Raw genomic sequence first — 72,089 nt, 5'->3', positions numbered from 1 at the left:
CTGAATGCAAACGTCCAAATCAGTTCTAAAAATATAAAAAAGAAATTAAAACAAATATTTTTAATATTTTATTACAAAAAATTATGGAAAATTTTAATAAAATTATACCTGCAATAATGTTTTTGAGGTACGCCATGTTTGGTTCCATGTTTGTAGAACCACTCATCAATCTTTTGAAGTATTACTCCAATTATGTTTCGAAGGTCACCTCTGTCTTTATCCAAATATGAAATAGATATGGTTACGTTGTCTCCAATGTCAGCTGGTGTATGGGATTTGTCAGAGGAAGCTTTCATTCCAACAGCTTGTTTTTTTTTTTCAAATTTTCTGACGCAATTTTTCTAACATCTTGAATGTAGTTTGTGTCAATTTTCACAATATTCTCATTGTAAATTCCTTCGTATTGCTCAGTACTGCTGTCATCTTCGATTGCCTTCTTTAGGTCATCTTCACGCTCAATATCATTTATGATTTCATTAGGCAACGAGGAAGTGGAAAGTCCTACTCTAGGTTCGATTCCGAATAATGCTTTGTAAGGTGATTGTTTTATACCAGAGTGGTAAGCTCGATTTTTCATGAATTGGACATACCTTAATCCTTCCGACCAATTCGTCGAATTATTGTCCATTAACGAAGAACTTATCATAATTTCAATGTTTTGGTTGGCATGTTCAACAGAACCCTGACTTTGGCTGTGCCTTGGTCTTCCATATACAATTTTCAGTTGTGACCAAAGCTTTGCGAGTTTACTTATAACATTATTGACAAATTCTGTGCTATTATCAGATTGAAGAATACACGGTGCCCCTACAGTTAGGAATATGTCATTCAAATGATAAGCCACTTCTTCAGCCCTCTTTGATGTTAACGAACGAAGGAGAACAAATTTTGTGAGATGGTCTTCGTCAACTAGAATGAATTTTAAATTCTCGTCTGCTTGTGTTTGGAAATCAATCAAATCAACTTGGCATCTGGTATTCATTTCCGAATGGAAATGGGCTTGAAACTAGCCCTCTTTTCTTTTTTGTCTTCTATTGTTGACAAACATCACACGTTGATAAATACAGGCATATCATTTCCTCTGCGATTTTGGCATATTTTTTTTTTGATGTCTCAGGTAACATCCTATCGCGCCCAACATGACTCACAGCTACATGAGCTGCGTCAATCACATCATAAAGTTCAAAATGGTTCAAATGGCTCTAAGCACTATGGTAATTAACATCTAAGGTCATCAGTCCCCTAGATTTAGATCTACTTGAACCTAACTAACCTAAGGACATCACACATAACGATGTCCGAGGCAAGATTCGAACCTGCTACCGTAGCAGCAGCGTGGTTCCGGACAGAAGCGCCTAGAACCGCTCAGCCACAGCGGCCGGCCCATAAAGTTCATCGGATGGAACAAAGTATTTTATATTCCCTTCACACCGTGCAATGAGTTTTTTCACATCAGCAATTTTCAAAACAGCAAATCGTCCCAGTCTTCTTTTTCGTAATGATGTTCTTTTTCCAATCTTTTCGGCGTATTCTACATGTTCAACCAAATCTGCATATTCGTATACTTATAACACATTATAATGAGAAGAAGTTTAGTTTTCACTTTGCAAAATTTGCTCCAGAAACTTTTCTCTCCACAGCTTTTGACTGGCTTGTCTATTACACGAAGGCTCATCAATGATGAAACGCCTCACAATAATAATACTAGGATTATAGTAAAATCTTTCAAACGCAACCAGCAACGTAGTGCGCACTCGTCGATGCAAAATACCTTTCAAAACAAAGAACAGTGCGTGCAAAGAGCGGTTGAGAGGCGCGAGGTGCGAGCCAGAGATGATTCGGGGATATCCCGTTCGTACAGGCAGCGACACGCTTTTCAAGTAGGCAAAATTAGTTCAGACAACGACGTACCAGTTTATCCTAAAGCATGTAAATTCTAACTAGGATAAACCGATTCGACCTACGCCAATCTGTTTTATCCTATCAGTAACGGGATGAACGAGTTTGACGTAGGCGAAAATAGTTCATCCTAAAATCGGGTTTGGCCGGTAGCAGCTACATTTCATATTACGGTCGTCATCAGAATTTTCAAATGACTTTGCATCTATATATCAGCAAAAATGTCATCGAATAGCCTTCATGGTGGCGAAGTTGTTATCTGAATTTCAATCAATAAGAGAAAACATGTTGTCACTCTTGAATGGAATGACCTTTAACATGGTCTCATATCTTCAAATTGTTTTCATCTGTCAGGCACTGTCGAAGCTACCGCCGCCCGCAAAATTACTGCATTATATTTATCACCGGAAAATACTAACGACAAATTGTAAAACGTTATTGTATTACTGAGAATATGATCTTGACAGTTCCTCTGAGTTTCTTGGGCGATTACCTGTAGTGAGGTTACACGAGTAATGCCACTCACTGCTGACTGAGGTTTTGTACACGCGGCTGCAGAGAGCTTCGGGAGGACAGCTGGCTGGACAGCAGAATACAGCAACATGAGTGGACTTAACTTCGTCGAAGGTTCGACGGAGACTGCTGTGGGCTAAATTAGTGCCACGTGTACCACTGCGTTGGCCCGCATCTTTCATAAATCACAAACGTGTCACATACTACTTTTATTCGGGGTTGCAAATCCGTTTTCCGTAATCAGATTTTTCGATACCGTTTTTGGTCGGTTAGGTGAACAATATCGATTCCGGGTACAAGGGTCTGAGAGGCGTATGTTATATTTGTAGTAGTTTATATGTTACATGTCACAGAAATACATCAAATTCAGCATTTAATAATAATTTACGTCTAATTCGAAATAAATTCCGTGAATTTGCAGCTTATCGGGATTCTTGGCAGAAAATGTTCCCGTAAACGTTCATCTCACAGCAGCAATTCATCAACACAGCAGCATCTCACAGCAATTTGAAAATGTGAAAAATTCGTTAGTTTAGATTGCTGAAAGAGTTACTGATGTTTACAATGTGAATCTGGTTCTTTTGTTTATTTTGTTTTTAAAATTTTAAAATTCCTCTGCTCTCCCTTCCTCAGTTCTAGAATAAATTCCGTGAATCTGCAGCTTATCGGGATTCTTGGCAGTAAATGTTCCTGTAAACGTTCATCTCACAGCTGCAATTTATCAACACAGCAGCACCTTACAGCAATTTGAAAATGTGAAAAATTCGGTAGTTTAGATTGTGAAAGAGTTACTGATGTTTACAATGTGAATCTGTTTTTTTTTTTTAAATTTAAAATTCCTCTGCTCTCCCTTCCTCAGTTCTAGAAAAACTGACTGATCCGAACTACAGATTGAGCTTCTGCTTACATCTGAGAACGATTGTACAAGCATTGTACAGTTGCGAGTTTTAAGACACTGAACTAATCTTCACATGCTTTGTCTCAGCAAAGATTTTAAAACTTAATTTTTAAATAGTTATTCGTGTCGTCAGCAACACGAGGGAACGCGTCAACTGATCAGTGTTTTTCTCTTGAACAGCATCGTACGAGTGAATGTTATTGAGTCAATCCGTGCTGTTCCCACGTATTTAAGCCTCATTACTTTCCAGAATGAGATCTTCACTCTGCAGCGGAGTGTTCGCTGATATGAAACTTCCTGTCAGATTAAAAATGTGTGCCGCACCGAGACTCGAACTCGGGACCTTTGCCTCTCGCGGGCAAGTGCTCTACCAACTTTTTTTTAAAATCTCATTTTGTTCGTTTTTGTTCGCTGAATCTGATCGGGGCGGACGTCGTAAGACACCCTTTCGAGTTCGTTGTTGATCTATTAACTCAGTTGTTTTATTACAGAGGGCAGCTAACCCTCTTTTTTTTTTTTTTTTTTTTTTTTTTTTTTTTTTTTTTGGATTTTGTTCATTATTGATCGTGGTGTTCGGTCGTTGCGGACGTCGCAAGACATCCTGTTGAAGTTCGGTGGTTGATCCTTCCACTCAGTTTTTTATTACAGAGGCCAACCGGCTCTCTGACCGAATGCGCTGAGCTACCGTGCCGGCGTCAACTGAGCTACCCAAGCACGACTCACGACCCGTCCACACAGCTGTAATTCCGTCAGTAGAGCACTTGCCCGCGAAAGGCAAAGGTCCCGAGTTCGAGTCTCGGTTCGGCGCACAGTTTTAATCTGCCAGGAAGTCTCATTACTTTGCTTGAAAATACAGACTGGCAACGGGAATGACACATACGACCCGTCAGTATAATCATAATCGCATCTTAATATTTCCCTCTCTGTATCTTTCTCGTTTAACAAGTGTGTTCCAATATAAGCTTAGTATAGTATCCGGATCTAATAGGTAGGGGCAAAATCCATCTTCGTTATTGATCACATAAAGCTATAACGACTTTTGCAAAGCGGTGATGTACCGTTGCACATATTTTAAAGAGGTAAATACTATCACGAGCCGCATTTAAGCCTGTAATAAATGTTTTCTCATGTGTACTCCTAGTCATTCTGAAAGAAAAAAAAGTGCTTGATAAACGCTCTATTTCATTGTATATCCATCAGATTTTCTTCAGATATGACGTCCTTCTCAGAGTATTTTACTGTGTCTGTCTTATTTCCTTCTGCATCTTCTAAACCAGAAGTTATCAAAGGCTATTAATGTTTCTGGGTACAGTCCATTCAGATTATCCGTTTACAGTTGCTTCCAGCTTACTCTCTATCAAGTTGTAACGTATTATGGAAAGACAAAACGTTCCTCATGACTAAAGTAGGCAGTGAAATGATGCAGACTGCTAGCAAAAGAAATATACTCTGAAAAGAAATGGTCAGCTACACAGAACTAAGTTCGTGCAGTTCATTATGTCTTGAGTATAATAGAGATGGCTTGAATTTGCTGCCTTAACGAGGACACTTATTGCACGGGGAACAAGCCATCAAAGGAATAATTTATTGGAATATTTACATTTAGTGGCACAGAAGAGCGAACTTGTTGTCTAGTGGAGCGATGTGTACATTTATCGAGCGAGGAAAGGTCAAAGGTCATCTTTATGTGAAAGTAATTACAGCCCACGGTCGAAATTTACGTCACAATTGAAGTTCCAGCAGTTCGTTTTGGAAAGTGTTTCTTCCTCGGCGGTATTGACAAAAAGAAAAATATTGGATTAGGTGGACCTGTGCGCAGCAGCGGATGCTGACCTGGCGCTAACCCCGTCACTAATGAAAAACAAAGGCTGCTATTAACGAGGTCGCCTACAGCTATTCACCGGTATGACAGGTGATTTCGAAAGCTAACGTTAATCGAGTCAGCTGTATGGAGCGTAGGTGGAGCAGTAAATGTCAGGGGGAGAAGCTAAAAGAACCTCTCAGCATTTTATGCTCAAACAGTATTTTCGATTGCTAACTGTAAGTCTGAGAAACCGAGCTCCAGAATTTCTTAGCAACTTCATCACCAGTCTCCAGTCTCTATAAGTATTATTCATCTGACTAGGCTGTCGCTTTTACCTTTTCTGTACTTACACACTGGCGTTAACTACTTGACGATTTTAATTGTGCAACATTAAAGTAAGATGGTATCTAGTACAGAAGATACAGTACACAGAAAAATGTATAGGAATTCAAAGATGTCTTTAGACGTCTATCGCGACCAATAAATAAATAATAAACACAGGTACCTAACAGTAAAAGTAATGAAACTCCAGAGGCTAATCATACTTGAGGTGCATAGCTCCATTAGAGATACGAAAAGATGGCTGGAGATGAATGCACTTCACTGAGGCAGTAACGTAAATTCCTCTTGCAAAAATGATCACTTGATGTCTTTGAAGGACAAACGTTGCCCCAAAGTCAAACAATTCGGTAAATATTGTGCAAAAAACTGAAGAAAAACCAACGAGATAGATAAAAATATTGGCTTATTACTTCCCTGGCACATAAAAACACATCGCATTTTTATTAGGGTAACGAAAACGATAGCTAGAGTAGGGATAGGGCTGCCAAGGAGGGGAAGGAATCCAAAAAAATAATTTAGTCAAGAGCTGTATTGTGCGAAAACTGGCATTTGACTCTAAATAATGAAAAGTGTGAAGTTATCCACATGATGAATCACAAAAGCCTGTGATTACAGTTACGGGGAGCTTAAATTGGAACCATCATATAGATAATGTTGTGTGGAAAACTAACCAGGGAGTGCGATGTGTCGGCAAGACACGTAGAAAATACAGTAGGTCTACTAAAGACACTGCCCACAGCGTGCTTGTCCGCTCTCTTCTACAGTAATGCTGTTCGTCGTGGAATCTGCATCGGTTAGGACGGACGTACGACATCTAAAATGTGCAAAGAGGGACAGCTCGTTTTTTAATATCGTGAAATAGAGGGAATAGTGCCACGCATATGATAGCGAATTGGGGTGGCAATCGTTAGAAAAAAGGCGTTTTTCGTTGCGGCAGGAACTCCTTGAACTTTCAATCACCAAATTTCTCTTTCGAATGCGAAAAATATTTATTTAGCACCACCTACGTAGTGTGAAATGATGGGCATACTAAAATATCAGAAATCAGAGCTCTCATGTGCTGTTGGAAAGTGAAACGGCAGGCAGCTTGAAGGTGGTTCGATGAACCTTCTGGTAGGCACTTACATATGAATTATAGAGTAATCATGTACACGTATATGTGTAGGATTTATCACGAGGGACCATTTTAAAGTCAGACTAAGTAACGGTAGTCTTACTGAGAGGCTATCTCTGAGTGATGTATCTGCTGCAGAAGTTGCACTAAATCCATATTGATTTACTAGACTAACGATAGTTTCTAACTACCTGGTCGCCATCTGTTCTGTGGAACAAGTTTTACACGGAGAAATAAATATACTTGTACACGTAAAAAAGCTATTCAATTTAGAATTTGGTGTCGGTACAATAGCAAGAGCTGTGATGATGGCGTAGGTAGCACTAATAAGTTCCAAATCTTAGCCCAGAGAATAACACAGTTCACTTCCATAAGACTACCTGGAACATCATGATCGCGACATAACACCTAGAAGTAGATAACAACAGGACCACCTGCAGTGGATGCGTGGTCACTTAAATTCTCCGCTCGGTCACGCTGGTATAACATCCGATGGCCAGATGTGCTGCTGTGGTAGCGGAGGCACATCTACATCTGCATCCTATTGTACATATATACTCCGCGAGCCACAATACATCGTTTCAGTTAAAACCGCTGCTGTCAGAGTCAGAAACCTTGAGCAGCACTGTCGTGATGAATGGGTCGTCCAACGATATCAGTCAACTTTATCAGTAGACAGACGGGCAACATCGTAACATACCTTTTTCATATAAGTGTTTTATGTGGGCATACGCAATATATTCTTTGCATTGATAAAAAATCTTTTAAGAAATTTTGGGGTTAATTGTTATAAAAACTGTAGAGTCCACTTTAGCTGCTTGTAGCACCTACATGCCTACACCATTTTCCAGTTTCATGCTGCGTGACAGCAATAGGTATGGAACTATGCTAACGAGAACCGTACGTGGAATGATATAGTGATTAACATGGCGCAGAAAAACTACCTTTAGAGTACAATGTCTGCGGCTTGAGCCAATTGATATAAAAGTGTTCTGAGTATCGTGCCCCTGGAGAAACCAACGTGGCCACGGTTACAGTAGTCTTCTGGGTCTACTGATGCGCTTCAGCTGTGTGAAGTCGCTTAAATTTTATTACTGTTGCTCATTGAGCATGACGTTACGTCACAATTTTAAAAAGGTCGTTGTAATGAGGGATCACCAATTTAATATTGGAGGGCAGCGTGGAGGGTAAAAATCGTAGAAGAAGACCAAGAGATGAATACACCAAGCAGATTCAGAAGGATGTAGGTTGCAGTAGGTACTGAGAGATGAAGAAGCTTGCACAGGATAGAGTAGCATGGAGAGCTGCATCAAACCAGTCTCAGGACTGAAGACCACAACACACAACAACGTTGTAATGACTGGTTACTTGAGACAGAAGGAGCGGGAACCGTATTATAATACGTTGACACGGTGGAGGGAGTGGAGATCTACTGTTGTCTATTGCTTCTTGCATTGATTGTTGCGACTGGTGTTCATAGGCGAATGACGTGCGGGCTGCAGTTTTCCTCCTGCTGGACGCAGGCCGCGGTGTGGCGAACAAGCGGAAAACAGCCGATAGCGTCAACAGTTCGTGGCGCGTCTTACTGGACTCTGAGGGCTGGCAGCCAAGATGAGGCAAACATGTGTCATCCTCTGTGTTCATTTTGTTAGGGTGTTTTATTATTTCTAAGACATCTCTAATCTTGCGTTTCGTCTAAGCCAGCTGCTTAGCTAGTACGTAGGCTTAGTTAAAAGTGATTTGCCGGTTGTTCGGCCACTGCAGACTTGCTGTGCTGCCTCATACGAATGCAGCGCTCATGTTCGCATATGTGAGTTGCTGTCGGGCTGCCGATCTCACCGACGTATACTTCTGCACACACACAGACATTCCACAGTCCGCAGCTCGTGGTCGTGCGGTAGCGTTCTCGCTTCCCACGCCCGGGTTCCCGGGTTCGATTCCCGGCGGGGTCAGGGATTTTCTCTGCCTCGTGATGACTGGGTGCTGTGTGATGTCCTTAGGTTAGTTAGGTTTACTTAGTTCTAAGTTCTAGGGGACTGATGACCATAGATGTTAAGTCCCATAGTGCTCAAAGCCATTTGAACCATTTTTGAGCCATTCCACCTTGCAAACAGTGTGTAAAGTATGTACTTGTCCTTCGTGCAGGAAGCAACAGACAGCAGAACATCCCCACTCCCTACACCGAAGCAACCTTTTATAAACTCATCCTCAGAAGAAAAAACAGAACATCTTGCAGGGCTAGAGAAAGGACGTTTATACTCACAGGACATGTGCATTAATATGATCTGCAGAAATGATTAGCATTTCAGTCACCGCAGTTCAACATGTATGCTGTTTCCCAGTAGGCACAGGGACCGCCCTGAAAACTTGTTGCACAAGTGGTCTCATCGACGCGTATAAGGAGCGAATGGCGCCCTGTGATGTAGCCATTCATGACGAGTTCACCTTGTTCCAAATCTCATCTGTGGTGTAAACGTAGGCTTCTGAGCCCTTTGTCACGGTCAATAAAATTCTTCTGGGCTTGGGACCGCATTATCAACTTTAAAATTCCGACGTTTCGGCGATTCTGGGCTGCGGGCAGTGACAGCTTTGCAGAAGGACAGCTCTCGCAGAGCAACAGGCGTTGGGCAGGCCACAGCGGTGGAGGGTAAACAGAGTGCTGACGCGCCCTAGTCGATGCTAGGCAGTTAATAAACTGCGGTACGCTACAGTCGCTGCCCAGTTTCCTATTCGCAGATTTCCACCAATGGACATCAATAAAGAAAACTCCAATGGAAGACGCCTATTTCCACCAATGACACCAAGCAATGCAAAGACCAATAAAACAACACCTAATAACCTTCCTTCTCACCTTCATATCCAATGACAGCTCCGTAGTATATAAGTAATCAAACTAGTGCCCGTTCAGCAGTTAGCAATACACCCTGACGAAGGCGTCTTGCAATAGTCGCAGAAACATCGGAATTTTATAGTTGACAATGCGTTCCCAAACCCAGAAGAATGTTATTGAATGACTTCATATGTGATGGCTGACATTTGGTAGCAGCGCTGCACCCGTCGTTTCACCATATCCCACACATTTCAGATTGATTGGTGATCCGGCGAGCTAGGGAAAAAGACTGACATTCTGTGACACCAAGAAGACACGTATTCGTGCAGCAACAGGTGGTCGTGCATTGTCTTGCTGAAAAATGGTGTCTGGGGCTTTGCACAAAAAGGGTATGGCTTATGGTCGCAGGAATTCATGTAGGTCTCACTCGTCACAGTGCCCTGGACACGCACCAGCTATGATTTGTAGTTGTACCTAATACCACTCCGCACTGTAACGCCTTGAGTTGGTGCTGTTTGTCTTGTGAGAATACAGTCACTGTGATGCCGCTCCCTCTGTCTACGGCGAACCAAAATGTGGCCATCATTTTCAAACAAACAAACCTGGTTTCATCTGAAAACACTATCTGATGTCATTCCTACCCCAGTGACGTTGTTCATACACTACAGCCTCTAGCATGTTTCCGCACATTCCTCAAAGGTAGGCAGAGAAGTGGACGACGCGCACGTAACTCAAGCCATAATAAACGGCGAGGGACTGTCATCCCTGATAGTGTACGTTGTGTTACACTATTTCACCATTCACCAGTGCCGATGACACAGATCTATCCTGCAATGTCATTTTGATGGTGTGTCGATCTTCCCGGGGGGTGGTCTGGGTGATGCTACCTAACCTTTTTCGTCGGTTCTACGGCCTTCCGTGAACCAATCTGCATACACATCGCACTGCCGCAAAATTCGCCCGACACAAGCAGCAACTTCCCGGATTAATGCATCACATGCTCTCATGCTAATAATGCACCCTCTTTCAAACTCGCTGTGTTGACTCTACGGTTCGCGCATACGTCTGCGAGGAATTCTCCACGTCTGCTCAAGTCACACTGATCCATTAACTTCGGTTTGTAGGGACAATCATAGCCACAGGCACATATTACCGGTAGGTGATGTTGCGCCGATATCACCTTGAATGAGCGGGCTAACATGGTTCAAATACTAATCGTTTCTGCAGAACATACACATTGACGTGACCTGTGAATACGAATATCTTATCTCCAGTTCTTCAAGGTATCCTGTGTTTTTCTAAACGTGAGTGTAATATACAGGGTGATGAAAAAGTCAGTATAAATTTGAAAACTTAATAAACCACGAAATAATGTAGATAGAAAGGCAAAAATTGACACACATGCTTGGAATGACATGAGGTTTTATTAGAACTAAAGAAAAACAAAGTTCACAAAATGTCCGACAAATGGCGCTGGACAGCAGAACTGCTACCGTGACGGGTGAGAGGTACGCCGTTATTTTACAGAATCGCATCATCCCCAGCCTGGATGATAAACACCTGCTGGAACGTACGATGTTTATGCAGGATGGCGCTCCACCCCATATTGCTAGACGCGTGAAAGATCTCTTGAGTGCGTCGTTTGGTGATGATCGTGTGCTCAGCCGCCACTTTCGTCATGCATGGCCTCTCATGTCCCCAGACCTCAGTCCGTGCAGTTATTGGCTTTGGGGTTACCTGAAGTCGCAAGTGTATCGTGATCGACCGACATCTCTAGGGATGCTGAAAGACAACATCCGAAGCCAATGCCTCACCATAACTCCGGACATGCTTTACAGTGCTGTTCACATTATTCCTAGACTACAGCTATTGTTGGCGAATGATGGTAGAGACATTGAGCATTTCATGTAAAGAACATCATCTTTAATTTGTCTTACTTTGTTATGCTGATTATTGCTATTCTGATCAGATGAAGCGCCATCTGTCGGACAGTTTTTGAACGTTTGTATTTTTTTGGTTCTAATAAAACCACATGTCATCCCAAGCATGTATGTCAATTTGTACCTCTCTATCTACTTTATTCAGTGATTTATTCAGTTTTCAAATTTATACTGACTTTTTGATCATCCGGTGGTTCCCACTCGTTCCGCTTCTAGTAACAATGACCTTTATATTGGTGATGTAACGTCATCTTCAGATAGCAGCAATGACAAACATAACCGGCTCCATACAGCTAAGACACACCGGTAGATCCAGAAGAAGGCCACTGTAACGTTGGTTTGTCCAGAATAATTTTTTATATTATGACGCCATACGATACTCTAAAAACTTTTATGTCAATCTAACATTGGAATCATTTTACAAGAATAAAGACGCCACTAAGTAACGTGAAAACCCACTTGGCGCGACTGTTTACAGTTCAGTATTTAGGTATTTGGTAGAGATTCTCCATGGGAAGGACGGCTGGGTTTATATGGCATGAAATTTATCTCGTCACACACAGGCGATCGATACAGAGATTCACTTTCAGATCGTATTAATCTGTTTTTTCACCTTTAGATTCTCACAGAGAGCCTGTATATTCAATGAGGCAATACACCACCTCATCGCTGGGTGGATCGTTTGACTTCAGAGTGATTGTATGGAACGTCTGATCATCTTACCTGAACTTTACACATCTGGAAGAGCACCATGTGAGTGCTTTGCTTTCACCTCTAACAGTTTCCGGGAATACTGAGCGTCGATTATGTGGCAATGGATCTGGACGATGGCTCAGTATTTTTCGGTATCTCGTGGAAAATGTGACACACCATTTTATCTACATCTACATCTATACGCCGCAAACCACCCAACTGTGTGTGGCGGAGGGCACTTTACGTGCCACTGTCATTACCTCCATTTCCTGTTCCAGTCGCGTATGGTTCGCCGGAAGAACGACTGCCGGAAAGCCTCCATGCGCGCTGGAATCTCTCTAATTTTACGTTCGTGATCTCCTCGGGAGGTATAAGTAGGAGGAAGCTATATACTCTTCCAGAAACGCACCCTCTCGAAACCTGGACAGCAAGCTACACCGTGATGCAGAGCGCCTCTCTTGCAGAGTCTGCCACTTGAGTTTGTTAAACATCTCCGTAACGCTATCACGCTTACCAAATAACCCTGTGACGAAACGTGCCGCTCTTCTTTGGATCTTCTCTATTTTCTCTGTGAGCCTGACCTGGTACGGATCCCACACTAATGAGCAATACTCAAGTATAGGTCGAACGAGTTTTTTGTAAGCCACCTCCTTTGTTGATGGACTGCATTTTCTAAGAATTCTCCCAATGAATCTCAACCTTGCACCCGCCTTACAACAATTAATTTTATATGATTATTCCACTTCAAATCGTTCCGCACGCATACTTCCAGATATTTTACAGAAGTAACTGCTACCAGTGTTTGTTCCGCTATCATACAATCATACAATAAAGGGCGAACTGGAGCTCTACTCGGCACTAGACAGACAAATGCAAATGCTCATGAGCGTACAATGGAGACTGGAGCCTCTTAAACACATACTTTGGCTCGTCAGTGCGAAGATGAGATTCGTCGAGTACTTTCAAAGGATTATTTCCAGTGTCGGCAACATCAGAAAATAAATGCTGTATTGAAGATGGTGCGCACATTGAGCTTCATGGGAAAGAATATGGTACAGATGGTGACAAGGTAAATTATTTTATTACATTACGATTTTATTTGCCTGTTATTTTTTGTTTTTTTTTTCATTTTTAACAGCTGTAAATTTGATTTTTTTCAGAATGAATTGGGTCACGTACAAGTATTTGTTCGGGGAATGCAAATTTCACGTGACTATCGACTCCGGTAGTTGGAATTCGTCACACTTGATGTAAGGTGGTGTCACGGCGGCGGCAGCTCGCAGAGGAAGGCGAGCGGCAGGTGGCACGCGACGTCGAAGAGCGTGCCGTTGGGGTGCAGCGCCAGGCAGTCCTCATAGCCGTAGCCGTCGCCATTGTCCGGCTGGCCCGCCTCCCACGCGTCGAATTCCATGTCCGACAGGTACCTGGCTGCGGAAAAAAAAAACAAACCAACGGCTGTGTCGTCGTTTTGTTCTTGTCCTCTATAATATTTTCTTGTTTGCATACTTTTCACAACCAATGTCTTTAAATTTGCTACTACATTTTACAAATGTTTTCCTATTTTACTTCCACTGAAAAACTAGCTAGCGAAGTCTAAGCACTTCTACCACCAAAGTGCCATTTCTAACGTTATGCCTCAAATGCTGTTTCTGGAGCACGTTTTCTAATACCTCCCAGTTTGCTTGTATGTCGACTTATGATCTGCGATACTTTTGGCCGCCTGGTTCCAAGTATTTATTACGGGCGTTCAGTAAGTAATGCAACGCTTTTTTTTCTGAAAGCCGGCATTATTCCCCCGTTTCTCAAGACAATCTCCGTTCCATGCGACGGGCTTACGCCACCTTACTGGCAGGGCCTGTATGCTTGCATGGTACCGCCCTACTACTCTACGTCGGAGCTGACTTCTTGCTGCATCAGTTACCTTGGAGGAGGGCGGAGGGAGAATAGTGTTTAACGTCTCCTAGACAACGAGCTCATTGGAGGCAAAGAAGAAGCTCCTATTATCGAAGGATGGGTAAGGAAATCGGTCAAGCCCTCTCAAATGATCCATCTTGACATTTGGCTTAAACAGTTTAGGGAAATCGAAGAAAACCTAAATCAGGATGGCCTGCCGCGATCCAAACCATCGTCATCCTGATTGCGAGTGTAGTGTGCTAACCGCATCAGTAACTTCCCAGTCATCCACGTGAAGTGCATCCTTCCTTGGGTTAAACAGATGGAAGGTGCGAGATCATGGCTGTACGTTGGATGAGGAAAAACAGGTCGAATGAAGGTTTGTGAGCTTTTCTTGGGTGTGCATACTTATGAGAGACCATGTGTTTGCATTTTGCTGGTTACGAAGACGAAGTCGTTTCTTCAGTTTCCTCCCGGCTCCCCGAAGAACAAGATTTATCAACAGGACACTAAAACACACTGGAGGTTGAAGATGAGCATTGCAAAAGGAGGTAGCCAACATCCTACCTGAAATACTTCAGTCCACAGTAGAGCAGTTTTAAGCAACGTTTGGAACCTCGGAGTAAATATGGTACGCAATTAACAAGTGGTACGTTCTCATATGGAAATTAAAATGTATTTCTTTCACTAAGTTATCCGTTGTTTCTCCTAGGCATGTTCTTGTAAATGTTTCCACAAATTTCGTTGTCCTCTGATCCCTCGTTTTTCATGGTGGCCATCTCAAGTAGTCAAAGTAAAATTATAACCACCCTGTAATTTATTTCTGTTGTTCTTAAATTGTAATACCAATGCACATCCGATATCGTTGTAATAGATATCTACGGATAAATAGAGTTACGACTACTAGTACTACTACTACTACTACTACTAGAACATCCGGAAGCACACTATTGATGTGATATGAGGTCTACATACCCTGTGTATCGTTAGCACCTTACCAAACCTGGGAGCGATCTTAGTTTGTTGACAATAGCGTACTTTGTCTGCTGCATGGAATGTAAATAAATGTAAACTGTGACAGTGAATTTATCAATATTACTTGTACTCAAAAGCCTTAGACGATCATGGAAGCGAAACAAAGTGAAGTACATAGTTTTATCCTATTACAAAATTATTGCCGTAACGAATTTCTTTGACGTGTGTGTGAGGTAGGTGTGTTAAAAATTCATGAGCTGCATCAACCTGAGAAGCCTTGTCTGAGTTCATACCTGCTATTGACAAAAATGGGGAAGACAGTTGGAGATGACCTTTAGTCGTATTTCAGAACCTAATTATGTATGACTGGACACGGAATTGCTCTCTGCACCTCCTGCTGCCAGTCCTGGGTTCTAATAACAGCGTCTACATACTCGATATTAAGAAAGTGGCTTCACTAATTTTAAAAGTTTCAGCATCTCCCACCTGGACTATTCTTAAATTTATTTACTGGCGATTGCGGTTTCGGCTGTCGTACTACTCACAGGTAATACCTTATTACGATCTGCAGTTATGCATATTCATTCATGTTAAGAGGAAACCCTCCTCATTTTATATGTGCTTACATACTTCACGTAATATGCACATGTTGTTAGAGTTACAGCAAATTTTGGTGATGGACGTACCAATTAATTAGCCTACTATACCTATTTTCATTCACTGCTTTCATATTTTGGGGCAATTCAGCATTAAGAGAAAAATATTCATTGCACAAAAGCGTGTAATGAGAATAATAGCTGGAGCCCACCCAAGATGACCTTGCAGACATTTACTTTAGGAACTCGGGATATTCACAGTATTCACTTATGAAATTCATTACTAATAATCCATCCTAATTCAAAAACAGTAGCAAGTAGAAAAGGTGATCTCCTCTATCCTGTGTTACAGCTGACTTTCGCACAGAAGTGGCTGACTTATCCTATCACAAAAATCTTTGCTCATTTGCCAAATATCATTAAAAGTCTGACATATAGTCAACCACAATTTTAAAACAAACTGAAAGGATATCTGAATGATAACTCCTTCTGCTCAATATATTAACTTTTAGATATGAAATAGTAACTGTGAAACAAGGTATATCGTCTGAAGAAAACTTATGTTAAACTGACATGTTCCACATCATTACGCACTGTCGTATTCGTAATCTGTGGAACAATTATTAATGCAATGTAATGAAATAAGATTGCTCGTCCTCTGCAAAATAGCATATCGGTTAATATAAAGATTTCGATCGAATTCATGTCAAAACTGAACCGTTGATTATCATTAAGCGTGTTCCAGGTGAGCCATTCGTCATGTTTTAATATAATGCAGAACTGTTTTGGCGTTTATGCAACTGTGTCGGTTACAATTTGTCGTATCGTACAGAACTGTGTTCGCTGCCTTTAGAAGCGAATCGCCCACTCCACAAGTGACAATGGTCACGCGACATGGGCGCGGAGCTTGAGAAAGCTTTGATGGCTGGCTACCTTTGTGCTTGGGCAACGGCAGACCAATGGAAGAACTGCCAATATTCGTTACATCCAGTATTATTATTTAATGTTTGAAAAGTTAAAACCCATCTATCAATGCTTAAGCTTCTACGCAAATTGATGTCTTCATAACAACAATTTCAATTATTACAAATTAACCAGCAAAAATTAACAAAATAATTAGATCTCTGCTATGAATATCACCGGAAATTCCCAAAGTATCACGAAAGAGGGTCATGTGCAGACAGGTGGGAAACACAGTTTATGACTAACTTTAGTAAATCATCGATTAGCCTGCTTGACATGAACAAGTATCATACGTTTATGGAAGTGGCTTACTGTATAACTTTGCCCCAGGAAACATTAGTTTAAAATTAATAGACCATGAATTAATGTTTAATATTTGTGGTGAATAAGTATTATGATCAGACTCCGCGAACATTACAGCGGTTTGTTTCTTTTGACTGGCTCTCACCTAGTACTGACTGTATTACATTGGTGAAATTTTCCTGACGTACCTTGGAACACTAAATAAGATGGCATCCCATGTATTTAAGGACTCGGAACATAATTGTAATGATGCAGTAACAATCGCAAAAGCCGCAGTGAACTGCAGTGATGAAAATTGCATGCTAGAAACCACGACCTGACAAGATGAATTCCATTGGGGACAATGATACAGCAGGCCAAAACTAGAAAAAAAAGGAAAACACTCAGCGCTAACTGCTAGAATTTACGCTTGTGGTTTATAGAACGTGGTAACTTCACGTGAGGGACACTTTACGACGCTATCATATTTAGATGCAGTGAAGTATCGTTACAGGAAGATTTACTAATTGATCATTCCCGTCGGATGAAGAAGAACCACTACACTGTGAACGTAAGTGAAGATTTGTCAGACGTTAAAAGCTTCCTTAAGATGAGTTCTAAAGTGGTAATAAAAGATATTCCCTAGTAAAATCACCACGTACGTACCAAAATTATACTGTTCTACAAGTAATTTGGACATTATGTCATCGACTAATAGCCTATGAAATTTTTCAATGGTGTATACCATTTGCCTATCATTTTCTAACATTTTAGGTATTTAGCCACAGAGTTAAATAATTTTATTACACACTTTAAAATTGTAGACGTGCGGTATTCGACATTTTAAAAGTTTTAAAGACACTCAGAGATGGAACACTGTGTAAATTAGTTGCAGAGCTACAGAATTGTGGTGGTTGTAATTCAAACTGTTTAAGATAATCAACGTAACTAACGCTCTATAACTGGTAGCTCTCGACAGATATCATATAGCTAAGCAGCCACAACGAAATTAGAAGTTTTTTCTACAAATACTTGGCATGTATTCCTTGCTGATTCTGATTCTACGTCTTCATCCGAATTTTTTATGTAAAACCACTTAAAACATTTTATATGAAACAAATTAATTAATATTCTACATCTTTATTTTACTTGTCTGCATATTTATTTCTCTCCATCGTCACCCAGACGACGAACATATTTCTCCCAACCAGAGACCAGTTTGTTCATGTCGTCCCTGTGGAATGTTTGACTTTTAGAGACACAACCTCACCTCTGCTTGCACCGCTTCATCGATATCAAAGTGAAGTTCTCGGGAGGGTTCTTTAAGTTCTGGGAACAGATGAAAATCGGATGGGGATTATTCGGGACTGTATGTAGGACGATGAATGATAGCGAACTCAAGGCGTCGGATCTTTGCTGATGTCGTAGCACTCGTGTGTTGTCTGGCATTGTCATGCTGAAGAAGAGGATGCCCCATGTGTGGACGAACTCTTCAAATTCGAAACCGGCAAGCGGTTTCTCACGGACCGATATAGCTCCGCTCCACACCTTGACATTACGCGATACAATTCTAAGCCCTCCAGTGGCAGCAGGCTCTAAATATGTAGACAGAAGGATATCTAAAGTATATGTCGGAGGTACTTTCTGTGTGCCACCTACCCCCTAGAGTGGTATGCGGGAGATCTGTTGGTTAAGCCCCTGAGTGAACTGTAGTATATCTGATTTTACGTTGATGGCCGGCTTTTTGTTTTCATGTCTTTTGAGTGGTTTGATGCTGTCCGCTACGAATTCCTCTACTGTGCCATCCTCTTAATATCAGAGCAGGACTTGCAACCTACGTACACAATTATTTGTGAGATGTATTCCAATCTCTGGCTTCCTCTATACATTTTACTCTCTACAGCTCGCTCTAGTACTATGTAAGTTATTCCATGACGCTTTATTAGGTGTCCTGCCATTATGTCCCTTCTTTATGTCAGTGTTTCTCATATATTGATCTGCTCTGAGTAGAACCTCCTTGTTCCTTACGTTATCAGTCCACCTAATTTTCAAGATTCTTCTGTAGCACCACATCTCAAATGCTTCAAACCTCTTTTGTTCCGGCTTTCCCAGTCTATTTTTCACAGCCATATAATGCTGAGCTCCAAACGTAAGCTCTCAGAATTTTCTTCCTTAAATTAAGATCTTGTTCGATACAAGCGAGACTTCTCTTGGCCAGCAATACCCTTTTTGCCAGTGCTAGTCTGCTTTTTACTTCTTCCTTGCTCTGTCCGTTTGGGTTATTTTGCTGCCTAGGTGGCAGAATTCGTTAACTTCATCCACTTCGTCACCGTCAATGCTGATGTTAATTTCTCGCTGCTCTCATTTTTGCTTCTTCTCAATACTTTCATCTTACTTTGATTTACTCGTAATCCATATTCTGCAATCGCTAGAGTGTTCATTCGATTCAGTAGATCCTGTAATTCTACTTTACTTTCACTGAAGATAATAATGTCATCAGCAAATCTTATCATAGATATCCTTTCACCTTGAATTTCAATTCCACTCTTGAACCTATGTTTCTCTTCGATTATTGTTTCTTCGATGTATACATTGAACACAATGTCTTATACCCTTCTTAATTCGAGCACTTGGTTTTTGGTCTTCCACTATCATTATTCCCTCTAGGCTCCTGTATATCAGCCGTCTCTACCTATATCTTACCCCTATTTTACTCAGAATTTAGTATACCTTGCACCATTGGCATTGTCGAACGCTTTTCCTAGTCGATAAATACTATGAAAGCATCTTGATTTTTCTTTAGTCTTGCTTCCATTATTAGCCGCAACGTCAGAACTGCCTCTCTGATGCCTTTACCTTTATCAGTCTGTAGGTGTTCCTGATTTCGGAATCTCTGTCCGAACATGATGTTGTCTAATTGAAATCATCTCGTGTCTCCCGGCCTTCTCCGAGTATAGTTCTACCTCTTGTGATTCCTGACCAGAGTAATCGCTGTTAGTAGCTGTAGTTTATTTCAGAACTCAATTAGTCTTGTTCCTCGCTCATTCATAGTACGATACCCATATTCATCCGTAACCCTGTCCTGTACTCCTTCCCCTACAATCGCATTCCAGGCCTCCATAACTATTAGATTTTCATCTCCCTTTACGTATACTGAATTACTATCCTTACAAAGTTATAATTGCTGTATGAAGAAGGCGTTAACAGTAAACTGTGAAATCGTTTGGAGCACACTACATGGAGGACATGCTGCTTGACATGTGGAAGCGTAAACTTCCGCAACCGATATAATCTTCAGTAAATGTCTTACGAGAGTGTGGTCAAGTTGATTTTTCTAACTTGATCAAAGCGAATGTCTGATTGGTTCCTTACAAAGGACACAGCCAGTTTTCTTCGCCGACTTCGCCCGATCCGAGCTTGTGCTCCGGCCGCAATGACAATAATGTCCACGGAACGTTGAACAGCGTGGTCCCGTTCTCAGTTTTTATGAGGAATTATTCTGCCATCATTTAAAGATCTCTTCATAAGTGCCTCAACCCACCACTCTGGCGAAGGCTACCTGCAGCGGCCGCTAGAACCTTGGTTTCTATAACAATATGATGAAGAGTTCACATATCCTGAGAAGTTTTACTGAAGTAGCGCCTGGTGGTGAGAATATTTTATGTGTGTCAGATTCTCTCATCGCATCTGTTTACTGTGGCGTTAACGAAAACCCATTACTACGTACAGATTTGTCATGAAAACCAACCTCTTTAGAATGCTGTTGAATTTGTGAAGCACACTCAGAGGCTCATCTTTGCCCTCGAGGTTACAGCTTGTAGCAGTTAGAAGCGTTAGGGATTTTGTTTCCATCATTACCTCGAGATTTTGGAAACAGCAGTTCCTGGAATTTTGGCCTGCATAAGAAATTTGTTCATGCGGCCTACCATTTTTGTAGTTCACTGTCTATTGTTCCGCTATTTCCTCCTTACTGTCTGCGGCAGTAATGTGTGAACACTAATGTCTAATGGAAATGGTCTTTGGTAAATTTCTTGCAGGCGAGTTGGTGCAGTGAACACTTGACTCTTATTCGTGAAGACTGGGGTTAAGACTTCCGTTCGACCATCCAGATTTAAATTTTCTGTGATTTTCCTAACTTGATCTAAGCAAATGTCTGGCTAGTTCCTTACAAAGGACACAGCCAGTTTTCTTCGCCAACTTTGCCCGATCCGAGCTTGTGCTCCGGCCGTAATGACAATAATGTCCACGGAACGTTGAACAGCGTGGTCCCTTTCTCTAAAATATGATCAGTAAGTGCCGTTGTACCGTGGTAACAGCCTGATGCAAATAGCTCTACAACACACGCTCTCTTGGCGCCTGACGCTATATTCACTAAGCACGTATCACCCGATGGGAAAAACGGAAACCGCAGGAACGAGACGGAACAGTTCGACGATATGGAAGCATCATTCTGTAATATTATATAGAAAATAGCATTTCTATCATACTGGAACTTTAATGCTTTTATGTAAATGACGTAATACACGTGGAAGACTTTTTAATCGCCTGGCTCGTGGTCGTGAAATACTATCTCTCCATTTGGGCACTTATAAGACATCTTATAATACAACAGTAGATGGAACGCAATCCGAGGTGTCACTGGTAATGAAAATTCGAATTTTACAACAAGAGTCCTTTGAATGAATGAATCAGCAATCAAAATCTAAGAACCATACTCATGTTGGGTATGTACGTATGAACTGAGATGAATCAAGTTTCATAAATTATTGATCTACAGCACAGATTTTTCACGTTAGAAAAATCGGGAATGTACAAGACGATTTACTCTAAATGAGCCGCCTTTCTGTCTGGCGAGAATTCAGTAATCTTACGAAACACGGAAGAAAAAAAAGTTTTATAGCAGTGTTAGAAATATTCTTATTGTAAAGGAAGCTGCTGGGTCGGTAACTGAATTAGAGGATATATAAACAACATGTGACCGAATATGAAGGAAGAAAAATATATTTGTCTGTATTCGAAAATAAGAATTTCAAACCCATAAGTCAATATATAACGCAGTTTACAATGATTATTAATATTTTAGGTAGGAGATGGAGGGTATGGAGACTTCAAAATGTAACGACACTTGCTTTGTAAGTCTAAATGCAGCCAAAAGATCAAAATGATGCTTCCCAGACGCGATCACTTACTGTTGTCGTTGGTGATGAAGCTGCCTTCCGACTGCAGATCGGTGAGCCCGACGTACACGTGTCCCGCCGCTGCGGGTATGAGTCTGATCATGGCTTCCGCCCGCCGCCACGTGTCCGGCACCGCCAGCGCGCCGCCGTCCGCTTCGCACACCTTCTGCGCCGAACTGTAGGCCACCTTGTCCTTCGTGTACAGCCTGACGGCAACGCAAATACAGCACATTTATGACAGCCTTAATTGATAACGCCTGTTAAAACTATTTCTGGTAAAACCCTAAACTGGGCGTTAGGATGAAATATTTGAAGCAATTAAAGTTACATGACGAAATACGTTCTAGGAAGTGTGAATAGAATGTGTATCAAAACCATTTATTAATACAAGGAAAAAACTCAGACTGTTCCTGTGAATATAGGAACAGCTATACGGTAGTGGGATGATCAAAGGGAAAGATGATCCACATCTCTCCGTTAGCAGATTGGAGAGTATTACCATAGTCGTTAACTGGACGTACTCCATACACCCAGATAGTATAACTATGACGACCACCTTTAGGCTAGTATTGCACCTTACGATAGACCGGTACCGTCCTGCCGGCCGGTGTGGTTCAAATGGTTCAAATGGTTCTGAGCACTATGGGACTTAACATCTATGGTCATCAGTCCACTAGAACTTAGAACTACTTAAACCTAACTAACCTAACGACATCACACAACACCCAGTCATCACGAGGCAGATAAAATCCCTGACCCCGCCGCGAATCGAACCCGAGAACCCGGGCGCGGGAAGCGAGAACGCTACCGCATGACCACGAGCTGCGGACCCGGTCGGTATGACCGTGCGGTTCTAGGCGCTACAGACTGGAACCACGCGACCGCTACAGTCGCAGGTTCGAATCCTGCCTCGGGCATGGATGAGTGTAATGTCCTTAGTTTAGTTAGGTTTAGTTTTAAGTTCTAGGGGACTGATGACTTCAGAAGTTAAGTTCCACAGTGCTCAGAGCCATTTGAACCATTCGGTGCCGTCCCAATCAGAACTGCCAATGCTGTGGCCTACACAGTCACCCCGACCCTCGTCAATGTACATTTCTGTAGTCTTTTTTTCAGCTGAGATGTTCGCCAATCCTAGACGTAACGTCATAAATGAGAGGTGGAAACGCGTAACGCATCCAGGAAAATTGTTGTACATGATCGTTTTGGCGGTCCAGGTGTTGCGATGTGGAGAGGCATAATTTTCCATGTTGGTACTGACATCGAAATACTTGAACACGGTACACTTACCGTCCTATGTTATTCCACCAATGCACTCCCTCACCTTTTCAAAGGCGCATTCGGCCCTGACTTCACTTTTATTGGTGACAATGCACGAACATGTCGAACTGCGGTGGTAGCGGAGCTCTTACAAAGAGATGTTTTTCAGCGAATGGAATGGTATGCCCGTTTCCCCGACTTAAAACTTATCGAGCACGTGTGGAATGCATTCCGGTGAGGTATGGTAGCACGTCCACATATGCCAAAGACATCCATAAGTTGTCGATCGTGCTGGTGGGAGATGGAACGCCTTACTACAAGAATTCCTTACCATCCTTGTGGAAAATATCGGAGCATGTGCAGAGCATGCACTGCCATCTATGGTAATCTCCCACCCTATAAGGAAGCATGTCCTGCATTTTGTAAGGTCCACAGGATCAGCGTAAATTGCGGTAGCTTCAGTGAAATTATTGTCATTAAACAAAAGTGTCATTTGTTTTCGTCTCCTCGCATATTTGCCTTCGGTAGTACACTACAGCAGTTCTTCCTGTGTGTGGTCCAAATTTTCCACACTACAAATGAGACGAGTCACTGCAGTAGGTTACAAATTGTATAACCTTTCCAAAAAATTGGAAGTTAAACAGAACATACATCTTATCGTTTGTGGCAACTAACGTACAACGGTTTTAATATCATTTATCATAAAGAACAGATTATATTTGCACCTTATAAATTATAAATGGTACTTAATTATTAGATACTAAAGAAATAGGGTTATTCTTAAGAGTACAGAAGGCGTCCTGTTCGAAGAACTGTAAATTTATTAAACGTCTGCTTTGCATTTCCTTGTTTTGAGCAAAGAAAACTCGTTGATTATGATATTTAAGTCACATTTAGGATCCGTGTATTTCAATCGACAACTTATCTAAATTGGACGGTGTTTCCACCCATACTTGACCTTGGGTAGTCTGTTATGACCATGAAACTGCGATCAAAAGAAGCTGCGGGACTGACACTGTCGAATATCGTTAAATCTATTTCACTTTTTTGATAAGCCTCTCTTAAACTCATATGAGGAAAACAACTTCAATATACCAAAACGACAAGTCCTACCGGTGCTCTTCATCTTCTTTTTCACATGGAAACTGAAAGCAGCTATTTCATTAACTACCTCCACCGTATCAATATCACTGTGGTATTTGGCACTAAAATCACTCCTCAATATAAGGTGCAGGGCTTTCATTCAAAGCATTTTCTGACTGGAAATGTACATAAGGAGGACTATACATGAAGCGTTCAGCGAATTCAGAATAAAGTTCTATCAACTTGACAGAAAATTAACTTGCTCATATTGAGTTATAGGGGCATCTGTAAATATTCATCTTGAAGACAGACGGTTTCGGTAAACAGAGTTACCATCATCTGATCTCAGTACAGGTTAATATATACTCCGAATTTGAGGTATACATGTACTCGTTATCTTAATTACCTGGACAGCTGCCGTTAGATGCATTTGCATGTCAAACTCAAAACCAGTTCGTACAGTATCTTCAGTGCTGAAACCAGCATATAGGACCCTAGTGTGACTTACACTTGCGTAGTGCTCGATTTGTTTGGGATTCCCATCATGTTGTAATAAAGGAAGTCATCGAAGAAATTCAGAGGCCTGCTACTAGATTTGTTATCGCTAGGTTCAAAAATGGTTCAAATGGCTCTGAGCACTATGGGACTTAACATCTGAGGTCATCAGTCCCCTAGAACTTAGAACTACTTAAACCTAATTAACCTAAGGACATCACACACATCCATGCCCGAGACCGGATTCGAACCTGCGACCGTACCGGTCAGGCGGTTCCACACTAAAGCGCCTACAACCGCACGGCCACACCGGCCGGCTATCGCTAGGATCGAAGCAAGTATTTGGGAGATGCTTCGTGAACTGAAACGGGAAATCCCTGGTAAGGAGACGACTCGCTTTTCGTGAGGCTTTATTGAGAAAGTTTAGAGAACTTGCATTTGAGGCATAATGCAGATCTATTCTACTGCCGCCATCACACATTTCGCCTAAAGACAGCGAAGATAAGATGAGAGAAATTAGGACTCGTACGGAAGCCCATAGCCAGTCGTTTGTTACCCGCTCTATTTGAAACTGGAACAGGATAGGAAACAGCTAATAGTGGTGTCCTCCAGCGTGCACCGTACGGTGGCTTGCGTGGTACGTGTGTAGATGTAGATGAGCAGGTTGTTCGGGAACTACCGAAATCTCAGAACAGGTGGAAGTCACTCATGTTTGGTTAGTCACCTCAAATGGATCAGTACCAGCTATGCTTCTCACCACCATTGCCTCTATGACATCGCTCCGCTGTGTTGGACTGCTGAATTCGTCGTCTGTCCTGCATATACGGATGTGAGACTGTATCAGCAACGCTTGACTACAGGTAATGGCTCGAAAACATATCTTGTGGATGTCGCACTACTAAGACGTATGTAAAGTGTAACACAGAGAAGCTGCTCACGTTATTACGAAATGTCACTGATTTCGGCTTGTGATAAAAAATCTAGAATTTCACGAGTCAGTGCCTTGTACTTAGTTTTTTTTCGTTGACTTTAGTTTTTACCAGGATAGGAGGATGTGACGATATAACGTGTATTCATGTCTCATGGCCAGTAATTACTGTAACTGTTCAAATGGCTCTGAGTACTATGGGACTTACTAATGTGGTCATCAGTCCGCTAGAACTTAGAACTACTTAAACCTAACTAACCTAAGGACATCACACACATCCATGCCCGAGGCAGGATTCGAACCTGCGACCGTAGCAGTCGCGCGGTTCCGGACTGCGCGCCTAGAACCGCTAGACCACCGCGGCCGGCTACTGTAACTGTAGAAGTGTTTCTATTGTATAATGATGTTGGTTACAGCATAATTTCCCTATGTTATATCTTGTTGTCTGACCAACAAGATTTACATATAAATATTCGTCTCAGTCTGTAATTGCATCTTACAAACTACTTTTCTTTCCGAGTTATCAGCCTTCTGACTGGTGTTACAAGGCCCGCCACAAATTTCTCTCCTGCGTCAGACTTTTTGCCTGACAGTAGTTGCGACCTGCGTCCTCATTTACTTGGTGAATGTATTCCAATCTCTGTCTGTCTCTGCAGCTCCCTCTCGTACCTTGGCAGTTATTTATTGATACCTTAAGAGGTAGACCATCGTCCTGTCCCATGTCCTTGTCAGCGTCTTCCATATATTCCTTTCCACGCCGATTCTGAGGAGAACCTCCTCATTTCTTACTTCATCAGTCCACCTCATTTTCAGTATTATTCTGCAGCACTACATCTCAAAAATTTCGAGTCTCTTTTGTTCCGGATTTCCCACAGTTCATGTCTCACTATCGTAAAATGCTGTGCTCCGAAAGTACATTCTCAGAATTTTCCCCCCTAATTAACACTTATGTTTGATATTATTGACTTCTCTTGGCCAGGAATGCCCTTGCCAGTGCTAGACAGGTTTTTATTTCCTACTTGCTCCGTCTGTTATGAGTTATTATGTTGCCTAGGTAGCAGAATTCGTTAACTTCGTCTACCTCGTGATTCCAAATTCTGATGATTTCTCTCTATTCTCGTTTCTGCTACTCCTCATAGCTTTCGTCTTTCTTCGATTTACTGTTAATCTATATTCAGTACCCATTATAATATTCATTCTATTCAGCAGATCATGTAATTCCTCCTCTGTTTCACTCGGGATAGTTGTGTAATCACCGAATATCATTGATATCCTTTCACTGTGAATTTTAAATAAACTTCTGAAACTTCTTTTATTTCCATCATTGCTTCTTCGATGTGTAGACTGAATAGGTGAGGCGAAAGACTTTATCCCTATATTATACTCTTTTTAATCTGAGCACTTCGTTCTTGGTCTTCCAGTTTTATTTTTCCCTCCCGTTTCTTATACATACTGTATATTACCCGTCTTTCCATGTAGCTTATCGCTATTTTTGACAGAATTTCGAACATCGTGCACCATTTTACATTGTCGAACGCTTTTTCTACGTCGACAAATCCTGTGAACGTTCCATTATCTACCGAAACTGTCTCTGTGGCGTTTTTATCTTTGCTAAAGCCAAAGAGATCTTCCTCGAAATATTATAATCGAATGAAAAAGTTCTTATACATTTATTTGATTAAAGAACATGAGAAAATCCGTTGAGCTATGGGTCATGAGATTGAGGTCACTATTCGTGTAGGTGTATACAGCTTACAATTATCTTCGTCGAGTCAAATTTATTTGAGGTGTAAAAACTAGACGATCGCACGATGCATCTGCAATGAGCGAACAGGATTCGAAAACAATGTTTTATGGATACCAACCTGCTCCACATTGGCAGGTTCCTTGCGAGTGATTTTTGCATCACACCTGATTCAGATGCTTCCAAGATGTACGTCTTGTCGAGATTGTTAGAGCCACGCGATTATAATTATTTTGATGATTTTTCGCTAGAAAGAACATTGCCATTACCACTTTATCTCTTCCATGTATTGAAGGTATCCACGCACGTTTTAGTTGGACTTGTTGGAAACTTTTTCAGTTTGTTATCCCGTGGGTCGTGTAATAGTCGCATTTCCTCAAGTGTCAATAGGCCGTCTGGTACCTCATGTTTCTACATAGTATATTCAGGTATGTAGTAAGTTGTCTGGATAGCCCAATTAGTCTCGCGAGACAGAATTTAATCTTATCGTTCTGAATTTCTATAGGTCTCTCAGGAAATTTACTACACATGTCATAAAAATGACCAAGAGCAGATAGAGATTCGATACAAGCTCATTGTATTAGGAAGTACTCTCAAATGTTATTGTCTTGTAAGTGCTAGTTTGTTTGTAACGTCTGATATCGTATAAGAACGAGGTAACTGATTATCGATGTGACTAGGAAATCGAGTTTCTTTAAATATACAAGTTGTTATTGCTCGTATAAACTCTGATTAGAGCATTAAGATAGGTGATAAATGACTGCATCAATGGACTTGCTTTAAACAGAAGTAGCGCTGAATTGTGGACTTAGAGACATGTGTAGACGGGCGGTCATTGTATGCACATAGATACTGAAAGAAAGCATGTAGGGAGACGTACTTGAAGTTGGACGTTAATACTCCTTTGCCAAGGTGGCCAATGATTCTGTTGTGGTGTGCATACACAAACTCTGAGTGAGATATTATTATCGCGAGTAGTTCAGAGTGAACGGCAGTTATTGAGAGGAATCTAAGTGGTCGGTCGCAGCTTGCAGTGGAGAAAAGCCACGTGACATGAGACGTCGCAGCCTGCCGTGATCGTGTTAGTAGCGTCGGAGGAGACTTTGGTATTAATTGAGGATTTTCCTTTTTTGGTAATTTGCCTTCGTTGTTATTGGTTGTTTGCGCGCTGGAGGGATTTTGTCACATCTGTGTATGCGTTCATTGGGAGTAATATTCGTATCTTCGTTGTGGCCAGAAACGTGTTTATTGAGTATAGACATTGTGTAATAATTGAAAGTCTGTGTAAAGTTTGTCAGTGTTTAAATAAATACGTATTGCAAAAATAGTTTTTATTGGTTTCTTTCATTTATTTACCGTTTAAGGCTAGTTGACCAAACCCCTCCTTATCATTCAATTTCTTTACATATAAAAAAATGGGAGTAGTTATTGTAATTATTATGACCATGCATTGTATCCTGCATGGAACGCTGTATTGCTTTTGAAATATTTTAGCATGATGACGCAGTTGCAGCGGCAAGACAAGATAATTTGTCTGTTGCATACGGGAGCGTTGCAGAACAGTTGTTTGTCAGATACTTGAGAAAAGATTGTTTTATGATTTGTAGGAAGAGAAATTAATTTCTGTTTTTTTTTTCTGTTGCAAGCTAGAATTCTAATTCTGTCAGAGATCCAACGACACGTATTTCCGTACGTCTTTCAACAGAACTAATAATAAATTTAAAAAATATTTACAAACTCGTTTCATACTTGAGGAAGGCCGAGGCGCCGTCCACGTATCGGTAGCCGGCGGGCAGGGGGCCGGCCTGCGGCCGCTCGCAGAGGAAGGGCGCCGGCACCTCGCACTTGAGCCCGTCCAGCCGGCCGTCGTCCGTCATCACGACGCACGTGTCGTCGTCGCTGCCGTGGCCCGGCTCCCCGTAGCGCCACTCCTGGTACGTCGCTATTTGTCCTGCAACAAGCACAACTGTGACCGGACACCTGTCCATGCTTCAAACTGTTCGCCAAATACGAGGGCTATTCAATACCCCACTCTTTCCTACATAACGTCCTTTCAATGCGACGGCCTTACGCCGTCATACCGGTAGGACCTGTGTGCCCGCATGGCGCCACACTACCGGTCGACGTCAGAGCCAACGTATTCCTGCATGAATAACCTCCACATCAAGCACATACTGCTTCCAATAGAGTGCTTCCTTCATTGGGCCGAACAGATGGAAGTAGGAACGTGCGTGATCCTGGGTGTACCGTGGGTGACCCAGAAAAGTCCAATGAAGTTTTGTGAGCTCCATCAGATGCGCAGACTTCTGAGAGGCCTTACTTTCTCATGCAGAAGGAGAAGTTCGTTTGCATATTTGTGGCGACGAGCACGCTGAAGTTACGCAGTTAAGAGGTGATCGTTGCACCATGAGGGTGCGCATGGAACAGAATAACACCTTCATAGTCCCAGAAGACCGTCACCAAGACTTTACCGGGTCGGGGTAAGATCTGTAACTACCTCTTCGGAGGATGTATGGTGGACTCCGGTTCAAAGTGATGAATCCATGATTCATTGCCTGTGACGATCATCGACAAAAACCTGACACGATCAGCCTCGTAACGTGCAAGCAGTTCCTTTTTCCTTATGGTCCAGTCCTGCAGCGAGGTGTTTGATTATGATCGAATTAGATTATAGCACGTTGCAACTCCGCAGGAGTCACAGCTGTGTGCGCCCGGCCAGCAAGCGAGAAATCGGACGCGTTTGCGCGACTCTAGCTGCGATGATGACATGCGTCTAGCCCAACGACTCACCGTGCTCTTGTTCGCTGGCAGATCTCCGTAGACACTCTGAAAGCGCCTACGAATATCTGCAATTTTGTGGTCTTCCACCAAAATAAGCTCAATGACAGCTCGCTGCTTGGAAGGCACCTACGTTACAGATGACGTTTTGAAGGCTGCGTGTAGCGCCATCACATATGAGATCTTCATGAAACTGTAGGGGCTGAAGTGGGGTTATTCCATTATGTCCTACTTCAAATTCCACATTTTTTCAAACGAAATTGATCGAGAAAAATCTCTTGCGCTATATATTACACGCTCCTCGTAGACAGAGGAGAAAATCATTTTCCGTGTCCCCTGGAAAGAGCGGAATCAACTGTTCACAAAAAAGGGCTGTAGATCAATCTCTCACAATTGCTGCAGAATGCTAGAATATATTATAAGCTCCAACACTATGAAAACAAGCTTCTATCAAAATCTCAGCTCTTTTCAGGAAAACTCACTGACGTGGAGCATTGTTTGCTTTATCTGTGCACGATATCTTGAAACAGTAGACTTCTGAAAGGCTTTCTACGGCGTGCCGCATCACTGACTACTAATTGAGACACGGTCATACGTAATGTCTTTGTAAATATGTGATTTGTCTAGTGGAGCCCACGACGTTATGCTGGACGGTGAATGTTCCAGAGAAAGAAAAGTAACATTGTTTTTGTATAGAGACCCGGTGCTAGGATATCATCAGCAACATTTAGCCCACACGGAAGAAAGCTTGGAAAAATTACGAGATAGTTCTCGCGAAACCGTGTATGGCAGATTCAGAGAACCTGTATTGGTATTGGGAGACGACTGCGCCACCGCTATGCTCTCACCTACCTACATCTCGCACAGGGATCACGAAATAAATATACAAGAATTGAACCCCTGGATGCATGAGTGGCTAGTCTCACTAAAAAGTATGCGAGACGTCTGGAAGAACCCCACCTTGAAGCAAACTCTAAATGTTGCTATTAAAAGAAATATTATCAAATTTTTCAGGAGTTGGTGACACATAATGTGTGACAGAAGATATTGTGATGTTTATTTTAGTTTAATGTGAAATACAATATTATAAGATTAAGCTTGTCCATTACGGATATTTTAGAACTCGAGACTCTTAATCGAATGTAAATACATAAAACTGAAACGAGTTACTTTTTCGAATGGTTATTTATTATTCCACGAACCGGTTTTCGAACGTTTTTAGGTTCATCTTCAGATGGTTTTATGGAAGTTACATAACTATTTCCAGCATAATGCTAGTGATGTAAGTTCCAGAAAACCATCCGAAGATGAACATCAAAAAGGTTCGAAAACCGGTAACATTACTATTTCTAGCATAATGCTAGTGATGTAACTTCCAGGAAATCACATGAAGATGAACCTAAAAAGGTTCGAAAACTGGTTCATGGAATAATAAATAACTATTCAAAAAGTGAATGGTTACAGTTTTATGTATTTACATACAATATTATAAGTTGTGTTATATATCCCTGAATAGGACAACTTTCAGTTCTGATCCTCGCCAAAAGATAAACTTTTTAAAAATAATGCCTCTACAGATAATTTCAATACGTTCTTTGCAAATATTTGTTGTGCAGTCAATAAAATTCTTCAGGACTGTCGAGCACCTTGTCAGTATATAAAACTGTCCGACGCTTACGTTTGTTGTGCGTTTGCAGATTAGTTTATCAGTTTTGTGTCTAATCAGTGTGGGCACATGAAGCACCTTCGTGTTGGTGATCTTCCATTTCCGAAAGCTTCTTCTGTTGAGGAATAACTTTTATTCTTGATTCTCATCTCGACTAAAGAAAAAAATTCGTCTTATCCCATCTGCCTTCCACGTAATTGGGATGTTGCTGTGAAAATAACCGCAAGAAATTTATAGCTACTTCACCCACGACGTTTGTCTATAAATCAAAGTATCATATTCTTGACTGTCCCTTTCATATGTATTTTCGTGCCTTCCGCTTAAGAGAATTAGATTCTGCAGAAATGCAGAGCACTTAGCAATATCGCACGCTTGTTCGTTTATGATGGTGGTTATAAAACGTCTCTGGACGTGGAAATCTTCATTTACAATAGAATTTTCTATTTGTGTTGTTACACCACCTCTTATTGGACCAGGTAGAATTTTCATGATATTGTATGTTCAGGACGGTCAGGACCGAACAGGCCAGGTTGGGATGTCCCTTCGTTCTGAAGCAAAATTTGGGTTAAACCGCAACGAAAATTTATTCATATTCGGTATACGGTGTCACCAGGAGGACTCCGTCAGTTCAGAGATGTTGAATTGGAGGGGGAGGGGGGCTGACAGCAAGCCATCAGTCAGACAAGGGTAGGCGCGTCTGTTCGGTCAGGACGATACGATATCTGTTACGACATGAGAGAATGACCTACTTGAGCTTCTGTTGGCAAACGTGGTGCACTCAGCCCTTGTGAGTTGTGAGGTAAACTGAGGAGCTACTTGATTGAGAAGTAGCAACTCCGGTCTCGTAAACTGACATACGGCCGGGAGAGCGGTGTGCTGACAACAAGCCCCTACGCATCCGCATCCAGTGACGCCTGTGGGCTGAGGATGACACGGCGGTCGGTCGGTACCTTCACGGCTTGTTCGGGCGGACTTTAGTAGTTTAGTTTTATAATTCCTTCTGAAGTAGCTGCCCTGCAACAGGCTCGTTTGTGGCAGTGATTTGCAATATTGAGTTCCATCAAGACCGATAATGAAATCGACAATTCTGTATCATCCAACTGTTGCTTTCCTTGGTACGTTAGAAGACTTACGTTCCTTATTCCGGCTACCATCAGCTTCTGACACACTACTGTCTCTACTATCAAAGAATGCTTCATCTTCAATCCATTCAGTAATAGTTGATCCAAAACTTCTAGAACTTGTGCTGTCTTCGAATAATATTCTTTTATCTCTTACAGGTAGTACGATATCCATGTTGTTAGTAACGAATAAAGGTATGTTACATACTTATTCTGTTTATGAAACGAAACTAATGTCATCTGAAAGTGTTTCGGCATTGAAAAATTCAGTTACATTCAAACGAGTACTCCGTTATAGATTTTACAGTACTTTGAGCTGTAAATAAGGAGCATATTTGTGTCAAACTGTTAATTGTTATCAGTAATCTAGCTACTTTAATGCAACATTAGATAAAAGATAACTATTGGAAAGATGGCTGATTCGCTAAGAGGTCTAAGCTCTGCCATGCGTTAGAGGTATAGGATTACAGAATTCATAATATAGAATAGTTAATATGCCCCGGAAAGAATAATGTCTTCTCCCGAAGAGTATCAATTGTATTTATAAGGATTACATAGAGTTTCAACCGTGATAAAGTAATGTTAATGCAAGTTATTGAGAAAATGAAAGGTTTTCGGGTCTAAAAGACCACTGTTATGGATCCAAGGTTTAATAGGAAAGTAAATCGACACTATTGGTACAATATACCGAGCACCATGTAGTGTACAGTGACTTGCAGAGTGTATATGTAAAAGCAGACGCGTAGCTGATGGTTCTTAATCTCTCTCTGTATCCCAACCTACCTAACCCTTTCTATAGTCGAACCACTCGACCTAGACAGTAGTTTCAACTGAATAGATCCTATGTGCACTGTCACTTTTTTTGCATGTCTTCTAATTTTCACGCAGTCTACTTCTGAAACCCGCAGCCGCTTAAGAAAAACCCTATAGTTGTATTTCCACAGACAGTTGAGAACTAATCCTGAATAAATATAAACTGGTTGTGTGAAGCCCGCACTGGGGCGGTACTTGCCGTCATCGCCGTAGAAGATGCCCTCGGTCATGATGTCGTGTATGCCGACGAAGGCGGCGCCGATGCCGGGCTCGCGTCGCACGATGCTGCCCAGCGCGGCGGCCGCCGCCTTGTCCCTGGGGATGGCGAGTCTGCCGCCGTGGCGCTGGCAGGTGGCGAAGGCCGCGTCGCGCGCCAGGTGCGGCCGGTACAGCTTGAACAGCCCCCACGGCTCCACGTACTCGTAGCCCGCCGGCACGTCCTGGACGACGGCTGCAGCACGGTCGTAATCATCCATACAAATTATAAAAATGAATGTGCTTATGTATGTATGTTCCCTCGGCCACTGGACCGAATTCAACCAAACTCTGTACACTTAACAGTCACAAAATGGAAAGAAATACTGTTGGGGTAAGGAACACCAGCTTCCTATTGTGGAGTGGGGAGGTGGAGAGAGATGGACAGACAGCGACGGGGCAGGAGAAAAAATGCACATGTAGGAGAAGGAGGAAATGGGTGGAAATAGGGAAGAGTGAAATGGACAGAGAGAGGGGAAGGAGAAGATGGAGGCAGAAAGGAGAGGAGAGTGGTGGTGAAGGCAAAGAGATGGGGGAAGAGGTGAACAGAGGGTGCAGACGAAATGGACAGAGAAAGGGAAGAAGAAGAGATGGCCAGAAAGAGGGGAAAAGAGATGGATATAGAAAGGATAGAGTAGAGATGAAAGTGGGGCAGAGAGAGGTGGGAGGAGGAGATAGACAGAGTGGGAGGCGAAGGTGGACAGGGAGTAGGGAAGGAGGAGATTATGAGAGAGAGAGAGGGAGAGAGAGAGAGACATGATGATATGGAATTACAGGGAAGGAGGAGACAGCGACGGAAGGAACAAATAGCTAGTTGACAGAGAGGGAAGAAGGGGCGGGAGGCGCTGAACAGAGAATGGGGGGTTGTGGATGTACAGAGATATGTGGTGGCAGACAGAGAGAAGGAAGTTTGGAAATGAGGGACAGGGATAAAGGGGATAGATAGAAAGAGGAAGGAGTAGAAGTGGATAAAGTGGAGGGGACGGGTGGAGTGAAGGGGAAGAAGGCGAAGGATAGAGAGAGGGAGAAGGAGAAGTTGCACAGACGGAGAGGGGAGGAGGAGAGGCCCCGAGAGAGGAGGGAGAAATAATCAACGGGCAATGGCGGGTTTCTCAGGTAATTCACTTACAAAATAAACACTTTCCCAGTTTCATGTTGAACTTTACAATGTTTATTTCACACCACAAACGGCCGTCAACCCACAGTAGCTAAAATAATGAAATTTTTAAGCGGTTACATAAGCTCTGAGTCGTCATTTACTAATGTAATCAAAAACCTGGGAAACTGCATTAATAATTGCAACCACACGTCTTCCAGATATTACGAAAAACATATTGAAACCAGTAAACTGAAGCAAAGACATCAGAAACCAGTCACAAGACATCATGACAATTTTACGTTGGTTTGATTTCTTGTGGCCCGTTTCTGCTGCCTTTACTTCAATTTCTGGTTTCAGTATCATTTTCGTATTGTTTGAAAGAAGTTTGTTTGCAATTATTAATGCAGTTTTCCAGGTTTGTGACAACATTTCAAAATGACGCCTCAGTCTGTCGCAACTACTGACGTAACCTTTTAACAATTTCATTGTCTGAGTGACTGTGGCTTGGCGACCATCTTTGGCCTCAAATAGGCATTTGATATTTCGTTTAGTCATACTACTATATGACAGCTACCTCGAAATAAAAAATCATGTTCAACTGTAGGTTCCTTACCCCGATAGGGTTGCTAAGGCTGGTTAGGGGCACGCAAGCCGCCGAAGTGGCGTCAATTAAAAGACCTGCAACAAGAGGTCGAACATCCTTCTCAGGGCACTCCTTGCTGATCATGCCACTCTTGTTTATTTTTCAGTGTTTATTGTACGACACCTTTGGGCGGCATGCTGCTGAAACCTGGAGCCTAACTGTACCCTATACATCAACTGTTAATTAAAGATTCGTGTGAAGTGTATACCAGTGAGCGTAGTGCCAAAAAGTTCCCCTCCCCAGAAAGAAGAATAAGTGTGTACACTTTTGAGTGTAACGTACCGTTTCCGTTCTACGATGGTTTCAATTCAGATCTGTAGCGCGTCCATCTCTGCTGATGGAAAGAGAAGAGTCTCACAGTTTCTTTTCCTGGTATGCAGTAGGGTAGACAGGATGACGTGTACTACGTCAGACGACCTCCTGACGTCACTTAACGCCTGCCTCCGTGCCAGACTATTCAATGCCTGTGCGTCTCCGATACAGTAAACATGGTTCCGGAATACACAGACGTACTCCTAGTGTGTAGCGAAGCTCGAGGTAACTGCTGCTAGACGACTGTATCACAAACGTTTTCTGCGACGTAACACGACGTCGCACAAACTTTTTGCCCAAGTTACGCATCAGCTCTGAAAAAGAGGTACCTTCATCGTGAGAAGGCAGGACTGTGATGCTCCACGGCAACGCCGAAACCACCAATTAGGAGAAGATTTACTTCATTGCGTTGAAGAGAGCCAGTCAACGAGTTCTCGTACAATTGTGCGTGCAGTAGGTGTTAGTCACAGTATCGTCTGGGACGTTCTGCTTGACCAGCAGTTACATGCATACCTCTTACAAAGCGTATACGCTTTGGGATCAGCCGATTTTCCACAGCGCATAGCCTACTGCACGTGGTTTCTGTACCGCTGCATCATCGACATATCCCTGTCTCCATGTCAAGTTCTGTTCACAAAGTAAAATAAGGGAATGTGTTCTGAATTCACAAAACAGCCATGTCTAGTTAGACGTAAAATTGCGTGCCACACATGTTCAGGGAGTTCAGCACCGGTTTGGTATTAGCGTGTAGGCAGGTAGGGTTGCTATATAGACTACGCCATCCCTCGTAGTTTCGGCAAACACCGGCTGAGTGTGCGCGTATCGGCACTTTAGTCGATCATTCGACGCCAGGCTGTAATGAAAGTGTTTACGTTGCTATAGAGGAAGTTTTACATAAGCTCTTGAGGGAATAACTGAGGTTAGTCTATAAATTGCTCTTCAAAAACTATTTCAGCGCCACGATTAGTTCTTAGTGTATAGTAAACAGTATTTCCCAATGTTTGAGTAGTTGCATTAACAGTAAGTCCTGTTGGGCGTGTTTTTATTCTAATACAACCATCTTGGCTATCAAGATCTTGAATTTATAAGGTGCGGCCTCTCTCCCCTACAGATCGGGATATGTGGCAGAATAAAATATGGTACATATGCCGCACACACTTTCGTTAGGGATGCTTCCCGCATAAATAAAATAAATAAGTGAACACATTTCTGCTTTGTTTGTACTTTCGTTCAAATGGCTTACCATGCACGAAGTTTCATATCCCGACGAGTACCACGACGAAAAAGAAACAGAAAGAGTATGTTTAGATACATGTAAAGACTGTGGAGAATTATACCTGAGAACAGCACAACAAGACTGGTTATGTTGCGCACTAGTAAGTTTCGTTTAAACGGCTTCTGATACGTTTTGTGTGGATGGCTGTCGAGAAAACAGAAAGGAAACCAAATGAAAAAACATTGTAAATTTTACTTTTGTTTTTGATTTAATATTTCATGAGGATCTATTGAGCAAATTAACTAAAGATAAATTATTATATATCCTACTATTAATGTTCGCAACAGTCAGTAAGTGAAGTAGTCATCTAAACCAGTGAACTACTTAGACGTATTACTGTTTTGTTAAAAAGCTATTGTTAGCACTTAGGAGTTTTTCTTTACCTCACGACACATTTATAACCAGGAATGTATTTATGAGTACGTGTATATACAGAATTTGACTTAAAAAACATGGTAGGCTAGCGGATTTAACATACGGCGTATCACCCATACAACAGGGGATAGACGCCGCAAAATAAAGATTTTTTCATGGTGAAGTGCTATGTTTAAATGTTACACTGGACACATAAGAAATTGTGCCTCATAGACAACTAGTGCGTTTAAATGTACAAAAAAAATTACCAAAAGCGCGCCATGGCAATTAACATAGGCGATTTCGAAAATGTGCACAATCTACCCTGTATTTAAACTATCCTGGGTGGTCATGTGACTGGGTCATACCTCGTGGTCTGTATACTTGATCATCCTGTAAAACGTATTGGACTCATTCTTGGAAGCTGTGCCACTGAATGTCCGTCAGCAAATACGGTTTCAGAATGCTGGTGCACCAGCTTATTTCTCACTTGCGGTTCGGAGACATCTCAACAGACGGTTTAGTGGAAGATGGATAGGCTGAGGTGGTTCAACCTCGTCGCAACCGAGATAGCCGGATTTAACTCCTATGGCCTACTTCTTTTGGGGTCGTGTGCAAAGTTTAATTTACGAGACTCACGCAGAGAAAGAGGAAAATCTGCTGGCACAAGTTCTGGCCGCTACGCTAGGAATTGAAGAGACACCAGGTCGAATGGAGAGTGTGCACCAGAAGTGCTTCGTTTGTAACATCATTGGTGGTCGACACATGTTGTAAAGAGTCAGTACTGTTCTGTACGTACAGTCTGCTGGCTTACTTTTTGTTTTGTGGTAATGTAAACACGCAATATTTAAGTGTTGGTACAAACAAACGTGCCTAAACGATAAACTGATTTTTCGTTATGTACCTTTCGAATAATTGTACTGCGTCACGCATCACGCAGAAGTAGCAATGTTAAATATCTGACTTTGAAAACGTCTTAGAACGGAAACGGTACGTTACCGGACATGTGTTTCTATTCAGAATATTGTGTACTCAGTCCCCTCTAAAAGTCCTAATACTTTGTTACGGGAATTTCGGAGCACTCTGAATTTCAAAAGTGTCATTGATATTTTTACTTATGTCTTCATCTAGCACACAAGAAGAAGCACTATCGTGAAAATTCCTACCAGATTTAAACTGTGCGCAGGGCTGGAATTCGAACACAGGAGCATTAATCTGCCAGGAAGTTTCGTAAGAGCAAACACCCGCTGCAGAGTGGAAATTCGTTCTACACAACGCAGTCACTTCAAGCCTTGACACAGCTATTTATGTGACAAAGTGTCTTCAACAGCTCAGGTAATACGTACTAAAAGACTATACACTTTTTCTACAGGCATCATGGCAGAAGGTAAACATCAAGGCACATCGCAAACGAAGTAATTATTTAGTGTTTATTAACTTAGCTTTCATTTCAGAATTTTATATATTTGTGGACATAGAAATTATGTTTGATGTTTTCTTTTCTAATGTTCGCTTCTAGTAAATTCATAGGACCATTGTTTTCAACCTTACTTGGATAGGCTCAAGTTTCTGGCACAGTTTCACATGTCGAAATGTCTTTTCGACAAATGATAATCCTTGAGGAGTCCCTCATTTTGCTGCACGGTTAATACATTTTTGTTCTTCGAGGCGTAAAAGCAACCCTAAATTATTAAATGAAGTTGTGTACTTCACTAATGACATTCATTACCTCATGGATAGAGAAGTACAGGGGTATAATGCACTTCAAAGAGGCCACCGTTGACAGTGAAAAAGTTCCGGCAAAGAAGATGAAAACTGTACAAGATGTGAAGCCGAGATAGTACAGTTCTGTTAGGTTTCCATATATTACAGTTTTCTTTTAGGAAATATTTCGCTACGAAAATTAACATACATTACTCAAACATCACTTTACTCCTCTCACAAGTTCTAATTCCTCTTTAAAATAAGTACATAATTCCCTTTAAAAAATATACTTTTTTATCTCGACAAAAAAGATAGCGTGAACTGTGTAAAAAATCCCTCACATTCTATGACTACACAAAAACCGCGTTTCGATGCCTGTAAAGTTTCTTTTTAAGGTGTGCGTCCACTGTAGGTGGAACTTCCCTCCATTGAGCCCATCAACCACCAATAACACCAGTTTTCTTTAGGAATCCCTGATGAGAAAAACCACTTGGCCTATTTCTTGGATGGAGAATGTTGTTCAAGAGGACATTTTTATCAACTATTTTTGTAAATCTTGTAGCGAAACAACTGTAAATACGTATTAACTTAGTTTCTATTTTATTTTTCGACTGCTCCATGCAATTATCCGACGTGAGTCGCTCAGTGGCCTTTCACCTACCTACTTTTACAAGTACACGGTTGATTGCCTGGCAGAGAGTTCATCGAACCACTTTCACAGTATTTTTCTACCGCCCCACTCTCGAACAACGCGAGGGAAAACCAAAACTTATATCTTTCCGTGCGAACTCTGATTTCTCTTGTTTTGTTACGATGATCATTTCGCTCTATGTAGGAGCACGTCAGGAAAATACTTTCACATTCGAGGAAGAAAGTTCGAGATTGAAATTTCGTGTAAAAATTATGAACGCCTAGGGTTTAATGATAGCCACACCTAATCTCTTATCATATCCATGACACCATCTTTTCTACTTGGCAATAATAGAGAGCGAGATGTCTTTCTTTGAACTTTTTCCATGTCCTCCGTCAATACTACCGGGTGAGAATTCCACACCACGCGCCAAGAGGATGGACAAGCGTAGTTGAAGCAGTCTCTTTAATGGATAAGTTGCATCTTCTAACTGTTCTCCCAATAAAGTGCTATCTTTTGTTCGCTTTCCTAACAATTTTGTATACGTGACGTTTCCAATTTAAGTTGTTCATAATTGTATCCCCATGTACTTACTTGGACTGGCAGACTTTAGATTTGTGATTTCTCGTGTGACTCTAAGTTGGCGATACCAAATGGAAATGATCGTATGGCATCAGTGGCGGGGAGTTCCCAGACGGGAAGCCACCAAGAGCAAGACTTACTGAGCGCCGCCACATTGGGCGACTTGTGCGTCGACAACTGGGATGAAATTATGATGAGGACAGCACAACACACAGTCCCTGAAGTGAGAAAATCTCCCACACTTGCCGGGAATCAAACCCTGGCCCCCGAGCGTGGCATTCCAACGCGCTGACCATTCAGCTATTGGGGCGGACTTGGCGATACCTTTTAGTACTGACGTGGGTGACCTCGTATATTCATTGTTTAATGTCAAATGCCGCTTCTCGCACCATACAGGTCTGTAGATCATTTGACGTTTTGATATTCTGGTGACTTTACTAGATGTTAAATGACACCATCATCTGTAAACAATCTAAGATGGCTGCTCAGACAGTCTCTAAAATCATTTATATACACTAGGAACTGCAGAGGGCCTGTAGCACTTCCTTGGTGGAGGGCAGATATCACTTCTGATATTCTCGTTTACTTTCTGCTAGTTACTACGAACTGTGACTCTTGTGACAGGAAACCACGAGTTCAGTACCACAAGTGAGACGATACACCGTAGCCATACAATATTATTAGAAGTCGCTTGGTAGGAATGTCATCAAAAGTTTTCCGGAAATCTAGGAATTTGGAATCAATTTGACGTCCAATGTCGACAGAACTCTTTACTTAAAGAGAATTAAGAGTTAGCTGTGTAGCACAAGAACACTATTTTCTGAAATTGTGCTGATTGTGCGTCAGTAGATCGCTTTCTTCTGGGTAATTCGTGAAGTTCGAAAAGTTGAACACAATGTGTGGCAGTACTTGATCCAAAATCCTACTGAAAATCGATGTCATGGATATGGGTCTGTAATTCAGCGGATCTCTCCCATTTCCTTTCTTAAATATTGTTGTGACTCGTGCAACTTTCCAGTCTTTAGCTACAGATTTTTCATTGAGAGAGCTGTTGTATATGGCTGCTAAATATGGAGCTATTTCATCAGCACACTCTGAAAAAAAAGAAACAACGTATCTGGTATGTAGTCTGGACCGGAAGATTTGGCTTCATTAAGTGACTACCTGTATATCCGGCGTTTCCCGTGTCTATCGGGAAACGCCGTTTTTTCCTTTTTTTCAGAGTGTGCTATATATATTTTGCAGTCTTCTCGTAGTCCATCTCCTCTTCCCTCTTTCTCTCTGTACATCACTTTCCCTCTCTCTTTCCTCCTTTTCTTCTCTCAATGTGCACCTCACCCACCCCAGTCCAAAATCCTACTTCCCCTCTTTCTTTCCATCTGCTCCTCCCCCCCCCCCCCCCTCCTTTCCGTCCATCTGCTCCTCCGCCCCTCCCTGTTCATATTCTCCCCGTTATGACCATTTCCCAGTTTCCCTCCCTCTGCCAGTCTCCTCCTGCTCCCTGTCATCGTCCATCCCCTCCTTCCCCCTCTATATCCATCTCCTCCTCCTCCCATTCTCTATCTAATTTACCACCCTCACCCCAATCGGAATATGCTGGTTCTTACTTCCACAGCACTTTTTTTCAGACAGTAAACTACAGAACTTTGGACAAAAGCGATCCAAAGATTTAGGAGGAGCTGTTTACCCATGACTTTTCCGCTGTGCACTTGTCACATATATTTCACATACTTTTTCTTACTTCATATCCATTTGTACACATATATCCCCTGCAGCTCTAGCGAATTTCGCTCTGCAGTTTCGTTTTTATGCAGCTCAATATTAATGTCTTATGTACCGCAGTATGTGTCGTACGCTGATATAATTTAGCAGGTACATGAAATGATACATACGAATATTATCTGCAGAATTTGTTGTGAATAGAGGTAGAGAAAAAGTAAATGGAAAGGTAGTGCCCGATACGGTGATACACTGCATCAACAGTGGAAATCTACTATGTCATTAACGTTTTTCCTTTCATCGTTTTGTGAGGGTTGTCAACGAGAAAAAGTCTTGTAAGGGTTTTAAATTATGTGGTGATTGCAAGTCTCTAAGTGATCACATTCCCAAATACTAGATGAATAGGGTTTGGCTACTAGCGTGTCGTGAGCTATACTCTTTTTCACTCCCTACGCTTCGAGAGGGAAGTGGTTCTTACACCCACAATGATTTTTACCCCCACAGTGTTCCTTTCCAGACAGTAAGTGATACGTGTACCAAGTTTGGTTGAAATCGATCCGGCGTTTAAGGAGGAAATGCGGAACGGAACAAACACACACAAGTTCTTCCACTTTTGTAATGCGTAAGGATTTAAGTTGCTTCGTTACAACGCGGCTATATACATAGTTATGTTTGCTGTGGTTCTTGATTGGAATTCTTGAATATTTACATCTTTGGTGATGGGATTCAAAAAACCCATACATAGTAACTCTGCTTTAGTGGCACTGTCATCGGTAACTACTCGTACCGTTGCTATGGTGCAGTGAAGATAATGATTGTCTCGCTGCTGATGTGCTTTACATATGAGCAATATGTCTTTGGATTTTCTTTCAGACAGAGACAGAGTTTCGTCGTGGAAACTATCGAAAGAAATTCCCATTGAAATCTGCGCTAAATTTCGGGCTTCTGTAAACCTTTGGTGGTTTAGGGATTTTGTGTTATTTTGAACCTTGCATGCTTTTTCGTTGCTTCTGCAACAACGTTCTGGCGTGTTTTGTGCACCATGGTGGATTTGTTCCACCCCTTATTAATTTATTTCATATAAATCTTTAAGTTGCTGTCGATGCTTTGTCTTTGAATTTAAGCCACTTCTGGTCTACACTTACGTATTTAGGAAATAATGAAGACGCAGCCTCAGAAAGGCGTGAAGCGGATTTCTATTTACTTTCTTTAATAGATATATTTTGCGTTATTTCTCGTAGATTTGGATGTGGTTCTGTTCAGCCTCGCTACAACGAAATTTTGGTCACTGATCCCTGTACCCGTGATAGTGTTCCATGTTTGCCCAGAGTTATTTGTCCCTAAGAGGCTAAGGATATTTTCGCAACATTTACACCTTGAGTTGGCTCCTGTACTAATTGCTGAAAAATTTCTTAGAAATCATTGGTACAATTTCTAAAGATGTTTTATGACATGGCCTTGAAAACGTATTTTCGCCAGTATATCAATAATAGACTAAAACGACCACCAACTACAATGTATGAGTTTTCTGAAACCTGTTATGAGCTGTAATCGGAAAGCCTTGTTAGCATCAAATGAGCGCAGAACAGTGTTAGGCGAATATACTACTCTTCTAAATTTGAAGTTGTTAGTGGTTGAAAAGGTATGAGCCTGGTAACTACGCTTGTTGAACTTCATAGTAGTGCAACTGTGATGAGAGTATCATGCCTACAGTACTGTAATTCGATCTTTACTATTATACAGTCTGGGTAATACAGGTTGGAAAGTTTCAAAAACAGTACCTATAACCATCTTGAGATTGAAGGGCTTCTGTCCGCGTTTTCTTACAAATACATTAGTTTTTGGAGGGAATCCGCCTTGAGCAGAGCACAAGTTTATCTTTTCTTCTATATCTCAGGTATGTTCAACTGAAGTTACAATACCATTTGTGGGCTTTTTTTTATCTTCTTCTAAGAGGAAGAATGACTACTTGTACGCATATAAATTTGAGTTTTTAGGACTCTGTTTAAAAGGCTGAAAAACAGGCAAATTATTGTATGTATACCTTGCAACCACATGCTGTTGTTTTCCTGGTTTTTTATGTTTTTTACTGCATGCTTTACTTTTAAAGTTTGTCGGCTTTAACCATATAGGACTAAATGTAAAAAAGTTATTTACTTCGAAGTTTTACGACTGGGAATGTTATGGTAATACCTAACATTGACTAAATTTGTGTGGAAGTTTGTGTGTGTGTGTGTGTGTGTGTGTGTGTGTGTGTGTGTTTGTATTTGCAATATGTTTCACTTTTTCACTTACTTTTTCTAGCTTCCCCCTTATCTCCACTGTGAAAACTTGCACTGTGTAATTTTCACTGTCATAGAAATTCTGTGATAAATAACACCGATAGCTGTGTCTCCTCTACCTGATGAAGTCAGGTTTGGGTTACGTATACTCTGAATCCATTCGGACAGGGTATTTAGCAATTGCAACAATCGTATATAACACCGACACGCAACTGTCTGAGGCCAGGTTCAGAATTTGTCCGCAACAAAAATTGTCACACTGGGATATGGTCAAAACTTAGGAAGGAAATTGATTTAACGGATAGAACAATCAAGAACATACATTAAAAAAAAAAATACGGAATATACGAGTGCCTTGTACAAATGCGTGGCTTACGGCGATTTATACTGATACACGTTCAGCAGCGTCGGACGATTAAATGTCCACAACATTTCGACCGAGTGCTGCTCTGCCTTTATCAAATGCTGACCATATTGATTCCTGCTGCTATCCATATATAGCCGCACTGCCTTCTATGAAGTCACTGGTACTCCCTTCAATGTCATTGTGTAATGTTTTCCTTGGGTAGAACCGTTCACAAATCTTTCGAGGTTCGGATCCCAAGCTGTACTTAGCTACAATCTGCTGTTTTTATTGAGGATATTGTTGGGAATTTTTATCTCCATTGCTTCATTTGTGACGCTATCCCAGAAGCTATTCGTCCGTTTAATAACCGACGTCACGTCGACTGCAATTTGATGTCCGTTTTCCAAAGCATGTTATGTTACGGCTGATTTCTCAGGATAACGTAGGCGAACACACCGCTAGTTTCCTACGCGGCATTGTTCAATAGTACACACAGTTTGCCTGACGAATCTGCACACACCCATGCAGTATTTTGTACACTTCTAGAGTTATAAGGCCTACATCATCCTTTACAGGCCGAATGTCGTACTTTCACTGGACGCCTTAAAGGCGAATTGGTGTTATGCCTCTGTAGGATCCAGCTAATTTTTCTTCTTTCTGAGCCACTGAACGGGAAAAATGCAAGATTCTTCGTGTCAAGGAAATGGCAAGGCACTGTCTGTCTCTACCTGCATCATGACTCAGATGTTATGGATGTTGTTGATGTGCTTCAAGTATTCTCCCAGCTCTATAAAAGATATTCACATTACCGGTTTCGACAAAACTCGTATCTTCTGACGATATGTAGATTCATTTAAATGTTAAATGACTTTATGATGTTCAAAGTTCCTAACTATGTGTGTACGGTGTTTCTTTTGCATTAAGCACATCTCAAGAAGGCAGTTCTTTACCGAAACCAGTAATATGAATGTTTTTGATAATTCTAAGCTATCATTGACGTAATAAATTATTATACAAACATTACAAAGGTCGCATACTTCCAGTTGGCTATAGTCAACATTTAAAAAGTTCTTTCAGCTTTTCACGTCCATGCGAACAGATAAACAACGTGTCGTCAATGTGACGATAAAAGCAAATGGGCTTTGCAAGAGCTGTGTCAAATACGATGTCCTCTAATGTACTCCATATAAAAAGTGACTACAGCTGGAGCCAATCGGCTTGCCATCTTGATGCCATCCGTTTGATTCAAATATTTTCCACCATAAAAAAATACGATGAGGTAAAAGAGTTGTCAAACAAATGGGAGAGCATATTTACAGAGTATTTAATGGGAACCCGTGTGAATAATGAGACCACATCATAGATCATCTCTCTCTCCAAGGCGCAGACGTTTACTTTGGGTGGGGAAGTAATTTGTTTTCTAGGTATGGTGCAGACAGTGACCAATGTGCGGAGAAAGGAGGCTGCCAAGATGTTTGGCGAGTCTCTAAGTAGGAATTCAGTGGTGCTCACGATGGGTCGTATGGGAGTTTATTTGTTCTGAACTTTTGAAGAAATGGTCAAGGTACCTGGGGAAGGCGGTTTCTTACGACAAACTCTTCCAATGAAGACCGCTTGAGAAGCTCCGAGAACCTTCTCATGTTGATGTTCGGTCCCGTCATAATTTTTGGTATGTTCTTTCTTCCAGCATCAACGAGATATTCTCGTCATAATCGGCTTGTTCCATTATGACTACTGAATTGCCGTTGACAACTGGAGGACTTCGAGGAGAGGGTCATTGCGGTGCACGTGAAGTCAACTGCGCTTAGTAATTGGCAAGTTCGGGATGGGGAGCCATTTCTCTGGGAATTTGTTCTTCAGTTTCACCGGGAATCCTGCAAGTTGTTTTTTCAATAACAACTGATTACGTCTGCAAAAGGGGTAATCCGCGGCCGTGGCGCAAAGTTGCTTCTGAAGTCCCGATGTGACACTCATGTCCAAGATTCTTGTCCTCATATTGTTGACGGTACGTCCTCTTGTTCCACGTTCTGCCTGATGTTGTGAAAACTGAAATTCCATGTCTGCTTCTCCGTGATTTTCTTCTGAGATGATATCTGTTGTGCTACTGTGTCTACTTCGGTCCATTCCCAGTGGCTCCATCAGCTATTGGGGAATGCCAGAGGGCCATATATGGTGCTGGAGTGAGGGCCAGTGACGTCACACAAGGCAGCGTGGTTATAAGAGGACGGCTATACGACGGACTGCCCTTAACATTGCCTGAGGAGCACTCGGCCTAAAGCTCGTGGACATTCAATCACACGAGAAAATTTTATCAGGGTATATCTTGTTGACCCCGAAATAATGATATAACAAAATCACTGAATTGCTTTAATTATAATACAGAACACGCACACTTCACTGAACTAAGTCGTCAAAGGCGCTTCGCCCTTTCGTGTATTTTCATCCGCTAACTTCCTTTGAAAATAGTTTGTTTTCAGGCACAGACGCAAGCAGTTTCCAGAAGTTACAGGTTACGGCCGGCCTCAGCAATTCCAGATCTTAAGTCGGATGCAAGAGTTCACTCCAACCACTGAGAAACTACATTGTTCTGTCAAATGTTTTCCTTGATATCTCTTGATATCTCCAGCACGACTGAAATTTTGTTATTTCCAGGATCCGTCTAGTTTTAATGACAAGGAAGTATTCCGCTCTTTTCAACGAAGTGTCATTTTTTTAATTGCAAGTTTATTCGAAATCTCATAGTATTACCCCACTTTACGTGGAGGATGACACAAGATGTAACTTTTTTGTTGAAGTCTATGTAATCTACGATTGGAAGCTGTTCTCATTTCTGTCTCCATCGTTTCTGCGATGAGTAGAGGAATTATGTATCTTATATCACTTTACAGTATCAAGTTAGTTGTATTCGACGACAAGACTGCCGCGCGGATATAAAGGAAGGGAAAAAAAACATTTGAAATGTAGCAACCGAGCATTAGACAATGTATAATACCTGTAGCCTTCGGCATGTGTCAGCATATCGAACTGCTTAACCAAAAGAAAGCACGGCAAAATTAGCCCGTTTAGACGATCGGAAGAGGCGGCACCGTTTGTATAGTCTAAGATTATAGAATTCAATGTCTTGGCCACATGCTACTTTATTCAAATTGATCAATTGTAATAAAGTAGTGTATGAGCAATCACTGACTCTTCCGAGCTATATGTTATTGCTCATGAATGAGCTCCGCACGCCAGCACACAGAAACATCCTAACCTTCCATTTCGAGACGAACGAGAAAACATCCAAATTAACGATGCAATCATTATTGCCTGCAGTTCATGGATGCTTGTTTATATATATAAGAGCAAAATAATTAATGTAGAGGTTGGCAGAATGACATTGCAAATTAATGATTTGCTGTAGTGTTGTGCTGGCAGAACTTCGTTGGATCGCGTCGTAATAGTATTTAGGCGTGTTCGATACGCAGATTCTAAATAGATTTACCGAGACAAGTAAAGTTCGTAATGTTCGTAACATAATGGCAGTCTGCTATCAATTAAATTTCTTAAAAGCAGTAAGACTGTTGTGAAATTGGAAGTATAAAGTGGTACAGTGACCCACACAAGTTTCACTGAAGATAATTAATTTAGTTATGTGGGTAGCTCCGTAGTTGCATCGACATTAGTCATTCTGACTCATTACAGAAAAAATCATCCGAGTTCAGCTTAATTAAGACATTAAAGGTAGTATATGGAAATTGAAAAGAGAAAAAACAGCGAAACAATAGTAGTTCGAAAGTATTGTGAAATTAAACATCGCAGGCCACTATAAAAGGAGATCGGAGAGCTAAGGACATTTAGAAAACAATAATCTAGTTTTGTGATTTAATATACAAAGATAAATATAAATGTTATGATAGTAAAAACTTTAACCATAGGCTATTTTCCTGTGTTAAAAATATGGTTCGGATTGTTTTTATGCTGATTGACTACAGCATTTAGATAGCATTTGCGCTCAATATTCTCACAAAATACCTGTTATTTTTATAAAATTAAAGGTTAAGAAGAATTAAATATCAAGATCTGATCACGTAATCGAAAGTACTCTGTTATTAGCTGATACTGTGGTGACGTCACAAACTAGAAGTAAGACGAAGCTATATGTGTGTTATAGGAGAGTTAGCCGAAGTTGCGAGGTTTCTGTGTACTTTTTCTGCAAACAACTTCGCTATTTAGTGATGGAAAATGTAATTATAACTTTTAGTAGCAATAGAAAAGAATTTCGTGAACCATGATAGTGAAAGCATTGCGAAAAATTATGCGTCTAATGCTCCACCCATTTAGAATGGCGACATTTGCGACTAGGAACATTTTACCCATGCTCCCTCTAACATCATTAAACTCGCTCAAAACTAATTAACTGTAGAACATTTGAAAATAGGTCTGTATATTATAATTAGATTGTCGACTATCAGTCATGAACTGCGACCCAAAATACAATAAAACTATTCTTGGCAAAACTTAGTGCAGATTTCCAATCTAGGAAATACCTAGCAGAGATACTACATGCCGCGGGCGTTTGGTGGAACAACGGATAGAGCATCCGACTGCACACGCTAGCGAATCCTCGAAATGACATGTACTTTTAAAAGTTTTACTGTTGTGAGAGGTATTATATATATATAGCTTCACATTAGTGTTAGTCTGAGAAATGGACAACACAGGACAAATGCATTTACTTTGTGAAAAGACCAATTCACCTTTTTGGAAAGCATTGTTAGTAGTGAAGATGTCACCATACGCTAACATTAGAACGAGGTTAGGATGATGAGGTTATACGGAGAGATATGAAGCGTGTGCAACATGCAGGTGACTCAGACATAAGGGCTGTAACGTTTGTGACAGTAAACTAACGTTACCGACTGAACCTGACTTACTTCAGCTTCATGTAAAATGATGAAACTGCAAAAATTTAAACGCAATGGATGCTAGTTGGACAGTATGAAGATGAAAATATTGCTTCTAATAAAGCAAAAAGTGTGTGGTCACGTTAACTAGAAAATATCTACTTGAATGTGGCGTGTATGAGCAGCGATTGCGAATGTAAGTGCATGTAAACAACAAGGAAAACATAATAACATTCTGTTTCTCATAGGTGTAGAGAAGTTTTGTAATTGCGATTTGGTGTTCGTAAGAAGGGACTGTCGAGTCGTTTTACAAATAAGTTAAAATGTACTTTTGGTTTGGGTTCGAACCAGTGATATGGACATCATCTTATACATTTATACTTTTTTGATGGGAGGTCGGAGAGGGCGTTGTGGACAGTGGTCGTAGCCTAAGGGCTGGGCACTGTGTCCCCCTCGCCGTCCAGATATTAGGAAAGGTTAGGGAAAATCAATAGCGGCAAAGTATATTTTTAAGGATTTTTATTTTTTAATTTGTTATTTATCTATATTTTTATTTGTATTTCCTTTACACCACACCTAAAATACTTTTAACTAGCACTGCATCGTGTTATAAGTAAACAAAGCAAATAATCTCGAGAATTTTCTACAGCAAGATAATATACACACATCAAGAAAAGGTTTGCGTCATCCCGGTTCCCAGAACACCTGAAGATAGACGTTGATTGTGAATATTGTATCACAGACACAGTCACTTTGAGTGTTCAGAGATGTCACTAAACCCGCCCAAAGACGTAAACAGCCATGCTTGAGCAGCGTCTATTAGACAAGGGGGGGGGGGGGAGTACGACAGCCGATCAGTTCCAGTCATTCCACCAAGAAGGAGGTACACGGCTCATGTTCATGTAGTTCAACCATGCCTAAGCTGTCAATTCTGCGGTTTGTAACGGAACTGAAATGATGGTGGGCTGACAGTAATTTGGAACCCGCGCGTCGGAAACGGGCGCGCTGGTGTGAGACTGCCAGGGAGTGCACCCTGATGCCATCTATTGGCGAAACTGGGAATTTGCGCTACCTGTCAGACAATGCACTAAGCTCTCGGAGTCAAATGTATTCTTTTTCTTGGTAATTATAAGTTATTACTGTATGATTTAATGTTATAAAGCGCTGGTAGTAAATTATTATGACTGGTATGAACTCCAGGGTAATAAATATAAATATTCTTAAATACTAAATGATTTCGGTGAAAGGGTGGTAGGGGAACGCCCCCACTCTTGGTGATACGAGCGTAGCTAGAGGTAGCTGGAGACACAGGGACTGAACAATGGAATGGCCTGGGGAGTGTTGACATGATCGGACGTGCGTAACTGTGCTCACGCAAAAGTAATTGTGCAACAGCGAAGAGGCGAATATCGTCGCCGTTTGTGGAGTAGAACGCGACGAATGGTTGTCGAAGCCGTCTCTATGCCACTGGGGCTGATTGTAAGAGTTCCTGCGCCCAATTTTATGGCGGACGTGCAGTAGCTTATACGAGTGCTACAGCTCGTAGTTCCAGCCGCCATTAAGGGCATGAGGCGTAAAGAGCTGCTTTAGCCACATGCATCTCACCACCAGCACCGACACGTCTACCCAAGGCAAGACTGCTTGCAATTGTTAAGTCGAACTTTGTATACATGGAAAAGGAGAATACCAGTTTTCTTTTATGCAAGTGCAGAGGACAGAATATAGTAATGAGTAAAATTAAGACGCATGTTGTTCATTGTAAAGTGTAGTAACCTCAAACATAGTATAGTGAAATCAGACTGAGGTCACCATCGCGTCTTTCATTTACAATTCTTTTGGTTGTAGACTACTTAAGCGTATAAGAATGTTGAAAAGAGCAATGGTCACACCAGAATGAGTCGCCTATTTATAGTTACTTAAATTTTTCTGAGTAACTTTTCAAGTAAAGTCACTTAACTAATTCTATATCAGTTGTCCAAAGAGTAATATCCAAAATCATTAAATAAGTTGAAGGATAGGATTTTGTTCACCTAAGTTGCATAAATCGTCTTGGTAGTAATTACCTAGCCAACTCACAGAAATTGAGAGAGTATTTGCTTTGTAGAATCACCTAGAATGATCAGAAATAGTAATATTCAGAATTAAGTTTAAATTCAACTCAAGCTGTTTCACTTTGAAACGAGCCAAAAAATTGATTTATTCTTTTGCTCCTTCAGAGCTGGCGACCGTAGTTATAAGTATTTTCAGGAGGATTCGACGGTAAGTCTGCTGCTCTCGTCGTGCTGATAGGCTTATCCACTGCTGCTAGCAGTGGTGATTGGATACATAAGCTCACTACCAAGTTAAGTGGGTCAGGTAGGCAGTATTACCGTGTGAACTGTAAAGCACTGTAGGCCGTGGATCGAACCCGTTCAATCATCACAGCTCTTTCGGAAATAGTCCGGTTAGGAGTGTTCTAATCATTAGGTAAATACTGGCGAGTAACGGTCAAAAATGTATACGCAAGTGAATTTAGCAAGGTCCATGTAGCACCTACTTAATGTGGTGCAATGGCGAGGGTAGGAGTGGAGTAAAGGTGAGCTGAGCTTGTGGCAGCTGTGCTGTATTCAAAGATTAACAACGTGAATTCACTACTACCTCTTACCATTAGGACTGAGCTATTTACAGTTAAAATACATAGCAGTAAGCGCAAAGGCGTGACAGCTACAAGTCCGTATTGGCTTTATACATACGGAATTAGGAAGTGGGTCATTCTGTCAGTGGAGGGGTTTAAAACAACCGAGTCAGTTGAGAACATACCCCATTTACTGATGGAAAGATTCGGCGGTTCGGTCGCAGGTTCCATCGCGTCCGCATTGTTACATTGTGCCAGGAAGAGCTGTCAACAAGGGAAGGGTTCAGGCGTCACGAACCAAAACGATGTTGTTCGGACGTGGAGGAGATACAGGAGAGACATGAACTGTCCATGACATGCCTTGCTCAGGCCGCCCAAGGGCTGCTACTGCAGTGGATGACCGCTTCCTACGGGATTAGGGCTCGGAGGAACCCTGACAGCAACGCCACCATGTTGAAAAATGCTTTTCATGCTGCCACAGGACGTCGTGTTACGACTCGAACTGTGCGCAATAGGCTGCACGATGCGCAACTTCACTCCCGACGTCCATGGCGAGGTCCATCTTTGCAACCACGACAATATGCAGCGCTGTACAGACGGGCCCAAAACATGCCGAATCGACTGCTCAGGACTGGCATCTGGCATCACTTTCTCTTCGCCGATGAGTGTCGCATGTGCCTTTAACGAGACAGTCGTCAGAGTCGTGTTTGGAGACAACCCGGTCAGGCGTTAGACACAATGTCCAGCGACTGCAGCAAAGCGGAGGTTCCTTGCTGTGTTAGGGTGGCATTATGTGGGGTCAACGTACGCCGCTGGTGGTCATGGAAGGCGCTGTAAAGGCTGTACGATAGGTGAATTCATTATCCGTCCGATAGTGCAACCATATCGGCGGAATATTGGTGAGGCATTCGTCTTCATGGACGACAATTCGCACCCCCAACGTGCATATCTTGTGATTGAATGACTTCCATCAGGATAACGAGATGTTCTTGACATGAATCCTTGATTAACTTGTGGATAGTATGTCAGGACGAATAGAGGCATGCGTCAATGCAAGGGGACGTGCTTCTGGGTATTAGAGGTACCGGTGTGCACAACAGTGTGGACCACCACATCTGAAGGTTTCGCTGTATGGTGGTACAACGTGCAGCGTGTGGTTTTCATAAGTTATAAAAAGAGCGGAAATGATGTTTACGTTAATCTCTATTCCAGTTTTCTGTACAGGTTCAGAACTCTCGGAACCGAAGTGATTCAAATCCCTTTTTTGATGTGTGTATGTGGGGAAACGGAAAATGTGCTTCGTACTCTCCTTACGCTTCGTCACCCAGGAGTATCTTCGCGCATATCTTATGTAACTCCACCGATAATCGTTCGTGTTCTTGTCAGCTCTGTCAGTACGTATCTTCTCCCACCTACTGATTATCCAGTTGCGTGGAGGGTCGCATATGGCACTCCATAAGTAATTAAAACAATTCTGCCTACATTTTGCATTCCGTACAGCCTTACAGTGACGTTCTTGTAGATAATTCCCAAAGTCCGATACATCTTTAGGTCCGTCGTGAAATACGTATTGTACGGCGTGCTCACGGACTAACGTGACTGCGTCGGTTTTGGTGCGCCGGAAGTCCAGTTCATCGGAAGAAAGTAAAACCCGAGGTGCGATATGTTGCACCATCGCCGGTAGAAACACGATAAAATTTGTCCCACCAAACGCCATACGTCTTCTGCGGTGCAACATCTGCAACGATGGTCGTCCATCTCTGGTGCTCAGCAGTCCGCGCATAGAGGTGAGACCGTCATATTTATCTTGTGGAGGAGCGATAGGGTGATATATTTGCTGTTCGCTGTAATGTAGCATGTAGATTGGACTTCTGTATCTAATGTAACAGCTTGTACCATCCACCACAGCCCCTCCCAACTAACAAGGGTTTTTGGCCACCACTACGTTTGGTGGGCGCCTCTGCTGTAGGACGTGATATCATCTGTTTCGTCAGTGGTATTCCGATATGAACATAACTGTGCTCAATGTAAAAGTAACCTAAGTAAAAGAAAGGTCGGGGTTGTCTTGCGTCGTCATTGGTGGCGTAAGGGGGGACGGAGCTGAGGACTCCAGCAGCAAACCCGTCAAACTTTCCGAACGGCGGCGCCACAACTTGATGTGCGAGCTGGCAGATTGGGCCATCGCTCTCTCCTGGGCATGATTGTGCTACGTCTGGGGGAATGGTCAGCAATTCACAACTAACTGTGAACAGCATGCCCGTACTGACGTAGGCTCCAAATACCGCAAATATACGTGGAGCCATCAGTAATGGTATTAGAACTACACGTGCTATGTGAGGAAGGCACGATTCTTGGTAAATACTAACGAAGTGTGTCCTTTGAAGAATGTCGAGGGTCGGCAGACGTAGATCGGAGATATGGACCCGAATTTGTCGTAAAAAGCGTTGATAATTAGGCGCCATAGTGCGCCATATGTTGGCGTGGAATTCTACTCCGAGACATTTTATAGTATCGCTTAGCTGAGGGGGTCAACAGACGCTGGGGTCCACCCGCCTCCTATATTCATAGCGACCAATTTGGTGACGTTGAAACAGCAAGCCACACCGTATATGGCAATCCATTCTAGTGCGCTGGTTATATCGTCGCGGGTACGGAGGACTGGAACCAGGTCCTCTGCATATGCTGTACAGCGAAATGTGATGCCACGTATGACGAGTTCCGTGAGACGTTGACGGTGCCACAGACGAGTGGTTCCAGTGCCAGAGAGTAGAGTAAGATCGATAGGGGGCAGCCTTGACGCACCGATCTGGAAATCGGGAGGGACAGCATGAGAGGCCCGTCAAAGAGCACCTTAGAGGTCGCCCCAAGCCCGGAGTAGGTGCATCACGCCCTGTGGGTACCACATGTGTTGGAGAACGGACATCAGGTACACGTGAACCACTCTATCGAGAGCTTGGTTAAAATCTAGTGATGCCAGCGCTCCCGGGATGCAGCATGCCCTCGCTATGGTTTTTATGTCACGATATCGACACAGTGCTGCGTAGATGCTATTGATACATCCTACGGAAGCTTGATCTGGTGAGATGACGTGAGGCAGGGTCAGTTGTATACAGTTTGCTAATAATTTGGTTAACATCTTCGCGTCACAGTTGACGAGTGTCAGAGGGTGGTAATCATGTATTCGAGCACCGCCCCTCTGTTCGTGATCCGATATAATCATTCCTTCTACGAAGGCTGCGTGGAGCAGCACCGCGGTGGACATAAGTTCCCGTCAGATGTCCGTCAACCTAGGGTCCGGTAAATACTGGGAAGTTGTATAAAACGCCGCAGGGAGCCCGTCGGGGCCAGGAGAATCGTTTGACGCTCCTTTACCTATGGCGTCGATAACCCCATCTTTCGTAATTTCGCTTAATAATTCATTTTGAAAGTCCTGTGGAAGAGTGCCATTACTCAGTCGTGAGACTCTTATCACCGTCGTCGGTTCGGAACATTGAGCAGAAAAAAGTCGTGGATAATGGTCGAAGAAGATTGCACCAATACCGTGTTGTGTGGTGAGGTGACAGCCATCACCGATGGCGTACTTCAGCGGTCTTCACAGTTATGTTCTCGAATGACGCGGAACGTGGTGGGTCGTTCCGTTGCTAGTCTCTTATGTGTTCGCTCTCGGACGATCATCCCTTCGAGGTGTCGGTGCATATGGGCTACGATCTATGTATTCGCACGCTTTACTATCATCTATCGTTTCCGTATGGGTGGCAAGGAACCACATTCGCAAAGGGCAGCAAGGTTCGCCGTAGGGTCGGCTTGACGCAGTTTAACCACTGACTGATCGATATAGGATACGTTGGGAGGCGGCGAACACACAAACTCCACGTGTCCTCAATGGCGCGCCGACAAGCATGATGAATGGAGAAGGAAGATGAGCGAGATTTAACTTCCAGGAACGTCGGCTTCGCCATACCCATTAGCGAAGAAGGGTGACGGGACATATGTATAGGCCTCGTGACCAGAAAAGACTACTGGCCACACCATCACGTCGCTCACTGTTGCCGAGAGAGAACATAAGACGTAAATCCTATCACTGCAACCAGACGAGTGATTCCCGAATGAATCCCGGTGCATTTCCTTGGACGTGTTCCCATGTATCTACCAGCTGGAGACCATTGTTGAGTGTGCCTTGTCCGGGGCACGGTGAATGGCGTAGCTGCTGATATTTAGGTGCTTGGCAGCTATTAAAATCGCACCCTAAAACCCTGCCCTGAAAAAGCGGTGCTACTCCTTCTGCGAAGAAAAACGAACGGTCGCGATGGCTATTCGTTCCGGAAGAGGCGTACACATTGATAAACTGGACGCCTAGCACCGTTACGGCCATTCCTCTAGCGTCGGGGAGATATCGTACTACTCCCGCCTCGAAAATCTCCCTGAGGAGATCTGCGACATCGTTATTATATGGCGAGACTTGGGACACATGGGCCATATAACCATACATAGTCGAGATATCGGCGACAAAAACCTCATGGAGAAAGACAACGTCAATTTCTGTTACAGTGAGCATGTCTTGGAGCAGCGACAACTTCATACATGTCCGAATGATGTTAACGTTGATGGTCGCTAAGCGATAGGTCTGTAGATCGTCTCCTGCAATGGGGGTCGCTATCAGCATCGCCGTGAATGTTGGGGCCTGTCTTCTGGCAGGCCGCGTCTGTGCCGTCATCTGCAGCTCGCGAGGGGCCGAGGTGTGTGAGGAGACACTTCTCATCCACCACAGCGGGAGTAGAATCATCTCCTATGTCACCGGCCCAAAGTCCGTGAGTTAAACGTGACTGCGGTAGCTCAGCGACCAAGGCTGAATCCCTTGTGTCCGGCTGTACCGGTGGCGGATGCTGTTCTTGTGATCTGTTTGCCCGAGAGAGCGGAAACGGTTATGTCGAAATCAGGGAAAGCAATAGGTTAGGGTAATCTTTTGTCATCCATGCTTTCCGTCTCGTAGGCCGTCCGGTTGTCAACCTGAGAAGACGCCCGCAGGACGCAGTCGTCTGAGGATGTAGGACTTCGGTTTTTATGTTTCCTCGGTGACGTCTGTTTCCGAACGTGGGCTTCCGTGTCTGAGGGAGTGTGCGGTAACTGCATCGTGTCCTTGTCAGGATGAAAAGCAGGGGTCGGTACAACCCGAGTACCGAGTTCCTGTGGAGTCGATGGGCGACCTCCTTCCATCTCTGTTGAATTTTTAATTATGTCAGACAATTCTGGTCGTGCTACAAGTGTGCATTCTAAAGTTCCATGTCTTCCAAATGGTCTTCCATCTGCCATGACGGTCGGCCGTGTTACTCTTGCGTAATTGGGGGGGGGGGGGGGGGGGGGCACGGCCGTTGACGTATGGAGTCGGGCCGCAACCAGGGCAAATACGAGTCGGCCTATAGTGCACCACGATTGCTCTTCATCCATTTATAATTAGGTAGAACGGCACCTGTTTTGTTAGTTCAGTTTTAACCTATCGCACGCCGTTGAGGACCAAGGACATCTCGAAGGTCTTCAATTTTTCTGCCATGTGACTAATTACTGTCCCATACGGTGGGAAAGCCACGGTGACTGCGTCCTGCGGCACTTCGAACGGGAGTTCGAAGACTCGTAGTGTGAGTAATCCTAGACCTGCGTGGTCAACGGTAACCGACCTGACGTGGCCATCGGAGTGTTTAAACTTGAGAATGTTCGCATATCTGCTCAGAAAAGCGTGACATAACACGTCGTCGACCATCCTGACGTAGACGACGGTACTTGTGATGGATAGGTAGATACCGCCGATGTGCTGTGGTGCTTCGTCACGCATGGAGCATTCGATTTCATTGGCTCTTGTTCCTACGTCGGGCCGGAAGCTGATCTTGATAATAGCTTTTCCGTAGAAATGAGCAGTAGCGACTCAATGTCTACGGACGCGAGTACTAGTTGCGGCGACGAAGTAAACAAACCACGCGCTCTGTAACGCAGACTGGAAGCAAACAAGACGCCGCCGCTGACACGCCGAAAGCAGACTTCGTCCACTTCGACGGTCTACCACTCTAAGAACTGAGCTAACGAATAATTTGCAGTAGGTGGATTAAACGACAATTTCCTCAAGGACTTTAATTTCGTTGAATGACGCTATTCTTCGTTGTAGCAGTGGGGGAGCACATCTCGGAGATAAGTTATGTTAACTTCACACCGCAACATACTTTTGATGAAGTTAGTGAACTTGTGTGTCGACGTGGTGGGAACTTGCCGATACAGTGCAACCACATTTTACGCATCTTCTCAATCTGTGGAACATTCAAAAACCATTTTTCAGGAGTTTTTATTGATGTATTTGTACAGTATGGTGCTACACACCATTTCCAACACATTTTCCGAAACGTAAATTCCAAAACAATTAGCGTTATAACAGCAGGAGCAGTGAGATAGCCAGTGACATTAGAAAAGCAGGTGACTCGAATAAATCATTTAAGCACGCTCTCAAATTATTTGAATTTAATTTCCGTTTTTATAAAAGAATACTAAAATTCAAGAGTAGAAAAAGCATATTTGCAGCATGAAGTGACATAATTAATCTTCTGAAACAGTATCCAGAAAACAGTAAACTATTAGAAATATGGATTTCAAACTGTACCTTTGAACGAAAAATACCAGATTGAGCTACCAATAAATTGTCTGAAATGAACCGAATATGAAGTATTTTGCATTTTGCTGTCAAAATAGTTCATTTTTCCTTTGAAACTGGACTGACAATTATATTGTCCCGCTGGCATCCTGTAAGTGGCTCATTCATCTCGTCCTCGACATTGACGCTGGTTCAAGGTTCAAACGGTTCAAATGGCTCTGAGCACTATGCGACTTAACTTCTGAGGTCATCAGTCGCCTAGAACGTAAAACTAATTAAACCTAACTCACCTAAGGACAGCACACACATCCATGCCCGAGGCAGGACTCGAACCTGCGACCGTAGCGGTCGCGCGGCTCCAGACTGTAGCGCCTAGAACCACACGGCCACTCCGGCCGGCGTTGGTTCAAGGAAGAATAAGAATAAGAACATTGGGTTGTCAAAAAGCCATTCCTTCAGTAACGGGTGCCAAACGCTTGTATAAAAATAATGACGCTTTTTCACCGTGTTCTAAATTTTTATGCCCTCATTTTTGCAAGATGATGAATCCGTGGTTATCCTGACTCCTCAAGTTTGTGGTAAAATTTGCTATCTTACGTCTGCACCAAGGTTCGTTCTTTTTAGCGGATACCAACAACTGATTCCGGGATGGGGTTTCAAACTAAAGAGCAAGTGACGCACAAAGATCAAAGAGTGGATGACGTGTTTTTGAATCATCAGTCTCCTGACTGGTTTGATGCAGCCCCCCACGAATTATTCTCCTGTGCCAACCTCTTCATCTCAGTGTAGCACTTGCGACCTACGTAGTCAATTACTTGCTGCATGTTTCCTATCTCTGTTTTCCTCTACAGTTTTTGTCCTCTACGGCTCCCTCTAGTACCATGAAGTCATTCCCTGATGTCTTAACAGATGTCCTATCATACTGTCCCTTCTCCTTGTCAATACTTTCTACATATTTCTTATCTCTCCGATTTTGCGCAGAACATCCTCATTCTTTACGTTATTAGTCCACCTAATTTTCAAAATGCATCTGTAGTACCACATCTCAAATGCTTCGATTTTCTTCTGTTCTGGTTTTCCCATAGTCCATATTTCACTACCATCGAATGCTGTGCTCCAAACGTACGTTCTCAGAAATTTCTTCTTCAAATCAAGGCTTATGTTTGATATTAGTAGAGTCCTCTTCACCAGGAATGCCCTTGTTACCCTGCTCCGACCGTCATTGGTCATTTTACTGCTTATATAGTGGAATTCCTTAACCTCATCTGCTTCGTGGCCATCAATCTTGATGTTAAGATTCTGGCTGATTTCAGTTCTGCCACGTCTCATTATTTTGGCCTTTCTTCGATTTACTTTCAAGCGATATTCTGTACTCATTAGAACGTTCATTCCATTCAGGAGAACATGTAATTCTTCACTTTCACTTACGATAGCAACGTCATGAGCGAATTTTATGATTGATATCCTTTCACTTTGAATTTTAAGTCCACTTCTGACACTTCCTTTTCTTTCCATCAATGCTTCTACTATGCACAAATTGAACACTAGGGGCGAAGTATTACATCCCTGTCTTACACCCGTATCAATCTGAGCAATTCGTTCTTGATCGTCCACTCCTACTTTTCTCTCTTGGCTCTTGTACATATTCCGTATTGCCCGCCTCTCCCTATAGCTTACCCCTATTTTTCTTAGAATTTCAAACATGTTGCACCATTTTACACTGACGAACGCTTTTTACGGGTCGACAAATCTATGGACGTGTCTTGTTTTTTCTTTAGTCTTGCTTCAATTATCAGCCGAAATGATAGAATTGCCTCTCTGGTGCCTCTACCTTCCCCGAAGCCAAACTGATCGTCATCCAACACATCTTCAATTTTATTTTCCATTCTTCTGTATATTATTCTTGTAGGTAACTTGGATGCATGAGCTGTTAAACTGATTGTGCGGTAATTCTCGCCCCTGTCAGCTCTTGCAGTCTTCGGTATTTTGTGGATGATATTTTTCCGAAAATCAGATGGCATGTCGCCAGACTCATACGTTGTACACACCAACGTCAATAGTCGTTTTGTCGCCACTTCCCTCAATGATTTTAAAAATTCTGGTAGAATGTTATCTGTCTCTTCTGCCTTTTACCTTAAGTCTTCTAAAGCTCTCCTGATTCTAATAAGGGATCCTTTACCTCTTCTAAATCGATTTCTGTTTCTTATCCTATCACATCAGACAAATCTTCCTCCTCATAGAGGCCTTCAATGTATCCTTTCCACCTACCCGCTCTGTCCTCGGCATTTAACAGTGGAATTCCCGTTGCACTCTTAATGTTATCACACCGGATTTTAATTTCACCGAAGGTGGTTTTGACTTTCTTACGTGCTGAGTCTGTTCTTCTGATAATAATTTCTTTTCCGGTTTCATCACATTTTTCATGTAGACATTTCGTCTTGGCTTCCCTACATTTCCTATTTATTTTATTCCTCAGCGACATGCATTTCTGTATTTCTGAATTTCCGTAAACATTTTTGTTCCTTCTTCTTTCATGGATGACCTGAAGAATTTCTCCTATTAGCCATGGATTCTTCGCAGTTACCTTCTTTGTACGTATGTTTTCCTTTCCAGCTTCTGTAATTGCTCTTTTTGAAGAGGTTCACTCCTCTTCAACTGTACTGCCTAGCGAACTATTCCTTGTTGCTGTATCTATAGCCTTAGAGAACTTCCAGCTTATCTCGTCATTCCTTCGTACTTCCGTATCCCACTCTGATTCCTCCTGACTAATCTCTTCCGCCTCTTCTTTATCACTACTAAATTGTGATCTGTTTCTATATCTGCTTCTGTGTATGCCTTACTATCCAGTATCTGAGTTCGGTATATCTACCTGACCATGATGTAATCTAACTGAAATTTTCCCGTATCACCAGGCGTTTCCAATCTCCTCCCGTTGTGATTCTTGAACAGAGTATTAGCTAAAGCAACCTGAAATTTTTTACAGAACTCAATTAGTCTTTCTCCTCTCTCATTCCTTGTCGCAAGCCCACATTCTACTGTAACCTTTTCTTCTGCTCCTTCCTCTATAATTGCATTCCAGTCCCCAATGACTATTAGATTTTCATCTCCCTTTACGTACTGTATTACCCTTTCAGTATCCTCGTATACTTTCTCCATCTCTTCATCTTCAGCTTGCGACGTCGGCATGTTTATCTGAACTGTGGATGATACACTCTCATAATTGTGAACATCCGTTACACACCAAGAAGAAAAGTTGAGAAAAAAATCGTGCAGTTCATGAAAGGATGTAGTACATTCAAAGAAAAGTCAGTACTACAAAACTGAGAAATTGGGTGCAGAGAGATAAGCACAGAAGATCATACAGCTGGAGATATACGGTTACGACGCACGTTGTACAGTGTGTCATCTCCAGACGAAATCCAGAAGCATTTCTGTCCTCAAGACTATGACATAGGAGCTTCAATCACTGTACTGTGGAGCGGAAATGTTGATATTCTAATACTAGTGTGATATGTCACTTTTCAATAACTGCACTTCAACAGGCATGCTACAGGCTACTGCATTTCATTATGAACTTCTTTCAAGTGAGAGCCAATTTGTAAGAGAAATGTGCTCAGTACACAATAATCTATTTTAGAAATCTATCCTACCGTGTACTTGGCATTATATTGGTGGCGTTGAAGCAATTTAACTATCAATATTTATTAAAGGACATGTTGAAGTTCTCCATCTCAGCTGTTTTTCACAAGTATTCAGTTTATTCTATCTTGCGCGATTGGCCAATTTGTGCCCCACATGTTATTTTTAAGTAAAACCCACGAAGAAACAGATCAGATACAAAGTGTGACTTACTGACATAGAAAAATAAAATTGTAGTTGCAAGCCTAGATGTGTTTTTCCCCTTTATTGTTACTGTTCTCCCATGTGGGTGGAGGGCTGTCAGCGGTGTAATATTTCACTCTACAGCCAAGAGGTTCTTTAAAAATTTAGCAAGGACGAGGTAAAGATGATAAGGACTTCTTTGCTTTTTTAAATTGAAAAATCAAAAACGGACATACGAAAGAAACGAAAATACATACATTAAAAAAAACTACAGAATGGTAAAATTCTTCAGGGGAAAAGAGCAGAAGCGCTGCGCTTGCACTGACATCTTGATGGACTTGCACTGTGAGAAAAGTACACTCCTGGAAATGGAAAAAAGAACACATTGACACCGGTGCGTCACACCCACCATACTTGCTCCGGACACTGCGAGAGGACTGTACAAGCAATGATCATACGCACGGCACAGCGGACACACCAGGAACCGCGGTGTTGGCCGTCGAATGGCGCTAGCTGCGCAGCATTTGTGCACCGCCGCCGTCAGTGTCAGCCAGTTTGCCGTGGCATACGGAGCTCCATCGCAGTCTTTAACACTGGTAGCATGCCGCGACAACGTGGACGTGAACCGTATGTGCAGTTGACGGACTTTGAGCGAGGGCGTATAGTGGGCATGCGGAGGCCAGGTGGACGTACCGCCGAATTGCTCAACACGTGGGGCGTGAGGTCTCCACAGTACATCGATGTTGTCGCCAGTGGTCGGCGGAAGGTGCACGTGCCCGTCGACCTGGGACCGGATAGCAGCGACGCACGGATGCACGCCAAGACCGTAGGATCCTACGCAATGCCGTAGGGGACCGCACCGCCACCTCCCAGCAAATTAGGGACACTGTTGCTCCTGGGGTATCGGCGAGGACCATTCGCAACCGTCTCCATGAAGCTGGGCTACGGTCCCGCACACCGTTAGGCCGTCTTCCGCTCACGCCCCAACATCGTGCAGCCCGCCTCCAGTGGTGTCGCGACAGGCGTGAATGGAGGGACGAATGGAGCCGTGTAGTCTTCAGCGATGAGAGTCGCTTCTGCCTTGGTGCCAACGATGGTCGTATGCGTTTTTGGGGCCGTGCAGGTGAGCGCCACAATCAGGACAGCATACGACCGAGGCACACAGGGCCAACACCCGGCATCATGGTGTGGGGAGCGATCTCCTACACTGGCCGTACACCACTGGTGATCGTCGAGGGGACACTGAATAGTGCACGGTACATCCAAACCGTCATCGAACCCATCGTTCTACCATTCCTAGACCGGCAAGGGAACTTGCTGTTCCAACAGGACAATGCACGTCCGCATGCATCCCGTGCCACGCAACGTGCTCTAGAAGGTGTAAGTCAACTACCCTGGCCAGCAAGATCTCCGGATCTGTCCCCCATTGAGCATGTTTGGGACTGGATGAAGCGTCGTCTCACGCGGTCTGCACGTCCAGCACGAACGCTGGTCCAATTGAGGCGCCAGGTGGAAATGGCATGGCAAGCCGTTCCACAGGACTACATCCAGCATCTCTACGATCGTCTCCATGGGAGAATAGCAGCCTGCATTGCTGCGAAAGGTGGATATACACTGTACTAGTGCCGACATTGTGCATGCTCTGTTGCCTGTGTCTATGTGCCTGTGGTTCTGTCAGTGTGATCATGTGATGTATCTGACCCCAGGAATGTTTCAATAAAGTTTCCCCTTCCTGGGACAATGAATTCACGGTGTTCTTATTTCAATTTCCAGGAGTGTATTTCAGGAGAGAGGGGGCAGTAATAAGTTCTGTAGGCCTGAGGAGTAGGGAAAATTACTGAAAATGAGGATAGGCGTTTTGGTGGATAGTGGGGGGGGGGAGGGGGCAGGGGTTTCTTTACGGGTAGGATAGTGGTAAGAAGAGGAAAGGGATGGGGATGGGTGGAGAGGGATATGGAGAGAGGAGCTCCTGCTGTGGTGTGGGAAAGGGGTGAAGATTTAAACTTGGTATCGGGGAGGATCTCATTGTCTGGAATTGGGAGTTGGCTGAATGTGAGATGGGATAGGATGTGGAATGCGTGTAGCTGAAGAGCCCGTGGGAGCTGTATGCAAAGGCGCGGCAGCATAGCGGGGTTGGTGATCAGAGGAGACACAATGGCGTTATAGGAATCTAGATTGCGGATAGTATAGGAAATGAAGAGTGCGTGAGGAGGGGTGAGGATGTGATGAAGTGGTAGAGATTCCATGTGAGGAAGGATAAGCTTATGTGGAAAGCGAGACGGTGTGCATGGCGTTCTGGGATGTGAAAGAACGGTGGTGGGGCGGGAAGTGTTGAAACGTGCGGGTGTCACAATTAAAACTATAAGCATGCTGTGTCCAGTAGTAACTAATGCCACGTTATAGGACACTATAGGTTGTTGGTTACCAATTCTTCACGCCGAAACAGTCATAGCTATGATACAGCAATCTGAATCAGTGTCTCCATAGGTTGATACATGAGTCAGTGAGTCAGAGACGTAATGTAGTAGCGAATATTAAAAGGTCGAAGATGAAAAAAATTCTACAGTGAACAGTACGTCAAGGTTCAAATGCGTATGGAGAGTGCCGTGAAATGCAGGAAGAGGAGGCGAGGCTCTATTACATCATTATAGATATATATGTGGATACATAACTATATAGGTCACTGAAGATAGCTTACGTTCAGAATCAGAATAGTTACTGTAAAAGTGGTGCAGAAAATACAAATGTAAAAATATATTAAGGCATTGGTAAAAGTTGTTTTCTATATTAAAATAAAGATATGTGGAAAAGAAAAATATAATCAGTTTACAATTTTCGGATCAAGGATCTAACCTCATCTTACGTAAAGATGATCAGCTACTAGCAGCTAATATTGCTAATGCTGCATCAAGTAAAGAGTGTATGTATCAGCCAAAAATGTGTGGTTCTTTTTCATACGTTCCCAGACCATGCTACGAGAATTTTTATACAATATACATTTTACTGTTGTGTCTATACCCAGTCACTTATTTTCTTCTGTATTAAGCTGCCTCTGTTCATATTTTAAATATTGACAACAATATATTTTGGGTCGTTATACATTGGTGTCCAAAATTAAAGCAAAAATAGAAATTCTGCAAGATTGCCTCTATTTTGTCACAAAAAGTATAAACCGATGATAGTAAAGCAAAAACAATCTAATGAATACAGAACGCAAACAGATGCAACAAACGTAACGATAGACAAAATTGTTCTTCGTTTTTTCCAACTTAACGGATTTGCACATTCATTCCGACAACTGATTATTGGGTTCACTGTGGGATGTGAACACCTCTGGGACCAATACAGGCCTGACAATGACGGAGCATGCTGTGAATGATGTCATCAAACTCATGTTGAGGCAGTAACGCGCGTTATTCCTGCAGAGATGCTCGCAGGCTTTGAGAATGGTGGTGGATGCTGACGTGATGCAACCCCTCTCCCTAGTACATCCCAGACGTGCTCTATGAGGTTCAAATCGGGAGAGCGAGCAGGCCATGGCATGAGTGCAATATCTTCTAAGAAAACATCAACCACCCGTGCTCTACGAGGTCGAGCATAATCGGCCATTAATACGGAGTCTGGGCCCACAGCACCTCGTAACAACAGTAAATGAGGTCCAAAAATCTCGTGACGATACCTAACAGCAGTTAAACCTTACCGAGTCACCCGTAAAATTTCATGAAGACGGGTTCGTGTGGTAAACATAATCCCTTCCCACACTATTAGGGATCCTCCTCGATCTCGGTCTCTTTCCACAATGTTTGCCTGTGTTCCAAGATCCCTCTAGATACGAATTCATCGAGGATCACTCTCCAGAATAAATCGGGACTCATCCGTGAAAACAACATTGGCTCAGTGTTCGAGCGTCAGGGGTGGCATGCTGATGACTCCACTCTAGACGTTCCCTGCTGTCAAGACGTGTCAAAGGTACACATACAGGAGGCCTCTCCGACAGTAAGGATCACCGCGCCGAAGCCTTCTGCACACGGTTTTGTCTCGATACAACACGTCCAGTGGATGCTGCGAGCTCACATGCCAGTTTCCATGCAATACTAAGGCGGTGATGTGCCCTTATAGCCAAGTAACGGTCCTCTCTTTCGAAGTTACACGTGGTCGGCCCTACCCTGTTCTTCGGGATGCAGTTTCGGTATCTATAAACTTTCGCCACATGCGAGAAACAACAGAGTGATTCACATTAAGCCAGCGGGCCAAATTAGTTTGCGAGTGTCCTGCTTTCCTTCTTTCTATGGCTGTCCACCGTGTAGAGTCTGGTAGGTATCTTCTCTGTGCCATACTGCACCGTCTGTGACTGCGCGCACAGCTATCTTGGGGCTACCCGGCGAACACTACCTCGCTTCATAGGTTCCCTGACGTCATCGTTGGCATAGTTATCTGTTGACCGAAATGCAGAACACGACCGTACGGACATCTGATTGACAGTCAGTATGATTATATCGTGGCTTAGACACACGACGGGGAAACAGTGGTTTGCTGCTTTAATTTTGGACACTAGTGTATAATATATGATATGCGATATTAGCGGCTACTAGTCAACCCCCTTCCCCTCTCGACCCCCCCGCCTCCCCTCTCGTCTTTAAAGTAACGTAGCCTTTAGATCCATGATGCTAAATTTCAAAATGATTATTTTATATTTTTTCACACGTCTTTCTTTCGATGTAACAAATAACTTTTGTCACTTTCTTAATTATCTTTATGTTGGTGTTTTGTTACTTGAAAATTTTCATGTGTCATCCGGCGAGCCAAGTATTACAATAGCTATTGTGACTGATGAATGTCGCTTTATATCTAAAATAAACATTATTTATCACGTATATGTAGTTATGTAGTCACGGGCTACGTTTCTAATCGTGTGGCTCAGTTGTATTTCTAGTTATTTTACGCCCATAAGGTGACATACATCCTTCCCCCAAATCCTTCCCCCAATTTCCTGAATTTCGCTGCATTCTGCAGGATCATTTGATTTCTTGGCACATTGTTCGTCATAGACTTTCTTTTCTTAGCACGTTACGTCTCACGTGTCGATCTGTGGACATAGTGATTGAAAGTGCTGTATGTTAGTTGTTACTGTTTTATGCGTGGACGGAAGTGACAGCTGGCCTTCAAATGGCTCTGAGCAGTACGGGACTTCACATTTGAGGTGATCAGTGTCCTAGAACTTAGAACTACGTAAACATGACTAACTTAAGAACGCCACACATATCCATGCCCGAGGCAGGATTCGAACCTGAAACCGTAGCAGCAGCGCGGTTCCGGACTGAAGCGACTAGAATTTCTCGGTCACAGCGGCCGGCTTACAGCTGGCGTCAACCAATGACAGCGAGGGTATTATTCGTTATGACGACGCTTATTACTGCACACAGCGTGCTTTCTGGTTGTCTTCTGACGCCCGCCGTTATATGTTCGCTTTCTGATCGACTATTTCTGTTCGTCAATAAGCCAAATGTGTACTTCTATCTTTTTTGATAGACCGCTCTTGAAAATGGTCGAAATTGGCCGATCGTGCAAGATAAAATAAACTGAATACTTGTGAAAAACAGCCAAGGTGAAAAACTTCAAAATGTCCTTTAATAAATATATGGTTACGATACCAACATGAAGAAAATACTAATATTTACTTTTTAACTAGGTGGATAGAGTAGTTTCTTCAGTATTAATTTCATAAAATCACCCAAGTACGTAAGTCTAGATTTCAGTGGCGGATGCATGAAGTCCAATCCACGATTCGGAAGTTCCGGTTTAGATGATAGTCCAATTTTTCAAATTCTAATGAAATTATTAACATGATACAATGTTAACAATTTCAGAACGTTTTTATTTAAAGTACTGTGAAATAACGAACTAATACCTGGGAATTCATGTCTGTTTGTTTAGAAACAACACAAACGCTTCGCGACAACTTAAGCTGACACAAAAAATTCGAAGTGACGATGACTATTCTCAATGCATGCCTTATAATACAGTGCATTAATTTTATCCGATTCAGCTTCTAGAGTAAAATTGTGCTACAGCTACTTCATATAGGCTCACAGGTAAATATTCGCTGTCGATACGTTTGAAGCTACTGTGTATCGTACTGGAAGAGTGCACCAGGATTAGGATCCCAGAACATAAGCAGTATCGGCTGATAGTCACTTTCGACCACTGATACCTGCTATCACCTGGAATATTTATTCCTTAACTTTGATTCCTTTTTTCGAAACATTCAAGCAAGTACGTTGTAGCATCTGTATAATTTAGTCTCTGAAGGCGTCGGACATTCTGTACAAGTTGCTGAAATAGTTTAAAGACTACATTTTCGATCAGTTTAGCCAGGAATAATTTCCCTTTGTCTACGATTTCTGGAACTTAAAGGTGGACATTGCTTCCTGAGTTTACGCGTTTTCTACTATTATATTCGGCGCTGCACCTTTATTTTATCTAAATGAAACGTAGAACATTTTTCAACTTATTTTACCTTCTATGACTGTAACGTCACTTTGGTCTCTAGTTGGTAGAGACCTAACTTTATTATAAAATAGTTCAAATGGCTCTGACCACTATGGGACTTAACATCGGAGGTCATCAGTCCCCAAGAAGGTAGAACTCACCTACGGACATCACATACACCCATGCCCGATGCAGGATTCGAACCTGCGATCGTAGCGGTCGCGCGGTTCCACACTGAAGCGCCTAGAACCGCTCGGCCACATCGACTGGCCACTTTATGGACAATGTAAAGCCAGTAATAAGCAATATATTGAACAGCCGGATTATAATCAATAAATCTTCATCGCTGTTGGGGAAAGGCAGTTGGTCACGAGGTACTTTTCCCGCATATTTAGTTTATTAATTAAAAGTAATTATATTAAATCTGCCTAAAATATGCTGTACCCATTCATAGGAGAACTTGCGTTAAGTGAAACACTGAACGGTTATTTTCAACAAGATGGTGTAACCGCGCATACAGCTCGTGTTTCAATGTCACTACTTCCTGATGTTTTTGGTGATCGCATAATTTCACAGGAAATTTCGCGTCTACGATTGCCTGACCTGACACCACCTGACTTTTTCTTCTGGAGTGCAGCGAAAGCAACTGTATATAAAAACCGTCCATAATCCATCGATGAACTGAAAACTGCAATATCCACTTTCACTGCTTCTGTTGCAGAAGAAATGTTACAGCCTGTGTTTGGAAACATGATTAGACGAATTGAATTGTGTATTCAGCAACAGAGGGGACACTTCCAACATTTAATGTGAACATTTGCAAGTAAAAATGAATATTCAATAAATTAATAACTTGTATTTCACTGAGTTTCTTTTCAGTGTGTTCATTCTGGCATACGGCACGCGCGGCTAGCAATCATACGGCACTGCGGAAAGACTTTTTCAACACCCCGCGGCGTATAGTTAATGGAAGATACAGTTCTAGACATACGCTTTATCATCAGCAGTGGAAATACTGCAGAATACAATGCAATCCGTTTCCTTCTACGAGTAACGCTATGAACACGATAATGACACGTAGACATTAGGAACACTATGGTGACTCTGACAATATGCATTTATGCATATTCAGTCGGAGTGCCTGGATTTCAGTTTTTTCTTATTTTTCTGGGAGGACACTATCTCGTTATTAACGTCTTTGGACCGAACAAAAATTTAGACTAGAAGGTTATGGGCGGAAACAGACTTTAGAATGTCAGACCTCAATGGTAATAGGCCTACAAGAATTTTCAATGATGTGAGAAATATTCCTACGTAATGCGCCAAACATAAACTTATTACTGTTATGACAAATTCATAGCTTCCCTATCACGAACTATGAGCTTTCAATTTAAACTAACCCTCGCACTACGATGTAGAAAGGAAGTTTTGTGAACTTCAGTACGTCCTTCACTGATTCATTGACTGAATCATAGTTGAATGCAATTAATCAGGCTGAACATTTTCCCGTTACAGTATATTTTCCACATTATTATTGAATTACGGTAATCTACCAATGATATCAAATGATAGTATAGCTTGAGAAACTTACCTTTACTACACTGTAGTTTCCCGGCAAGATTCTGGAAAGAAATAAATGAACATTGGTGTTAAAGGTTCCTTAGGAAGTTATTTTTAAGAAAGCGAGGGTATGTAGAAGGCAAAACTGAAACGAGTTCACTGTGTCATAGAGTTCCTACTAGTACCGCTATAAAGTAGGTACAGTTACGAGTCTGAAACGGGTGAGACATTTCTTTCGTCGATGAAAAAAAAAAAAATTGTGGGGTGCGACTTACCTTGGACTTTGAACAGACTACGTCCATCGCAGAGCCCCTTAGCCTGTTGATATTGCAGTGACACTGTATTAAGCTGCTCTGGCCACTGACTGTATGTAGTCCTATCAATAAAACCACAAGGAGTAGCTCAACCATGGAGCCAACAGGCGAGATTGAAACCACGAACATTGCAGCCTGTGAAGCAGAAACAATAAAGCAAGTCTCATAGAAGACTTTATCAAACATATATTCACTGTAACTATTACGGTATAAAATTTGCAAAATTATTTCGAACTTTTCGAAAGCATGTATGAACAAGAAACGTTATACAATTTCTTCTCGTTTCCACCAGTCGGCGGTTGTCATTGGTTACATCTACCATGGTTCTCGATTAACCGATATCAGCTGTTTGTTTATAATCACGACATAATTTATCTACGAAGGGAATGTTTACTGCGTGTATTGCGCGGGTGATAGACATAACGGCGTACTTGATCATAGGCTTGCTCGTGAGGAAGGAATTGATTAATCGAAACACTTTTAAGCGTAAAGTTACAATTGATGATGTGGCTGTTTCACATTTTCATAGTGGCGGTCTACTTCATCGATTCCTTGTAACTCTATAAATTATCTCTTTAGCGGTATTCCAGTAAAGGGAAGGGTGAGGGTACATGATGATGAGGGAATGGTTAGGAGACCGGGATAAAAAAGAAGAGTTCTACGTTTCTCTAACGTAGGAACTCGGCAATCCCAAGCTGTCTCCAATAGAACGCACAATAAGTAGCTTTGTTGCATAGAAAGAACCCGCCTAAAAGACTGTGAGTTA

The 72,089-nt window shown here is 42.4% G+C and overlaps 1 protein-coding gene across 1 annotated transcript; it reads right to left on the bottom strand.

Annotated features, from left to right (window-relative positions):
- Positions 1–13,294: 13,294 nt before the first annotated feature.
- On the bottom strand, positions 13,295–34,280 carry LOC124594060 (macrophage mannose receptor 1-like). Its single transcript, XM_047132410.1, has 4 exons — positions 33,989–34,280; positions 29,176–29,377; positions 21,932–22,125; positions 13,295–13,461 (listed from the first exon to the last, which is right to left on the bottom strand). The coding sequence occupies exons 1-4, from the start codon at positions 34,278–34,280 to the stop codon at positions 13,295–13,297; spliced, it is 855 nt and encodes a 284-aa protein (XP_046988366.1).
- Positions 34,281–72,089: the final 37,809 nt, after the last annotated feature.

The sequence above is a fragment of the Schistocerca americana genome, chromosome 2 (assembly GCF_021461395.2).
Source record: "Schistocerca americana isolate TAMUIC-IGC-003095 chromosome 2, iqSchAmer2.1, whole genome shotgun sequence".
Lineage (NCBI taxonomy): Eukaryota > Metazoa > Arthropoda > Insecta > Orthoptera > Acrididae > Schistocerca > Schistocerca americana.
Note: the sequence above shows the minus strand (reverse complement) of the source record. Positions and strands in the feature narration are given on the sequence as shown.

What these genes read in the sequence shown, in the direction of transcription:
- LOC124594060 (XM_047132410.1), bottom strand. Translation starts at nt 34,280, where the DNA reads ATGGATGATTACGACCGTGCTGCAGCCGTCGTCCAGGACGTGCCGGCG. An exon ending in GGCGCCTCGGCCTTCCTCAA is followed by an intron (nt 22,126 to 29,175) that starts GTATGAAACGAG and finishes CGTTGCCGTCAG; the next exon opens with GCTGTACACGAAGGACAAGG. An exon ending in CTTCATCACCAACGACAACA is followed by an intron (nt 13,462 to 21,931) that starts GTAAGTGATCGC and finishes TTTTTTCCGCAG; the next exon opens with CCAGGTACCTGTCGGACATG.